This window comes from Triticum aestivum, chromosome 5D (assembly GCF_018294505.1).
Source record: "Triticum aestivum cultivar Chinese Spring chromosome 5D, IWGSC CS RefSeq v2.1, whole genome shotgun sequence".
Taxonomy (NCBI): domain Eukaryota; kingdom Viridiplantae; phylum Streptophyta; class Magnoliopsida; order Poales; family Poaceae; genus Triticum; species Triticum aestivum.
In genome coordinates, this window is record NC_057808.1 from 72,016,994 (window position 1) to 72,088,010 (window position 71,017).

Sequence of the window (71,017 nt, forward strand, 5' to 3'; positions counted from 1 at the left end):
TCTCGATCATGCGAAGCTTATCTGGGACCGTCTCTCTGAGGTCTATGAAGGTCATCGAACCTGTCATGATCCTTGGTTTGAGGACTTCAAGGAATCTCTCAAAGCGATGACATTCGAACCAGAATCATCATCCTCTTCATCATGCCTTATGGCAAAAAGTGCTGAGGTAACTGAATGCTACCTATCCGAGTCAAGTGATGATGAATCGGGTGATGAATTTGGACCCAGCTATGTCAAACTTGCTTCCCTTGTCACTAAACAACAAAGAGCTTTGGAAAAAGTTCAATACATGCTAAATAAGAGCGATGATATGTTGGGTGAAGAAATGGATCAGTCAAAAGCTTTGGCTGAAAGTCTTTAGAGACTTCATACTAAGTATGACACCCTTCAAGATCAACATAACACTCTCTTATCTGATCATGAGAAGCTTTCTTATGAATTTCTTCAGAGAAAGCAAGATCTTGAAAAGATAAGAGTGAGTTATGAAGATCTTCAGAAGGAGCGCGATTCATTACTTGCTCAACAAATCAGCGCTTCTCAGGAAGAATTTGTTCCTCCATGTTTGAAATGCATTGAACGTGAATCTGCTAATTCTTCACCTAAATGTTCAAATGCTTCTAATGCTACAAATTCTTCAACTACCTCTGCTATCACTAATTCCTCATCTGAGGACATTGCTAGTATCACTAACGATGCAGGGCTGAAGGAATTATACATGACAGGCATGTACAAAAGCCTCAAAGGGCATCAGACTCTTTGTGATGTGCTTAAAAAGCAGATCCTCAACAGGAACCCTAGGAAAGAGGGCATTGCCTTTGAGAAGAAACTCAATGCTGATGGTACATATTAGAAGCCTGAGCAGTACCCCAAAACCTCATGGGTTGCTGCAAAGGGACCTCCAGTTGATCCATCTAATCTATCTGGCTTTACATGTGAATCTTCTCATTCCTTTGATGAGTCATTTGACTCCAACTATAAACTGTTCAAAAATCAGAATGGTGAAGTATTTGTTAGATATGTTGGCACTAACTACAGGAACAGTTCCCCTGTGAAGAAAATATGGGTTCCCAAAAGTTACCTTGAAAGTCTTCAGGTGAATGTCCTCATGACACCACCTGTGAAGACTAGGAACCTAAGGTCAAATTCATCATATGGACCAAATTCTTCAAATGGATCCAAGTCCTCATACGGACCAAATTCCTCACGTGGATCAAATTCCTCAAAAGGATCAAAGTCCTCATATGAATACCATCGTGCTAACAACTCTGTTTCGCAGGGAAGAGCTAAGGGCTATGAATATGAGCATTATTCTTCTAACCATTATGTTCATAAGTCCTCGAAGAATTTCTCTGCTTATTCATATGCTTACCCTAACTCCTCTTATGTGAAACGAAATGGATTGGCCTCTATGCCACCATTCTCGTATGGAGCTCGCAGAGTGATGAACTCTTTGCCACCCCTTCAGATGTGGGTGTTGAAGAAAAAGAACTAATCTCTTTTGCAGGGCCAGGTCTCCAGACGTGCTTTAACGTCTGAAGAATCTGCTGGGGACCTGACAAATTGCCTGAATGGACGCAGGCTAATCATGAAGAAATGAATCCTCATTTCTCACGTCCTCTATTGCTTTATTTATTCTGTTGCTTGATGAAATGATCTGATGAATTGATGTCATATTCTTCACTTATGAAGTATATGAGTTCGTAAGCTGCACTAATTCATCTGCAGGATGATCAACCCAAAGCAAATGAGTGGGTCCTCGATAGTGGATGTACAAATCACATGACTGGTGACAAGAGTCTGTTGATGGATATTCCCGTATCTCCATCTCATCTGAAGCATATCATCTTCGCTGACAAAGGCAAAAGCAAGATATTGGGTCTAGGTAAGGTTGCGATCACAAAGGATCGACACATGGACAAAGTCATGCTTGTCGAGTCCTTAGGATACAACCTCATGTCCGTCTCAATGCTTTGTGATCTTGATATGGTTGTTTTCTTTGGCAAGTATCATTGTGTTGTGATCATGGAAGCTGACCATTCCAAAGTCTTCAAAGGCTTTAGGAGAGGAGATGTGTATATTGTTGATTTCTCTACAGGACCACAACCAGCGGTATGCCTACTTGCAAAAGCTTCAGAAGGCTGGCTATGGCATCGACGACTTGGTCATGCAGGCATGAGGAATTTGCACACGCTTGCAAAGAAGAAGCATGTCATTGGCATTGAGAATGTCAAATTCCTCAAGGATCACTTATGCGGAGCCTGTGAAGCTGGAAAGATGACCAAGGCCAAGCATCCAGCAAAGACTATCATGACCACTACTCGACCATTCGAATTGCTTCACATGGACCTCTTTGGTCCTAATCATTACTCAGCAGTCACAAATGATGCATCTCTCTATGGTATTGTTATTGTTGATGATTACTCTCGTTACACATGGGTACACATTTTTATTTACAAACATGAAGTGCAGGAAGTCTTCAAACGATTTTCCTCGAGGGCTTCAACCAACTTTGGTGTGAAGATCAAGCACATCAGAAGTGACAATGGAACTGAGTTCAAGAACTCTGGTCTTGATGACTATCTTGATGAACTTGGTATTACTCATGAGTTATCTGCTCCTTATACTCCTCAACAGAATGGCGTCGTGGAGCGCAAGAACAGGACTCTTGTTGAGATGGCTCGCACTATGCTTGATGAGTACAAGACGCCTCGTCACTTCTGGATTGAGGCAATTTATACTGCGTGCCACATCATCAACAGAGTATATCTTCACAAATTCTTCAAGAAGACTGCTTATGAACTCCTCACTGACAAGAAACCCAATGTGAGTTATTTCAAAGTCTTCGGTGCTAAATGTTGGATTAGAGATCCTCATCACAATGCTAAATTTGCACCGAAAGCACATGAAGGTTTTATGCTTGGTTACAGAAAGGACTCGCACACCTACAGAGTCTTCAACAATGTTCTTCACAAGATTGTTGAAATTGTAGATGTGCGGTTCGATGAAACTAATGGCTCGCAAAGAGAGCACCTACCTCCTGTGCTAGATGAACAGTCTCCTAAGGAAACCATCAAGTCCAAGGCTACTGAGGATGTCATTCCTACTGAAGAACCTGTTGAAGAAATCATTCCAGAACGTGAAGAACGTTGAGTTGATGCACCTGAAGAAAATACTGAAGAAAATGGTGCTGAAGAAAATGTTGATCAAATTCCTCGACGACAACCAGCTCATCCTCGCGTTGCAAAAGAAGTGCAAGTTGAAAAGATCATCGATGACATTGAAGCACCAGGTCCTCTCACACGCTCAAAAGCTTCACATTTATCTAACTTTTGTGGGCACTATGCTTTTGTCTCTGTTACAGAGCCCACTAAGGTAGATGAAGCATTTCTGGAGCCTGAGTGGATTCAGGCCATGCAAGAAGAATTACATCAGTTCGAGCTCAACAACGTCCGGGAACTGGTTAAACACCCAGATCCTCGCAAGCACAATATCATTGGCAGAAAGTGGATCTACCGCAACAAGCAAGATGAAAATGGCCCTGTGGTGAGGAATAAGGCACGGCTTGTAGCTCAAGGCTACACACAGGTTGAAGGAATTGATTTCGATGAAACTTTTGAACCTGTTGCTAGACTTGAGGCTATTCGGATATTACTTGCTTATGCTAACCATCATGATATCACTTTATATCAAATGGATGTGAAAAGTGCATTCCTCAATGGTAAGCTTGAGGAAGAAGTATATGTTGCTCAACCCCCAGGTTTTGAAGATCCAAAGAATCCTGACAAAGTCTTCAGACTCAATAAGGCCCTCTATGGCCTCAAGCAGGCCCCTCGGGCGTGGTATGATACCTTGAAGGAATTCCTCATGAAGAAAAGCTTCAAACCCGGTTCACTCGACCCTACTCTTTTCACTAAATATTATGATGGTGAACTGTTTGTGTGCCAAATATATGTTGATGATATTATCTTTGGATGTACTGACCAACGTTATAGTGATGAATTTGCCTATATGATGAGTGAAGAATATCAAATGTCTATGATGGGAGAGTTGAAATTCTTCTTAGGTCTTCAAATTCGTCAACAGCGCAATGGCATATTCATATCTCAGGAGAAATACCTCAAGGATGTACTGAGGAAATTCGGCATGCAAGATTGCAAAGGCGTCAAAATTCCTATGCCCACAAATGGCCATCTGTGCACTGATGAAAATGGTATTGACTTCGATCATAAGGTATACCGCTCCATGATTGGTTCTTTATTGTGTTTATGTGCATCTAGGCCAGATATAATGCTTAGTGTTTGCATGTGTGCCCGATTTCAAGCTACACCGAAGGAATCACACCATAAGGCTGTGAAGCATATTCTTTGATATCTAGCTCACACACCGACACTTGGATTATGGTACCCCAAGGGCTCGGCTTTTGATCTCATTGGGCATTCTGACTCTGACTATGCTGGTGATCGTGTGGACCACAAGTCAACATTTGGTACATGTCATTTCCTCGGACGATCTTTGGTCTGTTGGTCCTCGAAGAAACAGAACTGTGTATCACTGTCTACTGCTGAAGCTGAGTACATTGCTGCTGGTTCTTGCTGTGCTCAATTGCTATGGATGAAGCAAACTCTCAAGGACTACGGCGTCAACGTGAAGAATGTGCCTCTCTTCTATGACAATGAGAGTGCCATCAAGATTTCTCACAACCCAGTTCAGCACTTGAAGACAAAGCATATTCAGATTCGTCATCATTTTCTTTGTGATCATGTGTTCAAGGGCGACATCTCTATCGAACACGTGAAGACTGAAGACCAGCTAGCCGATATCTTCACAAAGCCCTTGGATGAGAAGAGATTTAGCAAGTTGCGGTGTGAGCTAAATATCTTAGAATCTTCAAATGTTCTTTCAAAAGGACACTCATACTAACACTTATGCAAAATTGATGACTTAGATGTGCAACACATGAAGAAACGTTTTTCTTCACTCAATGAAGAATAACACTCTAAGTGTGAAGAAATTAACGAAGAATTTGATTCTCAGAGCCCTACGACAATTGTACGCGGTGTCTGAAATCATCATTCTTATACGGTGGGTCACGCCACCACCAAAAGTTGAAAATCTTAAATTTGAGTTTTTCCTCAGTATTTGAAATTCCTCAGTTGTTCATATTCTTCAACTTTGCATTGTCTTCACTGTTTCCGTCGTTTTTCTTCATTGGCTATATATATATGAGTTTATGTCCTCTACAGCATTCACTTATTGCTAATTCTTCAAGTTGCTTTTTCTGCTAAATGAATGTGATCGGACCCTTCCCCCTCTATGCTATACTCAATCCAATCTATTCACAAATTCTTCATGTGCGTTCTATTTGAAACTCGTTCAAAATCTTCATTGTGTCCTTGTCAGCTGAAGAATTTGCGAATGGAAATTTAAAACTTATCCAATCTAAATTTTCGGTTTTGCCGCTCAAACCGTTCCGCATTCCACGATAATACTTATCTATTCACCCACGATCTCCACTTCTCAGTACGTGGGTGACACTTGTCAAGCGAATGAGAAGGGTCAGGGGCACGTTCGTCCAAAATCTTCGGGCGAACAGTTTTTCACCGTGGCTATAAATACCCCCTTCCCCTTCCTCACTTCCTTTACTCCGCTCGCTCTCTCTCCCGCTCGAGCTTCTCAAACCCTAGCGCCGCTTCTACTTCATCATCTCCGGTGAGGAAGAGCTTCACTGCCTCGATATCGTCGCCGTCGTACTCGCGCCGGTCGCGGAAATCTTCACTCCGCCGCCGCCGTAGCTGTATTCCTCCGCCGAGTTAGGGCGTGGAAGATATGCATTGACGAACTTCACTTCTCCACCTCACAGTTCATCGTGTTCTTCGTCCAGGGTAATTAAAAGTTACTTTTACTGCCCTCTTTGATTCGAACGATTTCACTAAAATCTTCAAAGGTGTTTTTCTTCAAATCCTCACACACTAAAACACCTCACATGTCATCCGTTCTTGATATATTTCTCTAAGCTACGTTTTTCTTCAAGATTCCTCAATTGTGTGGATCTTTGATCTATACAACTCTGGAACCTAAGGCAAAGAAAGCTTAGTGAAATTCTTCAAGACTCATCTGGTCAAATTCCTCAAACTTGTTCTTTTTACAAAACCTTCTGAGAACACATATGACCTCTCCAAATTCCTCGCAACTATACTCTGTTCACAGGTACTCATGTCCGCTGCTGAATCACTAGGTTCTCATCAACTTAACTCATTTGCAGTGTTCCTCGAAGAAAAGTTGCATACTTCTTCAGAGAATTCAATTGTTCAAATTCCTCAACTGAAGAAAATGGCTGATGGTAAGAAGCCACAGAAAGGAGGAAAGAGGCCTGAGGTCAACACTGCGTTTGAAATCCCTGAGGACATCTATGCTGGGTACTGCACACCCCCTGAGGAAGATAAAAATCAGCGCAAGGTGCGCATTCAGAAGATAGAAAGGAGATGGGCAAGAGAGTGGAGGGAGTACAGATATGTTACTCTCAAATACATGAAGAAATTCGCTCTAAATCCTCCATGCCCAAGACCTCCGTTGGCACCTGGCCAAGAAGCGGATCCCACCAGCCTCAAGCGCGGTGAGGATTATCCTGATGAATGGGCCAAGCGCCAGGCCAAGCTGGCTAGACAAGCCAGAGAAGCAGTGAGGAAATTCAATGAAGACTCTGCTGCTGCTGCCGCTGAGGCCTCTGTCAAGCCGAAGAAATCCGTGGCAAAGAAGCATGCGCACAAGTCAAGTGCTTCACCTTCAATACCCTCAAGGCCGAGTTCCTCAGCAATGCCCTCACGGTCAGAATCCTCAAAGCCCTCACGGCAAATTCCTCACGCTGCTCCTGCTCCTCCAAAGCCCTCACGGCCAGAATCCTCAAAGCTATCACGGCAAATTCCTCACGCTGCTCCTGCTCCTCCAAAGTCCTCAGCTGCTCCGACAAAATCCTCAGCACCTGTGCATCTCGCCACGTGCCAAAGGACAACAAGCATCTCTATTGCCTCAGGAGCTTCTGCAAGTTCCTCAGCTGCACCAAATTCCTCAGCTGGCCCCTCTCTGCTGAAGAAGAAGACTAATGCTGTACGAGGTCCTCGACCAAGTCCTCACAAGAAGCAGGTCGCCTTCCAAGTACCGTCTAAAGAAGACGAAGTTGATGATGATGAACTTGCGGAAATCATCAGAGATAGGCAAGTCAGGGCCGCTAGAGCCAAAGGGACAGATGTACCTCTGCTTTTGGATCCAAAGTTGATCCTCGACTACATTGATCTCTGGCATAAGGACCCAAACAATCCTTTGCCTGATTTCAAGTTGACACCTGGTCAAAGTCATATGCTGACTACCTTCATCCAACAAGAAAAATGGAAGTATGAGAAGGCCAAGCAGATCAAGAAAGCGCAGTACAAGAAGGAGAAATTCCTGAAGAACAACGTTGTCTCTATGACAACTGATGAACTTGTGAAGATCCAGTCTGAAATCAAAGTCCTCAGCGATGATTTCAATGCTTACTATGCTGATTGGAAAGGAGCCAAGGTCAGGTCTGTTAAACTGACTAAGAATTTCACCTCAAATGTTGCAGCCCCATCGCAACAAGAAATTCCTCATGCTGAAGCATCTGCTCAGCCAACTGAAGAACATGCCAGCACCGCTGATGATTTTCAGGCTGCTGAAGAAAATGTGAGTTCCAGGGCTGATGACTGCATTCCAGCCGCTGAAGAAATTGCCAGGGCATCCACTAGCGGTGCACCTTAAGAAAATGAAGAAGTCAGGGCAACTGCATCAGTTGTGCCTGAAGAAAATCAACCACATTCCTCTGCTCCTCCTGCGCCTACCCCAACTCCAATCCTTCGATCTCCATCAGATGTGAAGAAGACCAAGGCTACAGAACGTGCAGCAGTGAAGAAAAGGAAAGCATCAGCTCCTTCAGATTCTTCAGCATCGAAGAAGATGAAGAAATTGACAAGCTCATTTGCTAATCCAATTGATGTTGTTCCTGTTTCCTCCATGCCATCAAAGGAAATCGTCCCTTTTGATGAAGAATATGTGATCCCTAGCGGATCTGATGAAGAAACTCCTTCTACTGCTATGTCAGAGCAGATGGATGAAGAAATTGAAGTGGATGAAATCCCTTCAACTCCAGCTATTTCCTCGCCTATGCCTCAGTTTACTGCTGAAGAGGCTGGCGTTGAAGAAATGGAAGATGAAGATGTGGACATTGGCTGTACCACACCAGTGCTGAATGATGACTTTTGGGAAAGTCAACACCCCAACTCTCCACTCTTCACACCTTTACAGCAAATCCCTCGGTCCCCTGCACAAACTGTTCAAATGGGCTCTGAAGAAAATCAACCCTCTGCATCTGTTCATGAAGAAATTCTAGCCACTAGTGCTGAAGAAAATAAAAATGAAGAATTGAAGACCCAGGTTGTCACTGAAGAAGAACCAGAAATTCCTCAGCCTGAAGAACCTGAGATTGCGATTCCTGAGGTAGTGATGCAACTGACTGACACTTCTCAACCCAAGTCTAAGGATCCATTCTCAAGGAAGCAGAAATTCAAGACTGATGATTTCTTCGGCGAGCATGTATTCTTCACTGATTACAACCCTTATGACTCTGCTCGCATTAGAAAGAGGCGTTTCTGGACTGCCAGCCAGGCAAATTTTTATTCCTCAATGCTGTTCGACAAAGATAAAGTCTTCGATCATGAGCACATTCCTCACGTGGATATGGAATCTCTGCCGTGCTTTGTGCCAGTCCTCAGTGTTCTTCACGACGTTGGACTGTTAAATTTCTGCACTGACATCTGTGATTGGAATGAAGAACTCATTCTTCAATTCTATGCAACGCTGCACATCACCGGAGACTCTGAAGATGTGAATTCATGGGTGCTGGACTGGATGACCGAAAACACTCACTACAAAGCACCAGCTACTGAATTGCTTCGTGCTTTGCCTCTCAGTCCTCCCCTTGAAGCTGCTCGTTGCACGTACCAAGAGCCTGAGCTTACAAACCACTATATGCAAGTGCTGATGAAACCACTGAAGCCAGGTCAGGTCCCAAGAACAAAATTCCTCGTGAAGGAATTGCTATATGTGCCTCGGACTGTCTATCGCATTCTGACGAAGACATTGAGTCCTATCAAGGGCCACGACTCGAATGAAGAAGAAGTCGTTGGCATCATGAAGAATCTGCTATTCAATATCATTCATGGCGTCCCCTTCAACTTCCATGATTTCTTCATGAGGACTCTGGCCAATGTCGCAATGTCGCCATTTGAGTTGAAGCCTTATGCTCCGTGGATTATGAGATTCATCAGAACAAGGTCTTCACTCAATTACAAGGCTGATTTTCAGAATCACCTCAGCTACTTGCCCCCAATTGAAGTCCTCAAGCGGACCTATTCTTCTCCTGATGACAAGGGCAAGGCTCCTGCTGTCATTGATGAAGGCATTCATCCATTGGACGGTCAGTTTTGCAAAGCTGCATCTTATTCCACAAATGATGATTCTGCCACTCATGACACTGCTGCGAATGCTTCCAAGCAATATCCTCAAGCCACTGCTCCTCGTGATGACTGACCGTGAGCTTCTGCTAAGTCTTCACCAGAAGGTGGATCGAAACCATAAATGGGTTAAGCGTCAGTTTGGTTCTATTCTCCACAACATGACTTCTACACATAATGCCGTGAAGAAAAACCATTACTACCTCCATGAAGTCTTCGGTCGCACCTGGGCTATTCTATCACATATATATGGTGAAGAAGATCTGAAGCAAATGGGTCTCAAGGAAGATTTTGACTGGTCTGCACCTCCACCGAAGAAATACAAGAAGGTCAAGGTTCCTTCCTTGGTGGCCAGCTCATATTCTTCATCACGTGAAATCGACGAGCATGAAGACTTGGACGACACTGCAGCAGGCCCTACTACGACAAACGACCCCAACAACGCTGGCGCTCCTCCATCAACTTGATATTCTTCAGGGGCGTTAGTCCTCATTTTCAACCCTCTTGGTCATTCGATGACAAAGGGGGAGAAATTTGAGTTAGTCTTCAAGCGGGTCTATCTTATATGGGCGTTTTTTGCTAAGTTACAACTCTCGTTCTTCTGATGACTTTGCTAGATCGAGTTGTAAACTTAAAACTCTATGGTGGCCTGATACTTTTGTTGTGTTCTTCTGCATGCTATTCCTCGTTAATGTTAATGCACGCATGCTGAATTACATCAGTCACCATATTTCATCATGCATTTCAAATTCTTCATATTATATATCAAATGCGTGTATGAATTACAAGATATAGGGGGAGATCTCCATGATATTACTCTTCAAGTGTGCATTGCTTCAAAAGCAAATTCCTCACTATGCACATCTTCAGGGGGAGTTCTTCTATATCTTGCAATCAAATTCCTCAATATCAGTATTTACACTTCACATGTTTATCCCCGTTGAAAACTTAACCTATATTGTGATCAATCACCAAAAAGGGGGAGATTGTAAGTGCATCTAGTGCCCCTTAGTGATTTTGGTGTATTGAAGACTTATAGGTTAAGGGACTAATGCGTTTGTGAGTGTACACAGGTCTATAAGTCTATGAGGAGTTTGATATTTACAGAGAAAGTCGACCCCTAAAAATGAAGTTCTTCAACTGAAGACTTTGTATTTCTGAAGCCTTCTGAAGACTTTGAAAGTGAAGAAATTGGTGTAACCCTGAAGACTTGGTATTCATTCGAGGAACATGAAGCGTGAAGACTTTTGTTTTCGTAGTTTCATTTGCTCTTTCTTCAGTCATAGGAAACACCGTACTGTTAAAGGGGGTCGAGGAAATACTAAGGAAAAATTTCCAAGTGATGCTCAACTCAAAATCCTACACCTACCAATCCCTTCGAGTGAAGCCATTGGAAATCTCATACAGATCAGTCATATTCTTCAGAGACAGAGACGAGTTCTTCTGGTCGCCGAGGAATTTGTTCTGACTGAGGAGTTAGGAATTCGCCAGTGCGGATTGCCTACACTGTGAGGAACATGATAGCCCTGAGGAATTAGACACTCAAAATTCCGACCGTTGTTGTGCTACGTGCCAGCTGTCCCAAAATATCTTCCCACCTAACGGTCATATCATTGAAGGGCATTAATGTCTTATCATGTCGGGCTGCTCCCTAGGCTATAAATAGCCGCCCCCTACAACCACTAGCTGGTTGGCTGCTCCGAGAGAAACTGACACTTATCATTTGAGAGCATCCCATCCTCCGAGGACTTTGAGCGAAAATCATCGAGTGAGGAAAACCCAAACCCAAACACCTACAAACCCAAAGTGATTGAGCATCACTGAAGAGATTGATCCTGCGTGGATCCGACGCTTGTTACCTTTGAAGAGTGTGCTTCTTCCAGACGGTTAGGCGTCATGGTCTAGAGCATCCAAGAGGAATTGTGGATCGCCGAGTGACCGAGTTTGTGAAGGTTCGGAAGTCACCTGAAGACTTGCCACGAGTGATTGGACGAGGTCTGTGTGACCTTAGTTCAAGGAGAATATAGTGAGTACTGTGTGTCCAGGACTGTGTGTCCTCAGGTTTAAATACCTAGCCGCTCCAACCAGATGTACAACTAAGACAGCAGTTGGAACTGGTCTACCAAATCATTATCTTCACCAAGCCAACTGGTTCTATTTCCTCAATTCTTTCATTTCCTCATGGATGTGTTGTGTGCTTGTCATATCTGTGTTTGAAGACTTTGACTGAAGGCTTTCTCAATTTCCTCAGTTCAATTTCTTCAGTTTGTTTGTCTTCATCTTGTGTTATCCTGTGTTTACGCTTTCTGTACTCTGTGCTTGTCTTCATTTCATCATGATGACCATGCTTGTATCCTGTTATGTTTACTTCTGAGTACTTATTCCGCTGCAAGTACTTCTTCGCTAAGAAATTTCCTCACCCTCAAATTCCTCAGTGAAGAATTCACAAAAATCGCCTATTCACCCCCCCCCTCTAGTCGATATAACGCACTTTCAAGGGACCCACCGGACGGGCCACCGTATTTCGTGAAAAAAAACTTTTCCCCCTGACTGCTGGGACCCACCAGCTACATCTTCGCACGCAAGGAAGTGCGTCCGGGCAAAAAAACGATTCGCCCCCTGACTACTAGGACCCACTAGCTACATCTTCACACGGAAGGAAGTGCCTGACAGTCGGGACCCACCTGGTTGAAGCGTGCGTAGCATTGTCATTCTGGTTGCGAACGTGTACGTACATACTGGTCGATGTAGAGGCGCGCACGTGTCGTAGTAGAGGCGCGCACGTAGCATGTACACGTACGTACAGCGGCCAGTGTGCAAGAAAGAAAATACGGCCACGTATGTACATATGGGCGGGGTCTCGAACGCCTACTCGTGCATACGTACGACCAGGGCTCGTGTACATGGCTGGGTCGGAACAGAGAAACTGCGTCGTCTTCGTGTTCATGGGGAGGCAACGGAATGCGTCGTGTTCATCGGGAGGCAACGGAAAGCGTGGGAGCCAACCGGCTTGGATGGAACAGCCGATGGAAACGAGGCCTGGCGTACCGCACAACAGAGGAAACGGCCTTGTGTTCGACCGGCCACGTTCAAAACGGGATCCTGTTCATCGGGAGGGGTCTGGCGTACCGCAAAACGGAGGAAACGGACTTGTTTTGGACCTCCTAGGGTTGAAACAGGGTCCTGTTGATCGGGAGGGGTGTGGCATACCGCAAAACGGAGGAAACGGACTTGTGTTGGAGCGCTACGGTCGAAACGGGGGTCCTGTTCATCGGGAGGGGTGTGGTGTACCGCAAAACGGGACTCCACAGGATACTGTTCATCTCCACCGTCGACCCCCTCCAGCCTCCACGGGCTACTGTTCATCCACCGTCGACCTCCTCCAGCCTCCACCTGTGACTGTTCATCCACGGGCTCCTGTTCATCCAGCCCTCTCCACGGGCTCCTGTTCAACCACCCCTCCACGGGCTACTGTTCATCCAGCCCTCCACCGTCTACTGTTCATCCAGCCCTCCACAGGGTGGTCCTGTTCATCCAGCCCTCCACGGGGTCCTGTTCATCCAGCCACAACCGGCTCGATCGATCGGGGTCCTGTTCATTGAGAGGCATCACCACGGGGTCCTGTTCATCCACCCCCACCGGGAACTGTTCATCCAAACCCCCCAGCAACGCTCACTGTTCATCCAGAGGCAGCATTGATCGGCTTCAGTTAGCAGCAGTAGCGAAGGAATTGCTCGATCGGGTTCAGTTAACAGCCATCGATCGATCGCTCGGGTTCAGTAACGCGTAGCCTACAGTGCAATCGCTCGGGTTTAGTAGGCGAACGCCTCGCTCGGGTTCAGTTAGAGCCCAACACCTCGCACACATGCACGTACCTGTATGAGAGAAACGCGCATCGCTTGGCCCCGACCACCCACCGTAACCGGGAACACCCCGATATTTTCCTCGCCCTCTCTTTTACCACGGTTTTTTCCGTCATGGACGGCCCAAAGAATGTCATGCGGCTGCGTCTCCGGCCCGCCCAGGACGAAAAGCCCATTTTCTGTCATGATTTTTTGTCATAGAAGTAGGAGCCCACCACATCTATGATGATACCGGGTTTTGTCACAATTATCATCATAGAAGTGTCATAAGTATGACAGAAAAAAATTCGTTCGGCCCAAAATGTCACGGATGTGTCTTTTTTTTGTAGTGCATGCAGCTCGGGCTGACCTCGGCCAGCGAACACCGTGTCATTCTCGACCGCATATAGACGGGCGAATGGACTCCCTTCACAATATCATTCTAACACATATCGTTCTCGTTGGTGTGGCCAACACAGCCGTGAAGGCCGACGGGCTCGGCATCTCACCAACTATATCCCAAGCAGGAAGACGACGGCCTTGGACACCACTGCGCATGAGAGGCAGACGACGTCCTTGTGAGGCCAGCGGCCAGTTATTGTTGCTCCTTTTTGTTGAGGGAATCGAGCATTGGCACCAGCGCCTTTCCTGCTTCTTTCGTTGAGGGCATCGATCGTCGGCATGCCTCGCCGTTCGTTGTCTACCAAAGCTCGGCCGCTGGCCTAATTTTTGATTGACTCCATATCCTCATGCTCCTTGACCCTCATGAGTGTGATGCATATACTTACCTTGTGGTCTTGAGCTGGCTTTGGAAGAGGTGAACTTGAGAAAACAGGGTTAGATAACACAAGGACACTACTAATCAAAGCAAGTTCAGGAAACCACAAAAGTACCAAGACTGGGATGACATGTAATGAGTGAGTACTTAGTACTCTATTTGGATATAGACATGTCCCCAAGGATTGAAGATATGCAATGAATTCCAAAGATTTTCTTCCCCTAGATATGAACTCTTTCTCCCCCTGAATCTGATATTGGATAATGGGAGAAGGTGGGTAAAAGAAAATCAGAACAAGAAAGAAAACAGAGCAGGAAATGGTACAAACAACCATATATTAACATGTCTTTCCCCTCTTAAATACATGATACTTCTCTCCTCTATTGTTAATAAGCATCTGGAGAAGCTAAGATGTGCTTTCTCTCCCATGTGATTAGCTTTGATGTGCTCTCTCTCCCCCTTTGGCATCAATTTCCAATAAGGGATCTTCTGAAGTATGAGTCAAATAGGTTTGGTCCTTGAGACACACTACAAAGCAGTAGATGATAAGAATCATCGAGCGAAGCTGGAGAAGAAAAAAATTGTAATGGCAAAAGGTTTTCTCAGTAGTGAAGTCGGTACCACCGATCCATTCTCATTGGTGACACCAAGCTGGCAGTGTCAGGGATGATGCATACCGGTCAGACCGGGTTTGTCCTTGTCGTTTGTACCGATGAACTATTACCGATGAACTATCTACAAGGTACTTTGTAGTTCGGTCTAGCTGATAGGCAGAAATTGGTGAGGCCGAGTTCAATACAGAGGAAATTTTTTGTCACCTCAGCTCACTTGGCAATCAAGATCTCACAAAGATTTGCAAGGAATTAACTGAAGAATTTGCAATGAATTAGATGCAGAGAATGCAGAGAAAAACATACTAAAGGAGAAGAAATCTGGATGAAGTTTTTTTTTGAATGATTAGGGGAAACAAGATAGCAAGAAACACATGCAATACACAGAACAAAGAAACACTAGAGAACTTCATCTAGAATTTGTCAGCGACAAAGTCACCTATGTTAGAGTATATTGACTGAGGAGTCAAGTGATAACACTTGATCGTAGGTCATACTCATCGTTTAAGCTCAAAATGGGGTTACCATTTTTCGTTTAAGCATTTTGATGTATTCACATCTTGTTGAGCTGCTTTGACCAATGACTTGGGGTAAAGCTTCTCTAAGATGGAATAACATACCTTGGGTTGTGTTGATCTTGATCATGTAGTTGAACTTGTGTGGGATGCTCAAGGTTGATGTAGTCCATCAAGAGTTGAGAGCACCACTTGTAGTTTTAGTTCATCTTCCTACATGGGTTAGTCTTGCAAGGAAGAGCACTTGTGTATCCAAAATGACAATCATGAAACTTGATACCAAATGAAATTTGATATATAGAAATTGTCAAAGGATATGTTGAGTGAATTCATGCTTCCTTGTATTCAACAACCATCTAGTAGAAACTTGGTGATGTAGAGATTGTTTAGGGTGTGAGTGACTTGCGATCTCATAGATTTGAGCTCATCCAAGTATCTACAAGGGTTAGATAACATGCAAGGGTACAAGTATAGATCCAAGACATATGATCATCATCATAAGAGAAATATCAAGGATTAGTCATAGAAAGGCTCATGTCTTGCATGCATCTAGATGGAGTTCCTACTCCAAGTTTGAGGCATCAATGATGTTCAATTCACCTCTCAAACGGCAAAATACTTTCTCATCAAGCGGTTAGGTGAATACATCCGCCAATTGCTTATCGGTACGAACATGTTCAAGATTGATGTCTCCTTTAGCAACATGATCTCGAATGAAATGATGACGAACTTCAATATGCTTAGTTCGAGAATGTTGCACGGGATTGTGAGAAATCTTAATAGCACTTTCATTATCACAAAGCAATGGAACATGTTTCACATATATCCCATAATCCTTAAGAGTTTGGATCATCCAATGTAATTGCGCACAACATGAACCGGCGGCAATGTATTCCGCTTCAGCGGTGGATAAGGATACTGAGTTTTATTTCTTGGAGGACCAAGATACAAGAGATCTACCAAGAAATTGACAAGTAGCCGAAGTGGATTTTCTATCAACCTTGTCACCGGCATAGTCCGAATCGGAATAGCCAATAAGATCAAAAGAAGACCTCTTAGGATACCAAATGCCAAAGTTTGGTGTATGAATTAAGTATCTCACTATCCTTTTCACAGCCTTAAGATGACTTTCTTTAGGGGCCGCTTGATATCGTGCACACATGCACACACTTAGCATAATATCTGGATGGGAGGCACATAGATATAACAATGAACCAATCATGGAGCGGTAAACCTTTTGGTCAACCGGTTTGCCATCCTTAGTCAAGTCAAGATGTCCACTAGTAGGCATGGGTGTTTTCATACCTTTGATCTCTTGCATGTTGAACTTCTTGAATAAGTCCTTGGTATACTTTGTTTGGGCAACAAAGGTACCTTCCTTAGTTTGCTTGATTTGCAAACCAAGAAAGAACTTGAGTTCACTCATCATAGACATCTCAAACTTCTCCGACATTAGCCTTCCAAACTTTTCACTAAAATGGGGGTTAGTTGAACCAAATATGATATCATCCACATAAATTTGGCACACAAATAATTCACCATTAACCCTTTTAGTAAAAAGTGTAGAATCAATTTTTCCAATCTCAAAGCCTTTTTCAATAAGGAACTTAGTTAAGCATTTATACCACGCTCTAGGAGCTTGTTTAAGACCATAAAGAGCTTTGTGAAGTTTGTAAACATGATTAGGTTTCTTGGGATTAACAAAGTCGGGAGGTTGTTTAACATAAACTTCCTCCTCAATTTCTCCATTTAGAAAATCACTTTTAATGTACATTTGGTACAAAGTGATATCATGGTGATTAGCGTAAGCAAGTAAGATGCGTATGGACTCAAGTCTAGCAACGGGGGCATATGTCTCACCATAGTCCATACCTTCGACTTGAGTGTAGCCTTGGGCGACGAGACGGGCCTTGTTGCATACAACTTGTCCATCTTCATCTTGCTTATTCCGAAACACCCATTTGGTTCCAATGATATTTTGGTTGTCATACGACTTTTCTACCAATGTCCACACTTGGTTCCTCTCGAAATTGTGTCGCTCTTCGTGCATGGCGTTCACCCAATCCGGATCATCAAGAGCTTCTTCAACCTTCATGGGTTCAATACTAGAGATGAATGAATAATGTTCACCAAAGTTAGCCAAACGAGTTTTAGAGCGAGTAATTCTCCCGGTTTGAATATCATCAAAGATTTGTTCGACCGAATGATCTCTTGAAACTCTTGCTCTAACTCGTGAGAGCTTTTGTTTGGGTCGGGGTGGAACATCCTCTTCTTCATCTTGTTCTTCCTCTTCATTGTTGGTGTCATTGTTCTCTTGTGGAGGTGGAGAAGGAGGTCGATGAGGTTCATCTTGTTGTACTTCCTCGTTTCCATCATCTTGGCGTGTTCCACTTGTGGATGCCTCCAAGTCAACTTGTGGTTCACCTTGGTGTGACGTTGAGGCTTCCACTTGGACAGACAAGGTACTCTCCTTCACCTCCGTTGGGCAAATCTTGCCAATAGACAAGTCTTGAATTTCTTCCGAGGGGTCTTTGTCTCCTACATCAATTGGCAATTGCTCTACTTGCGAGCCGTTAGATTCATCAAACTTCACATCTACCATCTCTTCAACCTTTCAGGTGAAATTGTTGTAGACACGGTAAGTGCGAGAGTTTGAGCCATAACCGAGTAGGAAACCTTCATGAGATTTAGGAGCTATGGTGTTCCAAGTGGCGTGAGTTGTGAAACAATTCCACATTGTTTTAAATGAAGGCCAAACTCGTAACTCAAATATTTGCCTCCGCGATCAGATCGTAGAAACTTTATTTTCTTGTTACGATGATTCCCCACTTCACTCTGAAATTCTTTGAACTTTTTAAATGTTTCAGACTTGTGTTTCATCAAGTAGATATATCCATACCTACTCAAATCATCTGTGAAGGTCAGAAAATAACGATACCCGCCGCGTGCCTCAACACTCATTGGACCGCATACATCGGTATGTATTATTTCCAATAAGTCATTAGCTCGCTCCATTGTTCCGGAGAACAGAGTTTTAGTCATCTTGCCCATGAGGCATGGTTCGCAAGTATCAAATGATTCATAATCAAGTGATTCCAAAAGTCCATCTGCATGGAGTTTCTTCATTGCGTTACACCAATATGACCTAAACGGCAGTGCCACAAATATGTTGCACTATCATTATCAACTTTGCATCTTTTGGCATCAATATTATGAATATGTGTATCACTACAATCGAGATTCAACAAGAATAACCATTCATCAAGGGTGCATGACCATAAAAGATATTACTCATATAAATAGAACAACCATTATTCTCCGATTTAAATGAATAACCGCCTCGCAATAAACAAGATCCAGATAAAATGTCCATGCTCAATGCTGGCACCAAATAACAATATGAGGTCTAAAACTAAGCCCGAATGTAGATGTAGAGGTAGTGTGCCGACGGTGATCACATCGACCTTGGAACCATTCTCGACGCGCATTGTCACCTCGTCCTTAGCCAATCTTCGTTTATTTTGCAGCTCCTGTTTCGAATTACAAATATGAGCAACCGAACCAGTATCAAATACCCAGGCGCTACTATGAGCATTAGTAAGGAACACATCAATAACATGTATATCAAATATGCTTTGTTCACTTTGCCATCCTTCTTATTCGCCAAATACTTGGGGTAGTTCCGCTTCCAATGACCACTTCCTTTGTAGTAGAAGCACTCGGTTTCAAGCTTAGGTCTAGCTTTGGGCTTCTTCACAGGAGTGGCAACTTGCTTGCCATTCTTCTTGAAGTTCCCTTTCCTTTGCCCTTTTTCTTGAAACTAGTGGTCTTGTTAACCATCAACAATTGATGCTCCTTCTTGATTTTTACCCTCGCAGCTTTAAGCATTGCGAAGAGCTCGGGAATTGTTTTCTCCATCCCTTGCATATTATAGTTCATCACGAAGCCTTTGTAGCTTGGTGGCAGTGACTAAAGAACTCTGTCAATAACACTATCAACTGGAAGATCAACTCCTAGCTGAGTCAAGTGGTTATGATACCCAGACATTTTGAGTATGTGTTCATTGACAGAACTGTTCTCCTCCATCTTCTAGCTATAGAACTTGTTGAAAACTTCATATCTCTCAACCCGGGAATTTGCTTGCAATATTAACTTCAACTCTTGGAACGTCTCATATGCTCCGTGACGTTCAAAACGTCTTTGAATTCCCGGTTCTAAGTCGTAAAGCATGGCACCCTGAACTATAGAGTGGTCATCAGATCGAGCCTGCCAGACGTTCATAACATCTGCAATAGCTCCTGAAGCAGGTCTGTCACCTAGCGGTGCATCAAGGAAATAATTCTTCTGAGCAGCAATGAGGATAATCCTCAAGTTACGGACCTAGTCCGTGTAATTGCTACCATCATTTTTCAACTTAGCTTTCTCTAGGAACGCATTAAAATTCAAGGGAACGGTAGCACGGGCCATTGATCTACAACATAGATATGCAAAACTATTAAGACTAAGTTCATGATAAATTAAGTTTAGTTAATCAAATTACTAATGAACTCCCACTTAAATAAACATCCCTCAAGTTATCTAAGTGATACATGATCCAAATCAACTAACCCATGTCCGATCATCACGTGAGATGGGGTAGTCATCAATGGTGAACATCTCTATGTTGATCATATCTACTATATGACTCACGTTCGACCTTTCGGTCTCCAGTGTTCCGACACCATGTATTCTGCGTGTATGAATCTGGCTTATGCCCTGTTGTATGTGAACGTAGAGTCTATCACACCCGATCATCACGAGGTGCTTCGAAACGATGAAATTTAGCAACGGTGCATACTCGGGGAGAACACTTTTATCTTGAAATTTAGTGAAGGGATCATCTATAATGCTACCGCCGTTCTAAGCAAAATAAGATGCATAAAGCATAAACATCACATGCAATCAAAATACGTGACATGATATGGCCATCATCATCTTGTGCTTTTGATCTCCATCTCCAAAGCATCGTCATGATCTCCATCGTCACCGGCTCGACACCTTGATCTCCATCGTTGCGTCGGGGTCGTCTCGCCAACTACTGCTTCTACAAGTATTGCTAACGCATAGCGATAAAGTAAAGCAATTACATGGCACTTGCATTTCATACAATAATTAAGAGACAACCCTAAGGCTCCTGCCGGTTGTCGATATTAAAAAGCATGATCATATCATACAACAACATATATCACATCATGTCTTGACCATATCACATCACAACATGCCCTACAAAACCAAGTTAGACGTCATCTACTTTGTTGTTGCAAGTTTTATGTGGCTACGGGCTTCTAGGAAGAACCGTTCTTACCTACGGCAAAAACAACAACGGTGATTTATCAAGTTTGCTGTTTTAACCTTCTTCAAGGGCCGGCCGTAGTCAAATTCGATTCAACTAAAGTAGGAGAAACAGATACCCACCAACCACCTTTATGCAAAACAAGTTGCATGTCAGTCGGTGGAACCGTCTCATGTATGTGGACATGTAAGGTTGGTCCGGGCTGCTTCATCCCACAATACCGCCGAATCAGAATAAGACGTTGGTGGTAAGCAGTATGACTATCACCGCCCACAACTCTTTGCGTTCTACTCGTGCATATCATCTATGCATAGACCTGGCTCGGATGCCACTGTTGGGAAACGTTGCATGGAAAACAAAAAAAATTCTACGCACACGCAAGATCTATCCATGGAGATGCATAGCAACGAGAGGGGAGAGTGTGTCTACGTACCCTCGTAGACCGTAAGTGAAAGCATTTAGTAACGCAGTTGATGTAGTCGAACTTCTTCGCGATCCAACCGATCGAGTACCGAACGTACGGCACCTCCGCGTTCAGCACACGTTCAGCTCGGTGACATCCTCGCCTTCTTCATCCAGCAAGACAGGCGAAGTAGTGGATGATTTCCGGCAACACGATGGCATGGTGCGGTGATGCTGATGCTATCTACGTAGGGCTTCGCATAAGCACTACGAAAATATGACCGAGGGATGAAACTGTGGAGAGGGGCACCGCACACGGCTAAGAGATTGTCGTCGGTTATGTGTGGCGCCCCCTCCCACATATATGTAAGTGGGGGAGAGGGTAGGCAGCCAGGAGGCGCCCCAAGTGGGGCCGAATCCGACTTGGGCTCCTGCCCCTAGCCGCGCGCCCCATTCCTTGTTTGCCTGCAGGGGGAAGGCAGGAGGAGGTGCCCCCCCCCTTCCTTCCTCCTAGGTGGAGGGAAGGAAAGAGGGGCTAGCCCTCCCCCTTTCCATCTATAGGGCCGGCGGCCAAGGGAGAGGGCGCGCCAGCCCCCTTGTGGGCTGGTGTGTGCCTCCCCATGGCCCATTAAGCCCATATACCTCCCGGGGCTTCCCGGAACCCCTTCCGGTGATCCAATGACTCTCGGTACACTCCGAAACTCTTCCGGTGTCTGAATATCATCGTCCTATATATCAATCTTTACCTCCGGACCATTTCGGAGCTCCTCGTCATGTCCGTGATCTCATCTGGGACTCCGAACAACATTCAGTCACCAAATCATATAACTCATATAACACTATATCGTCAACGAACATTAAGCGTGCGGACCCTACGAGTTCGAGAACTATGTAGACATGACCGAGACACCACTCCGGTAAATAACCAATAGCGGAACCTGGATGCCCATATTGATTCCTACATATGCTACGAAGATCTTTATCGGTCGAACCTTATGACAACATACGTAATTCCCTTTGTCTATCGGTGTGCTACTTACCCGAGATTTGATCGTCGGTATCTTCATACCTAGTTCAATCTCGTTACCGGCAAGTCTCTTTACTCGTTCCGTAGTAGCATCTCGTAACTAACTCCTTAGTCAGTTTATTTGCAAGCTTATTATGATGTGTATTACCGAGAGGGCCCAGAGATACCTCTCCGATACACAGAGTGACACATCCTATTCTCGATCCATGCCAACTCAACAGACACCTTCGGAGATACCTGTAGAGAATCTTTATGATCACCTAGTTACGTTGTGACGTTTGATAGCACACAAGGTATTCCTCCGGTATCCGGGAGTTGCATGATCTCATAGTCAAAGGAACATGTATTTGACATTAAGAAACCAATAGCAATAAAATGAATGGTCATATGCTAAGCTAATGGATGGGTCTTTTCCATCACATCATTCTCTTAATGATGTGATCCCGTTATCAAATGACAACTCATGTCTATGGTCAGGAAACCTTAACCATCTTTACTCAACGAGCTAGTCTAGTAAAGGCTTACTAGGGACACGATGTTTGTTTATGTATCCACACATGTATTTATGTTTCCAATCAATACAATTTTAGGATGAATAATAAACCTTTATCATGAATAAGGAAATATAAAATAACATCTTTATTATTGCCTCTAGGGCATATTTCCTTCATAACCCTAGTACCCGTGGTATCTATATAAACCAGAGGGTTTAGTCCGTAGAGGCTAGAACAACAACCATCATCCTACTCATTAAGGTTTAGTTCATATGATCTCGTGGTAGATCGACTCTGTAATCATCCTATACACTTCAATATAATAAAGCAGGACGTAGGTTTTTACCTCTTCGAGATGGCCCGAACCTGGGTAAAACATCGCGTCCTTCGTCCCTTCTTCCCCATTGATCTAAGATCCACAGATCGGGACCCCCTACCGGAGATCCGCCGGTTTTGACACCGACACTTGGTCTCTGTCCAAAAGTCAGAATTAAGATGTGACTCAACCTATTCTTTTTTGCGAACTAGCACATATGCCCATGCGTTGCAATGAAAAAACATATACCTACAAAGCCAGACATTTTTGTGGAGTCTAATTTTCTTTTGCTTCAGCTAAGGCTAGGGTTGAGATCCGATCTCCAACTACCATCTACTCATTTCTTTCCGAGCTCCAACTGGAGTAATTCACTCCGACAATGAAAGATCAATGATGAATTGTTTTCACAAATTAGAGAGTCATCCAACGCACTTGTCCTGCATAGATATAGAAAATAGGTAGCTCGAAGATTCCTAAAAGTTAACAAGAAATTTTTTAATAAATACATGAGAGTTTGTTTTTACTTATGGAAGTTAACCATACATGTCCTTGTTTCCCAGATAGTAACAATATGTTTAGAGGATATTGTGCTCACACTGAGGGAGAAGAAGAGGTCGGAGTGAGGAAAGCTGCGGTAGGCTTGCGGTCCGACGTAGCCATGACCGTCACCATGTATTTGTCTGTTTGTTAATTACTATGTATTTACCGATCTGTTTGCTTTATCATTCAGAAGCACGATGTTGAGGAGTGAGGAGATGTGTCAGTGTGAAAGGATCGAGAAGAGGTGTCTAGAGGGGGGGTGATTAGACCCTCAACAAGCAAAAGTAGCACTTTTTAATTTCTTTAAGTTAAGGTGGAGTTTTAGCACAAGTTTAAGCATTCACAATACATTTCAAGCAAGCATGACAAGAGTATATGAGCAGCGAAAAGTAAAGCATGCAAGTTGCAAGAAAGTAAAGGGATGGGATTGGAGTGTGCAAACGCAATTGGAGGCACGGAGATTTTTTGTGTGGTTCTGATAGGTGGTGCTATCGTACATCCACGTTGGTGGAGACTTCAACCCACGAAGGGTAAGGGTTGCGCGAGTCCACGGAGGGCTCCACCCACGAAGGTTCCACGAAGATCTTTTGGAAGACGATGCTTATCAAGAATGTAGCACTTTGAGCCAAATACTCGAAAGTATCCAACTTGGGGTTTGTTACCGGTGAGAAGCTCGTATGCCATCTTGCCGAGAAGCTTATGAAGATATAGCCGATTAGTTGCATGACAAGCTGTCTCAACCGCTTCTGCCCAAAAGTGTTTTGGCGTCTTGTATTCATCAAGCATTGTTCTTGCCATCTCGATGAGTGTCCGGTTCTTCCTCTCAACAACTCCATTTTGTTGAGGTGTGTACGTAGCCGAGAACTCATGTGAAATCCCTTCTTCGTCAAGAAAGGTATCCACATTGGCGTTCTTGAACTCCGTTCTGTTGTCGCTCCGAACCTTCTTGATCTTCACTTCAAATTGATTTTGGGCCTTCCTAGCGAAGATCTTGAAGATCTTTTGGACCTACGATTTATCATCAAGAAAAACACCCACGTAAATCTTGAAAAATCATCAACAATGACCAAACCGAACGAGTTACCGCCGAGACCCTTGTAGGCATTAGGACCAAAAAGATCCATATGAAGTAGCTCGAGCGGTCTTCTCGTGGTCATAATGTTTTTCACGGGATGACTTCCTCCAACTTGTTTTCCTGCTTGACAAGCACTGCAAAGTCTATCCTTGTCAAATATAACATCTTTAACACCAAGGATATGATCACCTTTAATAAGCTTATCAAGATTTCACATGCCCACGTGACCTAACCTTCCATGCCACAACCAACCTTTAGAAGATTTAGCAATTAAGAAAGTTCTACGTTGAGCCTTTTTAGTGAAATCAACAATGTATAGATCACCTCTACGTATACCGGTAAAGACCATATTATGATTATCTCTTCTAAAAACTTGGCAATCTATTTCAGTAAATAAGACATTGAAACCGAAATCGGCTAGTCTAGATACGAAAAGTAAATTATAGCCAAGAGATTCAATGAGCATAACATTTTGGATGGAGCTGTCATGTGAGATGGCCGCCTTACCAAGGCCAACCACCTTACCCATTTGAGTTATCACCAAAAGTGACATACTTTCGAGGGTCGTTGTTTTCAGCAAGCTCACGGAACATGTCCTTATCTCCGGTCATATGATCAGTACATCCACTATCAAGAACCCATTCCTTTCCTCCGGCCATAAGACCAAAGTGTATCATAGACTCATCGAGATCAAAGTCACTATCATCATCCTCATCATAGTATCCATGTTCAACATCGTCTTGTGATTGATCATCACCTAGAGAGAGTGATTCATTAGATGTATGACCATGGCAATGTGCATCTTTATGAATTCTAATGACTTGAGAAATGATGCTACTAATGACTCCAACATCTCCTTTAGCACGCATAAGGTCACGAAGCTCAAATAGACAATCATCAAATTTAGGGTCACTAGGTTTCATTTTATGAAAAGCTATGGACTTTTGAAGAATCTCATTTAAGTTTTTCAAGGAATAGTTTGGAAAGCGTTCATCAAGGTATCTCCATATGGTGTAAGCACATTCAAGAGTGGGCAAACATACAATCAAATTTCTAGGCAATACTCTTATGATAAGATTAATAGTTCTAAGATTGCGGATCATGTCAAGAGACTCATCGGGGGTAGGATGCAAAGGATCAATAGGAGGCGCATAAGGGCTAGTGATATACTTGTTCAAGTGATATTAATTGAAAATCTCAAGCATCTCATTTTTCCAAGCATTATAGAACTCTCCATCAAGCATAGTCACTCTACGTCTAATACTCCCAATCGTAGACTCATCCATCTTCCTCCAATGGCGATTAAACCAAAGCAATGGAGACCGATGCTCTGATACCAATTGAAAGGATCGAGAAGAGGTGTCTAGAGGGGGATGATTAGACCCTCAACAAGCAAAAGTAGCAGCTTTTAATTTCTTTAAGTTGAGGTGGAGTTTTAGCACAAGTTTAAGCATTCACAGTACATTTCAAGCAAGCATGACAAGAGTATATGAGCAGCGGAAAGTAAAGCATGCAAGTTGGAAGAAAGTAAAAGGATGGGATTGGAGTGTGCAAACACAATTGGAGACACGGAGATTTTTTGCGTGGTTCCGATAGGTGGTGCTATCGTACATCCACGTTGGTGGAGACTTCAACCCACGAGGGGTAACGGTTGCGCGAGTCCACGGAGGGCTCCACCCATGAAGGGTCCACGAAGAAGCAACCTTGTCTATCCCACCATGGCCATCGCCCACGAAGGACTTGCCTCACTCGGATAGATCTTCACGAAGTAGGCGATATCCTTGCCCTTACAAACTCCTTGGTTCAACTCCACAATCTTGACGGAGGCTCCCAAGTGACACCTAACCAATCTAGGAGACACCACTCTCCAAAAGGTAATAGATGGTGTGTTGATGATGAACTCCTTGCTCTTGTGCTTCAAATGATAGTCTCCCCAACACTCAACTCTCTCTCAAAGATTTGGCTATGGTGGAAAGATGATTTGAGTGGAAAGCAACTTGGGGAAGGCTAGAGATCAAGATTCTTGTGGTTGGATTGGAATGTCTTGGTCTCAACACATGAGTAGGTGGTTCTCTCTCAAAAAATGAGTAGTGGAAGTGTAAGCACGTTCTGATGGCTCTCTCTAGAATAGAGAAGGAGGTGGAGGGGTATATATAGCCTCCACATAAAATTTAACCGTTACACACATTTGACCCAACTCGGTCAGACCGAATAGGTGAACACGGTGAGACCGGTTCAGTTCAAAATGTGAACGTTAGGAATCTCGGTGGGACCGACAAGATCAACTCGGTGGGATCGATGTGCTAGGGTTAAGGCAAAACCTCATCTCGGTTTGACCGATTGCATGAACTCGGTGGGACCGATTTCAGCAATGAGCAAACAGAGAGTTGGTCAGGCAAACTCGGTGGGACCGATTGCTTATTTCGGTGAGACCAAAATAATTGCAACAGACAATAGAGAGTTTGCAAGGCCATCTCGGTGAGACCGAGATCCTATCGGTGAGATCGAATTGATTAGGGTTTCTGGCAGTGGCTATGTCAAAGGAACTCGGTGACGCCGGATAGATCAAATCGGTGGGGCCGAGTTTGACTTTAGGTTTTGGACAAATTTGGAATTGAGAAAGTGGTTGAGGGCTTTGGAGCATATCACTAAGCACTTTGAGCAAGTAGACCATTAAGCAACACCTCATCCCCTTTTAATAGTGTTGGCTTTTCCTATGGACTCTATGTGATCTTGAATCACTAAAATAGAAATGAAGAGTCTTGAGCTTTTGCCAATCTTTGTCCTTAGCATTTTGAAGGGGTTCCACATCCTCTTGTCCATGCCACGCCATTCAGCGGCGGAGCTATGTTGAGGCCAGGGGGGCCGCTGCCCCCCAGCCTTGGAGAAAAGGCTGAAGAATTTTTTTTGAAGGACCTAGATGAGAGAAAAATTAGCCTTTCACCCTCCCAGAACTTTATCATTTACGTTTGCCCCCCCCCCCAGTAGTTTCTATGTAGCTCCGCCACTTACGCCATTGTTGAACTTTCTAAAATATACTAGATAAAGATATTAGTCCAACAAAAGATATGTTGACACATTAATTATCAAAATCACCCAGGAAACACTTGTGCTTTCATAGTGTCCATGGCGTGCACTTCCCGATGAGGGGGAATCGGAAGGGGTAGTCTGAAAGGAAATATTAACGTCCTCGTCCTTGCAGGGTTGTGGGGCATGAAATGACAACATGAGCTGTGTAGGTTCATTTGCATTGTCTGTTCGTTTGAGAAGCATGACAACAGTGCCATGTAGCTCGGGCTGACCTCGGCCAGCGAACACCGTGTCATTCTCGATCGCACGTAGACGGGCGAATGGACTCCCTTCACAATATCATTCTAACACATATCATACTCGTTGGTGTGGCCAACACAGCCGTGAAGGCCGACGGGCTCGGCATCTCACCAACTGTATCCCAAGCAGGAAGACGACGGCCTTGGACACCACTGCGCACGAGAGGCAGACGACGTCCTTGTGAGGCCAGCGGCCAGTTATTGCTGCTCTTTTTCGTTGAGGCATCGAGCATTGACACCAGCGCCTTTCCTGCTTCTTTCGTTGAGGGCATCGATCGTCGGCACGCCTCGCCGTTCGTTGCCTACCAAAGCTGGGCTGCTGGCCTGATTTTTGATCGACTCCATCTCCTCATGCTCCTTGACCCTTATCGAGAGAGCTCGATTGATTTGCCGTCCGTCCTCCATCCCCTTGTATTCTATTTATCCCACACAATCAATCATTGATTTAATTAGCAACTCGCCCCCCATTCTATCCACTATGTGGCCCAGTACGGGCTGAGTATACGAAAGTGTGCGTGCGTGCGACTTACAAAACATAGCATGGCCACTGCCACGTATGACTTAGACGAACATAAAAATTAGGCGAAATCACTAATTAAGAAGTACTCGTTGCAAAGAACACTCCACTTTCTCAGGTCGCGACAAGTGACGCATATGCAGCGCGCCACTTATCGCAACCTGGGAGTTTTCCCTTTTTCGTAGATCCGTTTATTCAAAACGTTTTATCTCTTAAACCGTGCGTCCAAATCTCAAACCGTATTCACCGTTGGATTCCTCGCGTTGAGATCTTCAAAACTAGATCCCATGTTGATAGGTTTTGACGAACTTTTTTTCACGAAAAAAAGGGCGAAAAAACCGAACCGGGAGCACGGTTTTTCCCTTTCCGAAAGAGGCACGCCCGTGCCTCTCGTGAAATCACAACCGTGCCTCTCGTGGAAGCAAAACCATGACTCTTGTGGTAAGAAAAAAAACAGAAAACGCATTTTTTTTTCGTTTCCGAAAGACACGGCCGTGACTCTCGCGAAAGCATAACCGTGCCTCTCGCGAAAGCAAAACCATGACTCTCGCGAAAGAAAAGAAAAAACAGAAAACGTGTATTTTTTTCCCCTTTCCTAGAGGCACGGTCGTGACTTTTGTGAAAGCACAACCGTGCCTCTCGCGGAAGCAAAACCGTGCTTCTCACGAAAGAGAAAAAAAATAGAAAACGCGTTTTGTATTTTCCTTTCCGAGAGGCACGGCCGTGACTCTCGCGAAAGCACAACCGTGCCTCTCGCGCAAGCAAAACCGTGACTCTCGCGAAAGAATAAAAACAGAAAACACGTTTGTTTTTCGTTTTCGAAAGGCACGGCCGTGACTCTCGCTAAAGCACAACCATGCCTCTCGCGGAAGAAAGACCGTGACTTTCGCAAAAGGAAAAAAATCACGTTTTTTTGCGGAAAAAAAAGTTTCAAAATTTTTTTTGATCGAAAAGCTAAGAAAGACCGGGGGGAACATAACGTCGAAAAAAACGTTTAAAAAGCCGAAAACGTGTGCGGAAAAAAAAATCCAAAGGAAACGTCCAGAGCGCGACACATGACGAATGGCTGAGAGCGCGCCAAGTGGCGCTGATCGTTGCGAGGCTCCCGAAGGAGCGCTCGTTAACTAGTTGCTCCCAAAGTTAAGAGTAAGAATATTACCTCAAGTGTCCGTGTGCAATACTTACGCGTAATAAAACAACTCAATCTTGAAGATTTTTAAATCTCAGTCATCAATCTTTATGGTTAACATAAAATCAATGGATATAAAAAGGTGACGAAAAGAGAACTATAAAAGCCTTCGCCCTTTAGTATTAGGTAAAGATAAGATGCGACTCGACCTAGCAGAGGAATATTTTGTAACCCTAATTTCTGTAAGATGAACACAGGGTTCATCAATACTCCCTCCGTCCCATAATATGATAATATGAGACGCTTTTTTGACTCTAGTGTAGTGTCAAAAAACATCTTACGTTATGGGGCGGAGGGAGTATTTATCATGTGAGGGAAACGGGTAAACAAAATCCAATCCATTTTCTGCTCCACTTCACTATAGATTGCAAAGCGATGGAGAAACTTCCCAGCAAAAGATAACAAACAATGCCAAGGCTGTTTCCATTTTTGTACACACAGGAGAATTCCCAGAGGATTGGACCTGATCGCTAACCAGGCAAAAACCAAAAAGGGGGAGAGGAGAAAATGGGAACTTCAGATAAGAGATAACAGCTTGCCCAAAGGCTCCCAACAATACTAAATTCTTCAAATGAGAGAAGCAAAGTTATTTGACAACAATTTGCGTTCTCAAATTTAACATCCTCCAGAGCACCGAGGCCTCTAGCTCTCTGCCGATCCAAAGTTCCAAACAGTCCGATGCCAAAACTTTACAAAATTACCGCAAGCTTATCTTCTGATGTTCCGATTCGAAAGAACTGCAAGAATTTCAGGTATCGTCGACCTGAGAATGGAAGACGAAGCTTGGAAATGTAGTGGTGATGTCCCTGCTCACGATGGCAAAGTTAGCTTGAGAAATATATAAAGAACAGAGGTACTGGAATTATGTCATATACTGCTCACGTCTAGGAATCTGTCTGACAAAAATGAGACATAAAACCTAACTATTTTCTATTAAAGAATTGTAGCCTTCTGGCTACCGACATGCAGTGGTTTGCTTGAGGCTGAAGCACTAACTGAGCACACATGTTCGAAATAATTTGGTGCAGCTCATCAACAGTGCATGAATTCCCAAATACTTGAGCCAGCACGCTTTACTCAATAGCACTATTTGAATGTACACAGCTGAAGTTTGATTAACCACATCTCAAGTATGTGACTCTCCAGAAGACACTGTTTCACATTACAAGATATTTCAATGGTAATTTGGCACTAAAGCGAGAATGAAATTTCTATCAATCTTTATTCAAGAGCAGCAGGTAACTGGGAAACATAAGCGAAGAGCACTGTGTTGAGGTGAGGAAGATACATAAAAAGAACCAACATATAGAAAAAAACTAAATATCTTGAGTAAAATCAAAGAAAAACTTTGTAACTTGACACTAACTGCAGAACTAAATTCTTATCCACGAGCATCAGTAAACCGTTAAAGTAAATGCACTGAGTAGAAGATACACATAAAAAGAACCATCATATATAGAAAAACAAAAGTAAACATCTTACTTGAGGTACTGGAGAGTCATGTTCTTCAGTAAAGATGGATGTCGAAGAACCAGATTGTGCCACTCTTCCCTGTCAATTTTTCCATCATGCTTTGTGTCTGCCTCCTCAAACGTCTTATCATGAGGGAAAAAACAACAAATTTAACATGGGTTACGATCATCATGCAACAGGAGGAAAACAGGGAATGAGGAATACTTGTATTGAAAAAGAAAGAAAAGAAAGGAAAACAGTATTCATGCGATTTAATAATAGAAATACTATGCGGAACTGTAATATACAAGAATTGAGAATTACGGCACTACATAATACAAGTTAGAGAATTAATGCCTAATACGTGCTATAATCAAGGGTTAACAAAACAATCATGGGCAACTGTAACACACCTTATCAATTATGTTCTCTATAATTTCATCAGACAGATTCATTCCTGACTCCGCAAGTGTGGCAACAACCATCTGCTTAACCTGATAACCAAATGTATGCGTTAAGATGAAGCAAACAGAGAAAGCTCAACCAAACGATTGACGCACTGCACAAACTTAGCCTCAAGAATACAATAGCAGTTCTTCAAAGCTAAACGATATAATTCCTGAATCTCAACAATAAGGCCCACTGCAATATGTTAACTCCCTCCGTACCAAAATATAAGATCATTTTGACACTATGATAGTGTAAAAAATGATCTTATATTTTGGGTAGTGTAAAAGATGATCTTATATTTTGGGTAGTGTAAAAGATGATCTTATATTTTGGGACGGAGGGAGTAGGAATTAAACCTCAATCTGTTGGGAACAAGACTGATAATTCACCTTTTTTTTAAATAGTAACAAGCCTGATTGAACTACTGGTCTCTTAACTTTAGCATAACCATTAACCAGCACTACCCAGATACTGCCTCTACATTCAGAGAATTGTTTCATAACTTTGTAAACCCTCATTCAATCAGTGATTATCAGAAAGCCTGGGCCTTCCTTTCATCAGTTGTGTGGGCATACATGGTCACCATACCATAACTACTCAGGATAACTGACAAGGCCATCAAGTTCAAAAGACATTAACTTGAATAAAGCATAATTTCATGTATCAGAGACAATACAGGAACATTCTGAATTATTTACAATGCTGTACAAGCTAATATATTTAGCCAACATGCTAGACCTGACGGATTACAACACTGGAAATAGTATCAATACCTCTTGTCTCTCAATGAAGCCTTGTTGCTTAAGATCATATAGCTGGAATGAAACTGTAAAAGATGACATGAACTTCAGATCTTCCAGCTCATAAAGAGGATGTGACGAGGCAGGAGCATAACATAAAATATTAAGATCCTTAAATTCCTCTATTTGACCACAAACACAAGTACAGTATCCAGAAATTGATGATTAGACTAGGGTTGGTGAGAATCCTTGCATACATTTATATTTGAAGAGGTATCACCATTATGATGATACAATCTAGAGTCTGGATATAATTTGCAGAACCAAATTTTCTAGCTACAAGATAAATGAACTCACAGTCAATTTTCTCTTCAACTGAAGCATTTGGGTGAAACACTGAGAGTGCACGAGCAAACTCTTCAAACCCTAAAATTCCATTGTGCTTTGTGTCGAACAAATCGAATACCTGCACAGGCAGGGAAAATATCAAGAACACAAGAACATAATGTGTAAAAAAGGTAAACTATTTGTCAATTCATGCAGCAAATAGTAAAAGAAATGATATTCACGCAGCTGTTTCTTTTACATATAATGATATAATATGGTCCTCAACATTTTTGGCTTCCAAGTTCTCAAAAGGAAACTCTCCGGCTAAAATTGATAGATTCATCTTGGTAAGTTGATGACCTTCCATACAGAGGAACACAGCCATTTAATTTGAATAAACTTCGAGTATCAAAAAATAGCTATGGACTATGCATTTAGCACCAGTGTCTAGGAACCATGAAGAACTAGCCAAATGTTGGATAACCACATCACAACTCAAATATAGAAGCACACTGAGTTTTGACAAGAGATATACAAGGCATTCCTGCTGATAATAAAATAAACTACAGGGCAAATCAGTCAAGAGATGCACATATGCAGCTTCCAATTAAAAATAACACAATACTGCATGAACATGCTGAATCAAGGAAAAAAACTAACTCTGGTGCATGCAATGCACGTCACACGTTTAGGAGCTATGATATTGTCATCAAACTGGTACATTATGTAAGAAGAGTATCATCTCAAAGTTATTGCTATATTCTTTTATTCAAGAAACTTGACATATAATAGTATTGATTTAAAGCAAGCATGTATGATAACACGTGCTCAGGGTAAAAGTGCGAGAAGCCTACAAATTTCTGAGCTGGGCAAAAAAGGAAGCATGTGGGAAGTAACACACAGGACAAAGGGCACCGCATGGGCCACAGAAGGTGAATACTTGAAATATTCACTGTCTGATCAAATTGTCTTGACCACTGGTTGAAGGTAGCTAACAGGTAGACATAGACCTCACATGATTAACCAATGATGGACATTATTTAGAAAATTGTCTAGCGGAAATACAAGACAAAGGGTAAATCCTATTTCAGACTACCGAAAATCATATAGTAATGCTCGTGAAACCATGCCATGGGCTGAATCGTATACTCCGAATCCATATCGGAATCCGTATGTTATTAGCTCTATCCAAAAATCTTGCCGAATCGGAGTCGGACTCCGAGAAACGCATAAATGGCTGAGTAATACTGTGATGCATGAATATCTGAAGCGAGGGTCAGCGGAATTCTGCTAACTCATACTATTTCCACAAAATAATTACGAGTCAATTACTGCATGTGTTGCATCGATAAGTATTGACAGAGTTCAATTGCGGATGCAACACCAACAATCTGAGAACCCCTGAATCTCATCGATTTTGACCAGGTCCCTAAAAATAGCAAGTGCGTGGTAGTAATACTGATACCAAATATGCAACGACAACATCATGACAAGCAGCAGTACACAGCAATCAACTGGGTTGAACTAAAGCGGACTTACACGATCAGCGAAGAGGCTCTCCTTCTTGCTCGTCTTGAAGAGCGCTAATTGGAACTCCTCCTGCACAATGCGAGTAAATCAGAACCGCAGCACCCGCCGGATGATTCACAATACCTAAATACAATCCTCAGAGCATAACCTAGTACAGTGGTATGCAATCTACAGTGCCTATACACAAAATTGAGTTGCGAAACAAGCACTCGTCAGCAACCACCTACCTTGTTAATCAGCCCGTCATCGATCACGGCGCTGCTTATCTTCTTGAAGAGCTCGTACAGCGCCTCGACCTCGCTCACGCTAACTGCGCCACGCACAGAAATCCAGTTCAATTCAATTCAGTTCCCCCGCTACGAATGAAGCAGAAAACAAGGGCGACCAAAAGCGAAGAGGGACGTACAGACGGTCTCCCGCGCGAGGACCTGGGGGTCCTCGAGCCCCCGCGGCTGCTTGAGCTCGAGGTCGCAGCACTTGAAGAGGACCGCGAGGAGGTGCTTCACGCCGTCGAGACACTGCACCATGGTATGCGCTCCGCTGCCTCCGCCAACAACGCCGCCGCGCGACCCCCGCTAGTCATCGCGGCCGCCCATTCCGCGGCCGGCCGGTCTCGATCCTGCACCAGCACCACCACCTGGTCAGACAGCGCCGTACCCGCGAAGATCCGATCGCTCGTGCGGGTCTGGACTCTGGAGCAGCAAGGGGGGAGCGGGCGGGCGTACCTCGGCAGGGTCTCCCTCCGGGAGGGGAAGGAGCGGCGCGTGGGGCACGATCCGCCCTCTCGCTCGCCGCCGGTCGTCGTCGGGGGCGGCGGGCTGGCTAGGGCACCGGGGGATTCGAGGAGGGGGAGGGGGGAGAGGGGAGCTCTGGCGGCAGCGGCAGCAGCAGCAGCGGGCGGAAGGAAGCAATCAATCGAGTAGCGTGCGCGGACGGGACGCGTCTCGTCTCCGCCCCGTCGTTTTGTTTCGCTGGGGTGGGATCAGGAGTGGGAGGTTCGTTTGGGGTGCGCCGACCCCCCGTCCGGGCCTCGTTGCCGTTTCGGGCTCATGATTGGGCTGCGGGTTCGCAGGGGGTGGGGCCCACCGCGGCGAGCCACCGCACGCAGCAGAGGAGCCGAGCCGGAAGGAAGAGGAGGGGGAGAGCGAGCGAGCGAGCGAGGGAGGGAGGCCAACTGTTCCCCGGGATACTTTACGCTTCTCCCCGTGCCACTCGCTTTATTTTTTATTTTCCGTCGCGGTCTGCCGTTTGCTTGTCTGCCTATAAGAGGTGACAGCTGATTTTGTTGATAAGGCAATGGAAACTTTTGAAAAGAGATAGAGTGAATATATCACTTATTTTACATACTGTCTAGTTTTTTATAGATGATACATAGACTTTTTTCTCTCCTTTTTTTAACTTTTTCTTCATGTCTATGTATTCCATGTTATATTAAGTACATATGAGTGTGACTAGCTCTCATCTAGATGAGAGTTACAAAGCCACGTCTAACGTTTACATCATTTGATTTTACATGGAGATTCGTGGAGTTATTTTTTCTTTTTTCTGTTTAATTGATTAAATAATGTATAAGTTAGACGTGACTTTGTTAATTCTCATCTAGATGAGAATTAGCACATCTTATATTGTCGCCACAAAGCACAGAGTTCTATGTATGACTAGAGGTTAATGTGCGCTTTGCCGCCCCGTTCTTCACTCGTAAGATTAACTCTTTTCTCTCTAGCGGGTCATTGCGGCCAGCTATTTCGTTTTGGTTTATCTACCTTGACTTGGTTTTAATTATTTTATGGTGATGTTTTTTTCATTCATATATTGTGTTGGGACTATTGGAGACAATATTTTATTCTGAGATGAGAGTGATGTTGTTACGTGTGTGGTTATAGAGTCCTTACATATTTCAGCCTCGACAACAGCAAGTGGTGGTTGTGTGTGCCCTTTGGGAGATTTTATTCCATATTGAAACCATGGAGTTGCTGCTATCACGCTTACCTGGGTCGCCCATGAAGCTCTCACTCAGCTCCCTGCTCCACTAGCTCGCCTAGTTTTGTTTTTCACTTTTTTATTCAAAGAAGTTTACGTGTTTCAAAAAATCTTGGATTTTAATATTTTTAAAATTTAAAATAGGAATTTTAGAAAAATCGTCAGGAGTTCAAATTTTTTGTGGATTTCAACCATGCATGTTCACAAATTTGAAAAAACTTCTTAAATTTTAAAATGTTCAAAGTCTTTCAAAATATTCATGAATTCAAAATTTTCCATAGTTTTCGACTTATCATGAGAAAAAAAAATAGAAAGATAAAAAGAAAAAAAGCAGGAAATAACCAATAGAAAAACCATTACAACCAGCGAAAAGCATAGAAAAGAAAGAAACAAAATTAAATGTAAGAATAAAAAGAGAAGAAAAAATAAACAAGAAAAGAAACAAGAAAGATAAAAGCAAGAAAACCCAAAAGAAAAACTATTTAAACCGGTGAAAAACACATATAGGAAGAAAATAAAAAATCAGGCAATACCTTCTCTGGAGAAAAAAAAATGGCTGGCCCAACAACACATCCTTACGAATGGGGTCATAGCATCTCCCACAACCCTCAATGCATGAGGAGGCTCCAAATCTAGAGTCCCGTGAAAAAGAAAAAATAACTTCAAATCAAGAGAGCTTAGTACTAACTCCGTCCGGAAATACTTGTCATTAAAATGGATACAAATGGATGTATCTAGAATAAAAATACATCTAGATACATTCATTCCTCGGACAAGTATTTTCGGACGGATAGAGTATGTTAGTTCCTTCGTTCCAACTAAAACCATGTCACTTAATTTGGAATGGAGGCAGTAGTAGATTCTTTTTTGTTTGCGAAAAGAGGAAGTAATAGATTTCATTCTGGTGTTGTCTCGGTCCTTCTCGTCGATAATATGCCAACGATGTAGTACTACTGTTCAACAACCTGAGCGGCTCTTCAGAAGCTTTCGGATTATCTTATTACATGTTTGATATTCTTGAGATTGATGACTTGGAACCACGGTCACATCAATCCGCCTCGCTAGTCTTTTGGATCTTCACGCCTTGCGCTGTCGACACCAAATATGGGTCGAAGTTGATACTGGCCGCGGCAAATGGACAGTCGATCTAGTCCACACAGGCCACGGGTGTGCCGTGTCAGCGAGGTCCCTATCCATGGCCGTGGCCATGTATGTAGAATAACAGCGACATCATTCACTAGGCGAAGCAGCACTCAGCGAGGCGGACGATGAACCTGACCGACGTGGAGATTACTGCCGTGACCGAGACCCACCACTGCGCATATCATAATTCATATCTTGTGTGGACATCTTTGATTCGATGATTCTACATCGTGTGGACCATCTGATTCGCAGGGTTACGTATCTCGTGGACTCTTTGATTCGCGGGATTCTAATGACATAAGAACATGATGAAAAATAAGTGATTTCATCGCTGTCAGTTCATCCTACATGATAGGGTACCATTGATTGCACAAAAGAAACAATATAGGGAATCACTTGTTTTTTTTTAAGAAAAACTGGAATTAGGTGAAAAGTGCCCGGTAGGCGAAATGTGAGAGTTTCAAATATTAAAGATCAAAAATTTTATCGGAAAATTGCTTGGAAAGTCATACAAGATCCCTTTATATACATAAATATATAATAGAAGAAGCCCTCGGCACAACTAGTAAAATAAGGGAGGTGATCAGGTGAAGTGCAGAGAGGCTTCATGGAGGCCCTGTCCAGCGGATCCACTCAGCACAAGTGCTCGCTTCAACCTGCAAGTTGCAGCAACACATCTTATTCTTCTTCCAGGACGACCCCCCTTCTTCTGCCCGTCAGTTAGTTATAAGCGTGCAGCGACAACAGGACAAGGTCACACCAATCATGCAGCTGATGCTCTTCAACTGCCTCTACCTGGCTTCCTCAAAGATGATGGTATCACGGAACAGTGTGGCTTCAGAATTTCAGATCTGGGTCACGTCCCGAATACGAAATTGAATTTTCATCCTTCTTTTCTTTTTTTGCAAATGACGCGTAAAAGTACGCGCGAAATGATGTGCACAAGTCTTGCGACAAAAAAAGTCATTTTCTGCCGACTATATCAATGCACCGTGTCCTGCGTTTCCAGTACTTGTATCAAGTAGTTAGGGAAGCTGCTAAGACTATGGACATGGAGCAAACCAGAGCTGAAATGAAGGTGAGGCTAGATACAAATCCCGTGTGCGCTTCGTCGCCACAGGGTATGCGCCATGCGGCTTTCTCCACGGGCGTCGCGTGGAGATTCTGGAAGGCCCACATACAGGGATCAGGATGGGTTTCCTTTCTCCTGTAACGGAGGAGCAGGTCTGGGCTGCCGAACTCAACCGTTGCGTAACCGCTGGCATCAAGAGGCTGGAAATAAATACGGCAATCAGCTAGGGGTTTTCTTCAGAAGCGTTCTATTAAGGAAGCAAAAAAACTGAAAGCCCCGCACGTATTTAACGAGATTGAAAATTGTTTATACCAAATCTACACATGAGAAGCTGACCATGAATACAGGATAATACATAAAACAGGGCTAGATTATAGAATCTTAAACATGATAGTGAATAGTCTGCTAGGACCGACTTTTCAAAAAGAAATAGCCTGCTAGGAGTTGTTTCAGAGATATTTCAACAAAGAATCAAATAAGTAAGACCCAGGTATTTTTTTTATAAGCTTTGAAATTGTTTATTCTAAATATATGTACGAGAAGTTGACCATGATAAAGCCTCTTAAAAGGAAAAATATTTAGAATATTAATGTACAGGTCCAACTGTTATGGATATCCACCTTCTAGAACAAATGAAGGGCAAACATAAATAAACATGACAACGAGGCAAAACTTTCATGACACCACATATATCTCAGGCATGTTTCCAGGCCGCAAGCTAGAAGATTCAAATGTAGGGTGGGGTATTTGGCCACCACCACAAATGTAGCTTTCTTTGCCTTTCTCGTTATTTCCTGGAGCATCCAACAATCTCTCCAACGCATTGTAGGACATTTCAGATACAAGTATTACATTGCATATTTAAAGTCAGTGTGTTCCCTAGAAAAGGTAAATCAAATGTACTCCAATAACTTGGTTTCCATTTCACTAGCTACACTTTATGATAACATAACTGCAGTTACCCTTGTTTTACTCAATCCCTTGACACCATTCAACCTTCCATATTTTCTCAGAGGTGTGTACAATTTAGGTAAGCAGCATAATATTTGATAGGTCCATGACTATACCAAATACCAATGTAGTTGTCGACCCTATTGTTGTCGAGGTTGTGCCAAAATATGCAGCTTATACACCAGCGTATTTGTCCATTACTTACAATGATGCAGAAGATTTACTACCAAGTACTACAGACCATGTTACTGTTTTGCAATGTTTAGGCGTGAGAAAGACCATGAACCATGCACTAGGTATGCAGAAGATGTCTAACAATGCATGCATTCGTACTGATGACCAAGCAGTCGTTGATGTGCGAGCAGATATAAAACAAGTTCAGCTACCACCACCAATTTTCGGTTGGAGTCCAGATGGTGTTCACTTTGAATATTTATCTATATTGTCATGGACACCGGAACAGGATCAATTCGTGTATGGGAAGGAGTCCAATAAAGCTACATGTCAAGCTTACCTATCCAATCTTGCATGCTACGTAAGGATTAAAACTACTAGGAGTAGATCCTTTCTGTTTTTATTTCTGCCACGCAAGGAAAAGATCAACAAAAGGACTACACGTATTTGGGAGTTTTTAAGCCTAAGAGATGTCGGGTGGGGCCCTCCTGATGTGCACAAGTCGGGAGCGCTTGTACCAAAATTACTAGGCCAAGTATCTTTAATGAGAGTCTAGATTTGTTTAGGAGTTATTTTATTTTTCTTTTGTGCGTGTACGAGGTCAAGGTTTGGTCGGCTACTATATAAAGCCATGATACGACAGGTTATTTTTATATGAAATAGACACGATGTGTTTTTCAGGGTAGACACCCGTATCAAGTTTTGGAGGGATCTTTAGAAAACCTCTGTGTTGCGATTTCTCTTCGTGGAAATTGTTTTGCGCGTGAGTACCTTCGTCCAGATTGCTTTTCTCGTGCTGGGCCGCAAGGTTCAAACCCTCTACTTCGTGTACATCGCGTGCGCGGGCGAGAGGTTGCTACTGCTGGTGGTGGAGTGTCGTGAAAGATCGGGCCGCAACAACAGATCGGATCTCACCTCGAGGTTCGGTCTATATCAATATTAAACTCAACCTACAGAGATGAAATCCAAAACACTCAAATGTACAATGAATAGTGATTTTATGCATTCGTCTTATTTGTCTTCCTCATTTCTCCCTGTCCTTGTTGACTGTATAGCTAAAGTAAATTTATTGTCACGTGCAGTTTATCAGAAAATTAAATTTGCCAGATGTAGTCCACCTCCGCCACTAGCCAGTTTTAATATTCTTATGGAAAACTTTAGAAACCTTTTAAGGTGGGTTGCTCCATGACATTAGCATAAATAAATGGAGCTAGTAAGATGGTGACCTAGAGCAAAACTAAACAGAAATGAAGTTGCAAGATTTTTTCCTATCTCTACTCAATATTTGTTATTTGAATGTTCTGCAATAAACACATGCCAAGCCTTCCATTATTGTGGGTCAACCTGACCTAAAATAAGTGTTTCCTATGTTGAGAGGATGCGTTGTTCAATATCCATCAGGGGTGTAATATGCATATAACCACCAGAACACCATTCAGTATTTCAAATATCTACATGAACTAGTTTACTCAAATTGAGAACACAATATGAGTGATACCTCTTTTATGATCAATTTCCGTATAAGAAGCATGCGCATTTGCGGACAGCAAGGACCAAATAGGTCAAGTTGGCTGTTTGTTAGCACATATAGCTTATTTCAAAATTAGAAATTTACCGGGCCTCCTGATGGCACCCTTTGATCTTGCAGCCTTGACAGTTTTGTAGTTAGTTTAGCTTCTTTCGTTTCTTTTGTTTTTGTTTCATTTTGTTTTCGTTTGACCTATGCTTCGGGTTGGTGGCCTGCCAAACACGTACAGATGCATGTTTGAGAAGAAAAAGAAACTTACTGGATATCTAGCATGGAGAGGAAGCTCTATTACAAGGTTATAGTCCATTGATGTGCTTGTCTTGAGATCAAAATGAATCTCAACAGCTGACCGGTTGGACAGAGCGGAGGGCAGTTCAAGGTTCGTGTCTCCAAAAACAGCAACATCAAGAAAAACTGCAAGACAAAAATGGAAATTAACATGATGCAAATGAGTAGTACCATAGTTGATTGGCCAGCTCAGAGTTTGGTTTCACCTTTCCGCTCAACAAAGTGCTGCAGCTCAAATGGGTCAGCAAATACACCACTCGGGAGCTTTTCAATTATCACCAGATTGGCATCATAGCCATCAAGGAATTGTATCATAGCATCTTTGAAGTTACCAAATTTGACAGAATAGATTAAACGGCGGTGGGAACCTTCACCAACCAGCTGACGATTCACTTCTGAAAGCGTAGGCACATCAAGTTCATCAGCAAGTCCTTTACACAAGTCAGTGGTATCAGATACTTCGGTCAAGTCATGATGTTGAGAGAGCTGGCTTGTTAAGGCATCGGCATATGCGTCAGCGACGTACGTCCTAGAGCAAGGCATACAATTGACATATTGCTGGTTGCTGTGTGCCTGTTCAGAATAGGAGTTAGAACTTGTCAACAGAATACTGTATGAAACAACTTGGAACAAAAGCACGCCAAAATTCAAAATATACGTAGCACCTAAAAGTATGGCATGTCCTAAAGTGCAAACAATTTTCCTAAAGAATTGCAAACGAGGTACAGTTAATTACACCAGACCACTGAGCTCACAGGCAGCAAACTTAATCTAACATGAGATGCCTGCTGCACATATCCTGCTGAGTTTTGTGGCTGAGGCTACATCACCAATGGCAAGACTATGGAAGCGTGGGAGCTTTGCGAAATCCATCGCTTATCGAGCTACACATCGTACGGGCACCACAAGCCCCAACCAACCACAGCAGGCAGCAGCATACCCAAAGCATGGACGGGTTGCAGATTCCGCAGAAAATCGCACAAAAATGTTAGTACACGCGCTCAAGGGTCCAGGCGAATCCATTCCAACCCCCCACGCACCTGCTTATCCGATGAAGAAGCGTCGGAGATCCAAGCGGCGGCGAGAAGCGCCACGGCGAGCAAGCACGGCCCGCTCCCCACGGCCATGGAGATGGGGGAGAAGAGTGGGAGAGGAGCCGGAAGCGAGGCGCGGCCGTACGGGTTCGCCGGGCGCCCTCGAGGACCGCCGGAGTACCCGCTGGCCCTCCGTGCGTGGGTGCGTACGGCTACGGCCTCGCGTGCCGGATTTTCTTCTGTGGAGGCGATCTGGGCGGCGTGCCTCTTCCTTCCCCTTCTTTCTTCCGAGCCTCCGAGGCATGAAGATGCAGGGATCTATGTGTGACGTTGAAACATTTTTTTTCACAAACTAGTCCCTATGAGTATGAAGTACGGTTTCTCACAAAAAAAATAGTATGAGTATGGTGGAATTTTGCATACATTTTTTTTAGGGAAAGGAATTTTGCATACATGATCAAAGAGTCACCAGCTTAATTACAAACCATCAAATTCATCAGTTTGGTCTTCTCCATTCCGTTTTTCATCTTTTTTTTACATCAATATTCCGTTTTTCATCTCGTTGAGTAAACACGCTTGAAAACAAAAATATCTTTTCCCAGACGACTATTTCTATGTCACTGCGAAGAACCATCTGATCTAAAAATGAGATTCATAGGAGCACACAAGGGATATAAAGATCTCATCGAACATTGAGAAAGAAATGAATGTTCCTAATTTAACCTACACTATATAGTACTTCCTCCGTTCCAAGAAATGAATGTTCCTAATTTAACCTACACTATATAGTACTTCCTCCGTTCCAAGAAATGAATGTTCCTAATTTAACCTACACTATATAGTACTTCCTCCGTTCCGAAATACTTGTCGTGGTTTTAGTTCAAATTTGAAATGGAGGGAGTATAATGGAACGGCCACCTGTGTATGGTACGTCGGTGCCCTTGAGAACTTATGAATAGTGCGCAAAAGCCACTTGTTCATAGTGAAACATAAATGATGGGCGCAGTTGATAAGAACATTTCCCACACAATTTATCCAAATGTTGTACTCCTGTATGTAAGATATGTTCAGCAAAGTTTGCCCTGTATGCTGGCAATGTGAAAAACAACTATAGTACCTCGATATCTTAAGACTTACATGTATTATTTCACAGACAACAGGAAAATTTGCAAATATCTATACGGATAATCTTTCTTTCTCTTCTTATTACTTTACTGTAAACTAATCTTATCCTGTTGTATATATATATGATGCATCTAATTCCACCAAATAACCTCCAAAATATGCAGCCATCTTCACAAATTGGAGTAATGTTCTTCTCTTTAATTGAATGATCATCAATAAGGAAAGGACCCTGTCAACCTCATATGATCAAGGGTACTTCTCAAGCCATATTGTTCAACCGCTTGAATGCCTGCCCGAAAACCATCCCCATATTCCACGGATGAATCTGTTTCGATCTGATTCTTGATGAACGCCCCGAGTTTCTTCTCAAATTCTGTCTTTGCTCCTTTCTTTGAAGAGGTAGGAGCTGCCGACGAAGACGATGATGATGCCGAACTGGAAGCAGCGTTGCCACTAGCACCGGCGATGATTTCAGACTCAAGCCACAAGTGGGATAGGACTTGACAGATGCCTTCTTCAACCTGAGGGCTAAGGGATCGGTATCCTGCAGAAAGAAAGAAGGCGACGCTGAGAATACGATGGGAATGCAAGTGAATCCAACTAAAAATTTATGAGCATGACTACATGTACCTTTAAGGCGAAGATATGCGTGCATCATCTCGTGAGCAAGGATGGAGCCAGTTTGCAATCTGGATGACAACTAAACTAATAAGGAAATCTATCTAGATACAATCCATACAAAAGAACTTCATGACAGATAATGACTTTCGAATAAGTAGGTCCTTAAGAACAACAATCTAGTCTGTGTGCATAGTAAGGGGAAATAAATTCTAGAACAATATACCTTGGTAGACCATACAGTATTAGGATGGCGGTCACTTCACACCGTCGGACCAGCTTGTATGGTCCTGTAATCATATCCATAATTCTGTTTCCTGGTCCAATTGTTGGTCTTTTTAAGATCTGGATGCATTAAATTGTTCAGTACATGCAATTGCAGACTGTAAAATTTGCACATGCCTGTAATCAAATAAATTCAATAATATGGCAGCATTTAGAAACTTACAGTTCTGACAATTTGTTCTTCAGAAAGACATAGACCTCTGGTTTCAGGAAGGTGATGTCCCTGAGATGAAAGAAAATAAGAACAGATAAGTTGGGAGTATACAAAGCATTGTCTACAAAATAACCAGATTATCATCCTACTTACACTTTTCTCAGCTTCCAACGCTTCATTCAGAGCCTGACGCTCAACCAGAAGTAATGGAACTTGCTGTTCTACTTTCATATTCAAACCTTCAAAAAATTCCTGAATGTCCATGTAAAGGTGTTGGCATTCGGGAGAGTCCATTGTTGCGGAAGTGAGACATTCCAAGCACAGTTTCCTCCCATCATCTAATGTAATATATTTGATGTCCGTTGGCTGAATTTCAGGATGAAGCGAAACGAATTACTCTAGATAATCTTCAATGCCAAAGAAAAATAATCACAGATAGCTAAGCATATGAGGAATACATCACTATAAGAAAAGGAGTAATGGTAGAATTAATTGGAACAAATAATACAGCATACTTTCTGTTTATTAGTTTGTTAGATAAGCTTCTGTAAAGCATTATACCAAGCCAGAGTTTCAAGATCCTGGCAATGTTCAGAACCGAAATGATAACAAGTCATTTATTTACAATGTTGATTGTTCTACCTTTTTCTCACCCATTAACACTGATAATGACTCATTATATTGGCACCAAGAACATTATTTTGATTGCTAGTGTTTTGTTGTTGAGGCATCTTGTAATGGCCGTCTAATCAGGTGTTGCCTTGTTGATGGGGCGCTTGGTTGCATTTGCCTAGTCTTATGCATGTATTTGGTCTTCTCTATCAATGCATCGAAACAAAAGCTTTTGCGTTTTCTCAGAGAGAAAATACATTATTTATCCTTCACCATTTTCTAAATTTTAATGAAAATTTTCTGGTTACGTCCAGTAACAGGAACCAGCCAACCTGGACGAATTGGTCTGGTTGGTTATAAAATCCTTATTTACCTCCATTCTTTCACAGCTGCAACACCTAGGAGTGCCATCATCTTCATGGGAAGGGCAGTACTTTTGCATCCAAAAAGGATGTGCTCGGTATTCGATCAGGCCATTCTGATTTGTCGGAATCTGGGGAAGAAAATGCAATAACCACGATTCAATGCACAGATCAAGAATTTAACTCTAGCCAACACTTTCATGCTAGTTTTCTCAAGAAAATAATTGAATGCTTATCCATAAACATGGATGGCAAACACTCACAAAGTTCTTGCAGACATCACATTTTGGATGAAAAAAATCTTTATAACAGGATTTGTGGTATGGCTGGTCTTCATGCATGGCGAACTACATAGTAAAAAGATTAGCATCAATTATTTAATCTAATTGAAGCATGGTAGGTCGTGATATAGTAGGCTTACATACCTCATACTCTGATATGGGCTTATTGCAAGCATAACATTTGAAGCACTGAGGATGCCAAACTTCATCCATACAACTAAGAAAACGCCCATGACCAATTGGCTTTCTGCATCCAGCACAAGTCCTACACAAGTAAGAAACAGTTATGAATAAAAGCACACAATAGTAGGTTCTTCTGATCAAGTTAAGATTGGCATCCAAACTACTGATAGTGTGATGGTGCTTGTACCAAGTCAAAAAGAGGAGACAGCCAATTTGCATACTATGGAGCTAACTGTGCTGTGCTTTATGAAAAATGCTAGCATATGTGTAGAGCTAACCATTCCGCAATGTCATGAAACCGCAAGCTGATAGAAAAGTACCAAGGACTGACCCTCTTTATGACTTACTTTCCTTTCACCATTTACGTTCGATTCAATCACCAGATCAGCACTTTTGAGCTTCCAAAAGGAGAAAGGGGCTCACAGTGTAGCAGGTGAAGAAACATACTACATACCAAGAATCACAGTGTAGCAGGTGAAGAAACATACTACATACCAAGAATCACAGTGTAGCAGGTGAAGAAACATACTACATACCAAGAATATTTTTCCGAATAGAACACGTGTTGAGAAAACAAACAGAAAGCAACTTATGATATTTAAAATTACAACATTGCTTAAAAATTGAATATCCCACAAACTGTAGCATCCAGTAGTCACCTGAATCCACTTGAGGGCAAGACATGCTGATGTGGCTCCCTTGCTGGGATACTCTCTGTTGGAACATTCTCAACAGGAGCATTTTGATGAGGAGGAGACTCAGTATTAAGGCTCTCCTGGAGAGCCCGTGCAAGTTGCTCATCTTCCTCCAAACTATAATCAGGATCTGCATTAAAATAAACATATGAAAATTGTAAAGGAAAAAAGAACAACTTTTACTCAGTAACTGACTGTACTAGATTTCCATATCGGCGGTCACTGCCCCCAAGGAGATTATATTTATTCATAATATAAGACAAGAATAGTCAATAGCAAATAGAATGAACGAAGAGGCAAGAGGATAAGAATGGCTTGGATAATACTAACCAATAGCCTTTCCCTTATTTGGATCTTGCTCTGCTAAGGATAATGCAATAGCACGGGCTATATCTTCACTGTCGCTCTCATCATATGCATCCTACATCAATCATGACGAGCAACTTGAATAGCCATTCTTTTTTATAAGAAGAATATGCATTCAATATGTTCATAACTAGCTTGTTTAAACTTCTATCAAATGTGTCTATGCTTCCTTGTGTAGACAGCTTATGAACAAGAAAGAACTAGCTACAATAAAAAGTAGAAAGGATAAATGACTGGGAAGTATATGCATATGGATAGATAGTGAAGTAAATGACAAGAAGCTGACTCTGGTATGCTCAGATTGGTTGCCTTCATGCCAGTGGCCATCATAATGACCCCTTGAAACTCTGTTTACTGAGCCTTTAAATATTTTGTTTAACCAACCCATGATCTGGAGCTTATATGAGGATCAAATTTCTTTGAGCCTGCAACCGGGAACAGGGTGAATTCAGAAACAGAACTTGTCGAGACCTTCATAGTGACATGCATTAATTTGTGTTGCAGTGGCAGATCTTGACTTCAGTAAGACAAGGCTAGCATTTATGCATTATGATACGAACCACATCGAACAGAAGTTATCGGTGACGAACCGCACCACGAGTCCAATCATAAGTTTCGGTCTGAATTCCCACGAGGAAACAAGAACAAAATAGCAAGAAAAATAACAAACCGAATGCAGCAGAGAAACTCTGTATCAGTTACATTTGACATACCTGGAAAACCTCTGAGAACTTCCACTTAAGCAAAATGCTGGTGCAGTGCTCCTAAACCAGCTATTTAGACTCCTTGGCAGTCAGTGAGGCCAACCCAGATCAAACTCCAACCACGTTAGGTGATGACCTGATATTTTTCTTCACAAGGCACCTAACAGGGGGGAAGAGATTATTCAATGAGAAAGAAAATATTCTTTGTGATCAACAAGAGCAATCAATGGTCATACAATCAGACAAAAAGACAGGTGCACTTCTCTAAGTATTATAGGCCATTAGGATCACACAGTGACATGATCACTAGCAAGTGGCAACCAAATTATCCGGCAAGATTCGCAATCATTGGTGAGCCCATGTTTCTACATTACTGGTGAAAGGGGTAGCATGATTAGACAGCGAAAATACTCTTGTGATCAGATCATCAGAAGGTGGTATCGGAATCAGCTGGATTTTTCTTTTCACTTGATCAATTCGATCGAATCCGAGGGTCGAAGGCCAAATTCTAGCAGAGTTCTACATGCCCAAGCAAAGCTTCTGAAACGAACAGAGGGCAATTCGAATTTTGGACTGAACAACAAGAAAATCAAGAACAGCTGAGATCAGAGCTTGGGCACGAGATCAAAGAAGAATATCAACATAATCTAATTACTAACTGCGACCCATCGCAGAACAGCACCGGAACACAAAATTCTAAACAGCTCAGCGAACTACCTTTGGACTCGACCCCGAGGAACCCGGGAAAGAAAGAGCGTCGGACTCTGCCGGCTCGATCGCCAAGAAGAACCGAGGCGAAAGGGGGCCAACTACCACCGGAGAGACGGGCGAGCCACCGGTGTCTTGTGCTCGACGGCGACCACGGGGAGGGAGGATAAAGAGAGGAGAGGCCGCGAGAGAGACGCGAGAGCGGGCGACCAGTAGGCGGCCGGGGCGGGGGAAGAGGACAAGCGGGGTGGGAGCAAAAGCGAACAAATGCGTGACATGGACGGGAAGCGGAGGTGGTGGTGGAGGTGGAGGAGGAGGTTGCCCGGGTCAAAAAGGGAGGAGGGGAGGTGACGTCCGCCTCGCGCCACCCCCATCCCCGCCCAGCGCGGCGCCGCGCAGCTGGCACAGCGACGTCTTGCTCGCGCGCTCGTGCGCGCGGCGGGTGGCACGGGAGGGGAGGCGCCCACATGGGCGGTGCGCGGCGGCGCATTCCGTCGAACGCGCCGCGGGCGTCATGCGTGGAGGGGATCCGCGCGGAGGGACGGGGAGGTGAGAGGAGGCGGAGTGGCAGAGTGTCCGCTGGTTGACTTGATTTTTTTCCTTCCGACGCGGTCGCGCTTGAGCAGTTTATTACTCCCTCCTTTTTTTTTTGAACATACTCCCTCCTTTTTTATGCAAGACCAATATATCATTTTTCAGCTATCAAGAAAGCAAAGCCAGATACTCCCTCGGTTTCAAAATAAGTGAAGTTTTAGGATTGTGCCAAGTCAAACTTTCTTAATTTTGACCAAGTCTGGAAAAATCTATAAACATCTACAATATCAAGTATATATACTATGAAAATATATTTCATAATGAGTTTCTTGACGGAAATTTGGCGTTGTAGATGTTAATTTGTTTTTATATAAACTTGGTCATACGGTAAAGTAGTTTGACTTCGAAGAAATCTAAAACTTCAATTATTTTAGAACAAAGAGAGTAATAAATAACAAATGTCTCAAAATATAAGGCATGCTTCATTTTAAAGAAAGGATTTTGTGAATATGTTTATGTTGTAAATGTCTCTAATGTAATTTCTTCTTCTCCCTAATATGCAATTTTCTATTCTAATTTTAGTTTATAATATATATATATATATATATATATATATAAAGAATAATAGGAATATATATATATAAACACAAAAAATAGAAGGCAAATACAGTGATGTTATTCTTGCAAGCTTGAACAATATACTTTTGCATGTGCCAAAATTTAAATGGTTAACTTTAGAATAAACTAGCCTCCTCGTTGTTTCCATTATAGAAAATACCAAACTCGCAAAGTTTTCAATACAAACCAATAAAAAAATAGGCATTAAAATGAAAAAAGACAACGCTGCCCTCCTAAAAAATTTAAAAATACATCACACACATCTAGAATATAATCCGCAGCCAACATAGCAAGTTTTACCAACAAATCATTGGGCAAACTTGAATATAAGAGGAACAAGGGAATTTTTTCAATTCCGGCAAAAAAAAGGAATTCTTGCAAGACTTTGGCCAACATTACACACCACAATGTAATCCTCAATACTCTTGGATTCCACCCTTGACTATTTTTAATAGGTTACCCCAAAGATTTTTTGATCTTCTCAATCCGTTCTTTCTTTTCCTTTGCTCTTGGCTTCTCCGCAATATACTCTCATCATTCAAATTATGGCAAGTTTATAAATCACAACAACTTTGTCGTCAGGACCCCCCCCCCAAACAGGTTGTATTTCTTGTTTTCTACATGGTCCAACATATTGCAACTAACCCAGAGAGTATTAATTTGCGTTAATTAACTGGAAAGGAATTTAGCTAGCCCCCCCCCCCCACACACACACACACCATCCCATCAATAAATCAGGCATTCTGGTGATGCCTAGAGCACAGTTTGTCACTTTCCAAGTTAAATTCGCCAAGAGAACCAAACACCAAGTGATGTATTGTCTTTGTTTGGCAGCATAAATGACAATTTTCATTTTCAGCCCGCCCTCTCTTGATCGGGTCGTATGTGGTTAAGATGTTATTCCTAAGCATTAACCATCTTGAGAGGGATTCATTACTTGAACATCCAACACTCCTAAGCCACCAAGATCTTTTGACAAGCCAATTAACTAGATGGTATTTCCTTTTGTTTTCCATTTTCTTCCTAATGTTGTCCAGTACACCTTTTGGGGCTTCCAGGAAGAAAAGCATGTACAATTTTACATTATTTCGGCATGAGTTAGTTAGGGGGACTCCATCACCAGTAGATCGAACATTTCCCTTCCATCATACCATTTCTTATCATTCTTCTCTTCCACATGGCCCCATTGAGTATTTTCACATCAATGGGCGTTCCTAAGTACTACATGTGTATTTTTGTAATAGAACAGCTTGGTGATTCCATGTTTCAACATTAGTGGTGAAAAGGGACAACATGATTAGATAGAGGAGATATTCTTGCGATTAGAAGGTGGTCTTAAAATCAACTGGATTTATGCTTTTCACTTGATCAATTTGATCATAATATAAGAGTGGAAGGCCAAACACTACCAAAGTTCTTCATGCCCAAACAGAAGCAAAGCTTCTGAAACGAATAGAGGCCTTATAACAGGAATAGAGGCCAATTCAGGTTGACTCAACAATAAGAAAATCAAGAACAACAGAGGTCAGAACTTGGGCACGAGATTAAAGAAGAACATTAACATACTCTAATAACTAAGCTCCATCGTAGAATAACATAAAAGCACAATATTATAAACAATCCACCAGACCTTTGGAGTCGGCGTGGGGGAACCCTCGGAAGAAAGAGCGTCAGATCTGCAGACGGTTGGATCGCCAAGAAGAACTGGGGCAAAAGTTCAACTACTGGAGAGACGGGCGAACCACTGGTGTCTTGAGATAGACGACGCCCACAGGGAGGATAAAGAGATGAGAGGCCGCAATATTGATGTGAGAGCGGGCAAAAGTAGGCGGCCAAGGCGGGGGAAGACGACAAATAGGGTGGGAGAAGGAAACAAATGCGTGACATCGAGGGAAGGAAGGAAAAGGAGGAGGTTGCTGGGTCAGAAGGCGGAGGGAAGGTGAAGTCCACCTTGCGCCGCCCATACCCTAGTACGGCGCGGTGGAGCTGGTGCAATAATGTCACGCTAGCATGCTCGGCCACACGGCGTGTGGCACGTGAGGAAGGACGGGAAGCGTGCAATGGCGACACATTCCGCCGAACACATCGCAGGTGTCATGTAGAAGGAATCACCCGAACAAGGGACATAGAGGTGAGAGGAGTCACGATATTTGTGGGTTAATTTTTTTTTTCCATTCTAACACTGACACGTAAGCAATTATTACAAGACTCCGCATCTCAAAATATAGGACATGTTTAATTTATTGTTTTTTATCTCTAATATAGGACTATAATTTAACTTACACTATATAGGAATTGTCAAAAAAACTTACACTAAGAATAGGGTGACGATATGCTACAAAAAATATTAATGTACAACAACTTAGAATAATGTCACCACAAAAGGGGGTTAATTTGGTATATGCGAATGTCATAACAACATTTATCAAAGTATCCAAGTGTTAGCAGTAGTATTCTTTTCTAGGTTTTCCTTTTTTCCCGAGGAAAATTCTGAATACATAAAGTTGACAATGACATAGTATATCGAATCACCCCTTATCACTACTAAACCGATAATTGTTTTTTATTATTTTTTGCGAAAAGCATCAGATCAGTTATAGAAGTTCACCTGGACCGATAATTTCTTAATTCTTTGTTGAGCAACTCAGTAGTAAGATTAGCCTAGGTTTTTGGCTTCTACATTTATGCGTGGTGATTTTAATTTTGTTCATATTTGACAACAAAATTCATTTCTCATTTAGATTATACTAGTTTCATTGTTGCCCAAATTAGTCTAGTTCACGATTTTATCTACTCCTATAAAAAGCTGAGTTGATGATGATGGTGTGCCTGCCATTCTTCATTTACAACCGTTTGATTTAGATCCGACACATATGAGACAAACTATGTCAGTTTTGCAAAAAGACCACCATACTCCACTCCTCGTTTATAGATAACCCCCTGCCTCTCACGTTCGGCCATCTCTCCCTCTCACCTCATCTAGCCATCTCAGGAAAAAATAAGAAGGATCTGGAGAGGTCGCTGCTTTCGGCGCCCGTCTGCCCAACTCCTCTCATGCCTTCTCTCAGGCTGCATTGCCGACCACCACCACGACCCCCTCCTCCTCGCCATCTCCTCTGCCCCCTTCCAAGTCATCATGAATTACATTCATGGTGGTCTAGAAAAAATAAACAAAATTGATACTCAAAAATAATTCTTAAAAATCATTTTTTGCAAAGCACAATAAGTGTTATTTCTTCAAAAGTTTTGGATGCAGGTTGAACACTTGAACGCTTTTGTTTGCAAAACATATCCTTTTATCTATTTTGCCTACATTTACTATTCACCCGGATGCTTGTGAGCTCTAGAGAAGAAATAATATCCAAAGAAACCTATCGATATTTGTTACACATGGGATGACCCCCACATACTTTGTCAAATAAACAACTCTCGGATCAATGCATTTCAATGTTCCGTGCAACGCACGAGCATCTTACTAGTGAATTATTATGTAGTTACGTTATGGTATTGCTAAGTATAAAGTAATACACAAACATAGATGCAACATTTTACATTTAGGAATGTGCAACTCACAATGTTGCACATTTATGCATATTGCACGATATATTCTAGTTTTTATATGTCTGAAATAGAAATTCAGGTAGGAGTATCGCACATGGTTAAACACAAAGTTGCGCTTATATTTAGCTTTAAATTTATCTTCTTTTTAATCTTTATTTTTGCCGGGGCTTTACTTTTTTAATCTATTTGTATAGTTGCCATATTAACATCCAAGGGCTAATAACATTCACTCAGCAACACTTTTTTTATTAAGCATAGTTATTCCATAACCACGTGATGAAAGAAGTGTAATTCGTTGATTTACGTTATTTATTTACTTCCCGTCGAATTGAAAAAAAATCAAGAGGATCCTAAATAGTTTATCTAGGTTCAGAAATGAAATTTGATCAATCAAATGATGCAACAATAAAATAAATTTTCTCCTTGACCACCACACACAGCTTGGAGACTTAGGGTCACCGAAGCCCCTTATTTTACTCTGGTTAGGTTCACCAGCTCACAATAATATCCAATAGGATAATTCATCTAAGTCACGCCTTGTAGTACTCTGCACAGCACTTGAATTAAGCACCACTAGAACCACTCTTGCATAAAATAAGAGAAAAGAACAACAACAACAGTAACGTGCAGATGCGAACACAAATGTTGTCTATACTGCAGTGATGCAGCACACATGTCTAGTCGGGATCAGCTAATTATAGATGATTAGGTATGCATGCATAACCAAGCAAGCTCCACTGCACCATGTGGGGCAGTTGGCCCAGCTCATGTTTGGAAGATAACTTAGTAGAGACACCAACCCAGAATCCAGATTATTATTGAACTTCTGCTGTGTCCCCAAAACAGAACGGACTAAACAAGTTTAACATGCCAAAAATCCAACTGTGCCCATGATACCAAAAGAAAACCTGGATAATGGGGAAAAGGTCACATTTTCTCATTGATTTCGACGAGGAAGTACTGTGAAAGCTTTCTTCCCCTTCCTCACTCTTTTAAGATATGACCAGATTTTTTCTTGTTTCATTTCATGCCACGAAAAGGTCAGAACTCTCGATCTAGCCCCACTTCCCATTGCAATTTATCGACATGAAGCTATCCTACAAATACTATCCCATGGATTTATTGGTGCAACACTTTGAATTTAACTGTTTTCAGGAAAATTCTCTGCACTCCAAAGAATCCCAAAATCATCGTGTGCGAGGGATTTGATTTGCGCGTGTTTTCGGTTCCATGAAATACAGGTTAATTATCACGCATATACCTCACCAGTCATCGACAAAGACGCTTAACAAAAACATCAAATCATCATCACCATCATAAAATGCAAAGTTGTGTTACTTTCCGTGGCATTTCTAAGGTGCAGCTTCCACTGATCCAGTGACATGGAGACCATTTGTGTCCAGTTGATGCACACATGTCATAGGCAGCTGACAGCTCCGTTCTTTCACACCTAATCATGCCCCAGCAACCTCCAACCGCAAGTTCATCCACCATCTCTATCCACAACCAGGACAGCTGAAGAAAATACAGAACAATTGGCCCAAGGAACATAGTTTTGATATGGATGCTTCTGGTCAGCATTTCTTTTAATAAATGTTTCTACAGTTCGCTTATGTTTTGAAATGTTTCTGCATTCTCGAGAAGCCTCGATGCAGGTACAGTCTAGAGAAACAGGGAGCATCTGTCGGTGTCATCTACATCAGCTTTGTTTGGGTTGTACACATCTTGATGTGGAAACCCAATGGGATTTCGGAGGATTTCTTTTTTTTTGGCCGATAAAAATTCAGTGAGTAGGAATAAAGATGTGAAAGGGACTAAATGCATGCATAAGTCACCACTATTTCTAATATGAAAGTGACTTCTACTTTTGTCATATCAGCCAGTGATTTTGTGAGATTATGGTGGGCACTGGAAGTAGTTCTGAATACGATTTCTACCAAATTTGATTGCTACATGTGCTGTTTACAACCCTGGATTTCTGCCGGAAAAAGAAATAATCTATACTGTCTTTAGACATTTATCCTATTTTCTTTCAAATGTTATGTGTTTCACTCGTGTTTCTTGAAATATTTCCGCATTCTCGAGGCAAGAAATATTTCCGCATTCTCAAGAAGCCTCCGTGCAGGTACAGTCTAGAGAAACAGAGAGAATCTGCCGGCGTCGTCTACATCAGCTTGTTTGGGTTGTTCACATCTTGAAGTGGAAATCCAATGGGATTTCGGAGGATTTTTTTTTTGCCAATAAAAATTCAGTGAGTAGGTATAAAGATGTGAAAGGGACTAAATGCATGCATAAGAGTCATAATTGTTTCTATCTGTAAGCTCCTGAGAAAAAGGATTTTTACTATGAAAGTGACTTCTACTTTTGTCATATCAGGAGTGATTTTGTGAGATTATATGGTGGGCACTGGAAGTAGTTCTGAATTCAATTCCTACCAAATTTGATTGCTATATGGGCTGTTTACAACCCTGAATTTCTGCTGGAGAAGGAAATAATGTGTACAGTCCTTGGACAATCCATGCGCAACCTTCAACTAACAAGGAGAAGGGGAAATGCTGGTCATATTTGATAACAACTTGAAAGTAAAAAAGAAGTACAATGGAGAAGGAGCTGTTGATCGAGGTTTTCTTATAACAACTACTGGAAAAGCATATGGTTTTACATCATAGGCTAAAACGTGCAGTCATACAAATTTCCTGTGTCATCGACATTTACGCAGTAAGGAAAAACTAGCCACTGAAATTCTCACCGGGTTTCATGTCCACTATCAGATTGACCACGACAATCCCCGAAAGAATCTATGGCTACAATCACTACTCTTCCCTATCGTTTCAAGATGAGCTTCTGTTTGATCATAGGACAGACATTACCTTGCTTGGTTGACATAAGGTCTGACGAAAGTCCTTCTCCACCATACCTCGAATGCCCTCTGCAAATTCGGACAGTTATCGCCTAATTTCAAGAACCTCCCGAGCCATGACAGTAATATAGACCGCTGGTCTTCCAAAGGAAGTGTCAGGATTGTCTGCCCAATCCCTTCCTCGACAAGCTTCCTATCAAATGACCGGCAGCTGCATTGTAGCCATGAGTAGTCATCGATGAGTGCTTGCAGCCAGACTTGCAGGAGGAGAAGACGAGTGTCCTTGGACGGAAGCATTTCTCCTCTTCCAATGCCAACAAAGAGCCTTGCTGTTATACTGCTAACTGTGTGGCGAGAGGCGATAGGCAATTTTGCATGTAATGACGCAAGCTCACTTTGGCTTGCCCACATGACCACAAAATCATCGCAAATTCGTTGGTTAACCAATATCTCAACCAACCAGAGGATATTGTCAGTCTCCAGAGTTATTTGGCGTGTAACTTGGGAAGGAAAACCGGCTTCAGATGCTTCCACAAAGAGTGGCTGAAGCCTTTCTAAGCAACCTCGACACGAACCGTAAAATAATTCAGAACAGATGTCTGATGTTCCATCCGTGCAACGGCTGCTATCCTTGAGAAGATTCAGAACTAAGGCCTTCATTTCCCGACGCCCCCTGTCATCATTGCTCTTCAAGACCATCTCCATAATATGAGATAAAGTATCGGTTGGTGAGTACGGGGTGTCAGACGTAACTCTTTTCAGCAAAGGGCTAACTCCATAAGACTTGCTCTGAAGATGTCGTATCGATGACACAACGCTATCTTCTTCCTCACCGACCCAAGGAACTGCTTCCAAATAATCCAAGCATGACTTGACACAAGCATGGAAACCGAGTAATTCAGCGACCTGCAAATTTAGCCACTTCTGTCATGATCAAAGATGCAGGGCTACTGAGTACGTGAACTACTAAGATTATATAGAGCTCAGGAAAAATTGACTGCCATGCAGTTCTTCTGTGAGAATGAAACTTATGTAAAATCTAATGACAAACTAAGCAACATGAGCTTTGCAACAAAAGAAAGGCAAAGACACTGAAATGTGAGTTTCTGAACATGCATATACCTTCATGATACGAAGCACACGCGACACATTCTGCTTGAGCAGCTTGTGTTTCGCCTCGTCGCAGTACATCAGCCCGACGGTCTCCACATAGATCTCTGCATCGTCGCAATCATGGATCTCCACGCATGGCACCGGAGAGCCAACATGGCCGTCGGAGAGTTTCTCGGTGAAGAAAGCGCTGCTTCCGCAGAGAACATCCCTATGCACACTCATCCTGACAGCAATCCCTTCCTTGCCATACAGCATCACCGTCAGGTCGCTCGTCTCAGGCTGCCCGAACCCAACGCAGATCTTGTGCTGCTGAGCCTCGGCGTCGCCGGCCTGCTCCTGCCGCTTATCCGCTGCAGTCTCGGCCGCCGCCGCGTTCTGCTCGTCAGGAGCTTCCCGGCGCCCTGGCTCGCCGGTCACGGACGGCGCGTTCTGCACGGAGGGCGCCACGGACGGGGGCGCCGACGGGATCTTGCGCTGCTGCTTGCTGTGGCTATGGCTGTGGCTGTTGCCGCCGGCGTGGCCGTGGTGGTGATGCGGGTTCTTGAGGCTCTTGTGCAGCGCGGCCGGCGAGGGGCAACACCAGAAGCCCTCCGGCGTGACGGCGATCGGCACGGGCCGGATCCTCGCCGGCGCCGGCTGCGCCCTCCTCGGCCTCGATTCCTCCATCCCCGGAGGTCAATTCCGCATCTGGCTTCCCCGGAGCGCGGCCAGGCGAGCAAGATCTTGACAATCGCCTCTCCTCCTGCAACCCGTGCAAGATCAGAGCCACCCGCAGGAGGCGGAACACCGGGAGAACAAGAACACGGACCGAAGAAAGAAAGAGAAAAAAAATGCAGAATGACAAGAACAGGATGCCCTCTCCATGCAACAAAATCCGCGGGTTTTCCGCATCTGCTGCAAGGATGGTTCTTCTTCCACCTTGGGAAGAACAGGCCAGCTACAGCTACAGATTCTTCCAGGAAACAGCATGCAAATGGCAGACAATAGTACCATGACTCACCTCAGGAACGAGCGATCCAAGAACGAGCGGGAGGGCGACCAGCTCGAGCGGAAGGGGGAGGTGACCGCGCGCTTCCTGCGCCGGCGGCTCTGGCCTCAGGCTGGAGCTCCAGAGCAGCAGTTCCAGCAGCTCAGCTGCTGCCTGCCAGTTTCAGAATTGGGGCAGGGCACAATCAAGGAGGAGTACTGGAGTAGTAGTATATTGCTGCCCCGAATCCAATGCCTTGTCTGGCCCGGGCGACTGTTTGGGTAACCGAGAAGAAGCAAGCCGGCGTGGGTTCCCGTGCCTCTCCTCTCCTGGCAATGCCTCCAATTTACTCCACCTCACTGCACACTCTTCCACATGGACGTGTGGAACGGATCCTCATCTTCTTCAAAAGTGCAGTTCGGATAATACAGTAAATTACTGTACTAGATAATTCTTTAGCCCAAGGGTCCTTTGGGTGGGGTTCTGATAGAAATATTACAGAATCCAAATCCTTGGTTGATCTATTTTGTACTACAGAATTTTAATCCCCGGCTACTAATACTAGAAGAAAAGATTTTTATGGATTGCTTTCGTATGCATCAATTTTATACTGTATTTTTATACTAGTGCGTAGTGGTTCTGGCCAGGAGATGACTTTATGTAAAGGAAGGAAATGGTGTGGATCGCATGCACTTTCGGCGTCCATCAAAAGGCAGTGTCCGCAAAATCATACGATGTCTTCTTGGTTCAAAGCTATGGCATCAACTTGGTTGTGGCGGGTCTTCGGGGATACTGCATGACTGGTTTGAAAATTGCAAGATTTCAAAGTGCACATCATCTTTCTTGGTGTGCCCATAGGAAAACCAAGAAATAGCTGTGGTGCACCTTTCTACCAGCCCAAGAAACAATCATGCGTGGAAACGAGAGCGGAAAGAAAAGATGCGGGCGACTCCCTTTCCCCACAACAAAATTTATATATTGACCAATTGTTGATAATACACCCTTTGCCCTCCGCTCCAAAATATAAGATGTATTAGTTTTTTAATTGCTGGTTCTGGTGGGGTGATGATGAGGAACATAGGAAGATGCATTGGTTCTCTTGCTGGAAATTGTGCTATCCAAAAAATGAGGGGGGCTACTCCAAAGAATGGTTCTTCTTTCACCTCCGACTTGAAACTTTTAAGCTTGGTTATATCTAGAGGATCGAGACCGGCGAGATGTCAATATTTGGAATGATCCATGGGTCCCAACTAGTCCAAATAGAAGAATTATCACTGTCAGAGGCCAGACGATTGTGACACGGGTTAGTGAATTGATAGACCCTATAACAGGTACGTGGGATGAGGAGTTAATCAGGTCTATATTCATACCGGTAGATGTTCGCAGAATCATGCAAATTCCTATTAATCTTCAAGCCTTTGAAGGCTTCATTGCGTGGCATCCAGACCGAAAGGGACTATTTACAGTTCGGTCAGCATATCATGTTCAGTGGATAGAAAAATACAAGGCCCATGCAAACACTATGGCGCAGCCAGGAGGGTCCCAAATCCCGGCTATATGGAGTTCTCTATGGAAATTACAAATCCCACGTAAAGTCCAAATTTTTTGTTGGCGGGTCCTGCATGGAATTATCCCTTTAAAAGCTATACTTACTAATAGACATATTGGATCTAATGGAGCTTGTCCAATCTGCCATCAAGCTGCTGAGGATGTTCGGCACCTCCTGTTCGAATGTACGCATGCCAAGGAGTTGTGGAGCAAGCTGGGAATGCTCGATACTATTAATGAAGCCGTTCTGGCTTGGCCATCATGGAATATCTATTGCTACTACCAGCAACGTCGTCACATATAAAACCACAATTGGATATGAAGCAGATTCTTGCTTGTAGGGTGTTGGTACTTATGGTGGACCAGAAGGCAAATTACTCATGATGAAGCTACTCCACCCCCTACAAGATGGCCTGTTTCTATTTTAGCAATTGCGAGTAATTACCAACGTTTCTGTGTGCGGAAGCCTGAAGGAGGAGAACATAAATGGGTCAGACCCAAGCCAAAATTCATCAAATTTAATGTTGACGTAGCATATCATGAAGATGAGGGTGCAGGTGCTACTTCTGCAGTCCTAAGGGATGGACATGGTAATCTGTTGGCGGCTCAATGTGTCTATGTCCCCTATGCTGCAAATGTGGTAACTATGGAGGCAATGGCGATGCACGATGGATTAATTCTTGCAAACAACTTGGGACTTCACCATGTAGTAGCGGTCTCAGATTCTCTCATCGTTGTAGATTTTTGCACTGGTGAGTCACGTTGGTGGGATGCTGCTTCAGCAATCTTCGCGGAATGTGTGGATATTGGGAAGGTTAAGTTTAAACATTGTTTTCGGTCCGCTAATCAAGCAGTGATGAAGCCATGTACCTAGGGTAGGGTCATAGGCCTGACCTAGACATCCTCCCCTAGGACATTACCCTAAAGCCAGAAGCATTCGAAGAGGAGTCATCATCCACTCGACCATGAGGCATTCCACTCGGAAGACTTGAAATCACTCGACCATGGAGACTGTCACTCGACCGCCAGAAGATCTAAAGCCACTCCGCACCGCTACGGTCGGACATTACATCATAGCTTTAATGGTCATTATGTCTCTTTATTACTAGCGTTACCAGTAACGCCCCCCTCTTGATGTACCTTAAACCCCTTGTAACGTGGGCTGGCTGGGGTTCTGGCGCACTCTATATAAGCCACCCCCCTCCATAGGCACAAGGGTTGGCACCCCTGTAAACACACACATACATAATTCAGTCGACCGCCTCCGGGCTCCGAGACGTAGGGTTGTTACTTCTTTCGAGAAGGGCCTGAACTCGTAAAACCCGTGTGTACAACTTCGCTATAGCTAGGATCTTGCCTCTCCATACTTACCCCCCTATTCTACTGTCAGTCTTAGTACCACGACAGTTGGCGCCCACCGTGGGGCAGGTGTCTTAGCGACTTGTTGGAGAAGTTGCAATTTTTCCGATCCCCATCACCATGGTTTCCAGCGGAGGATTGGCCGAGGGCCGCGAGATCCGTCTCGGCGCGCTCGTGTTCGTCGCCGACGACTCTGCTTGGCTCCAAGAGGCTCCACTCGACGTCGAGGCGCTCCCCGTCCGCGGGGCAACGCACTTTCGCGCGTGCGTCCGCAGCGTCCTTCTGCGGCAGCCGTCGACTCAGTATCGGTCGGCTCCTGTGGCGTCCTCGCTCCCTGCTGTTCGCCGGTGCAAGCATTCCGGTCGGTCGCGGCTCCAGCGGTGGGTGAGGCACGCGGTGGCTCGTGAGTCGGCCACCCCACAAGTCGCGGCAATCGAGCCCGACGAAACTCTCTACGGCCTGTTCGACTGGCTCCGTCGAGATGGCATCCGAGTGCGACAGCAGTGACCCCGCGGCGGAAGTCTTGATGGTCAATGGACCGCGCAGTTCTCCTGGCTTCCCCCGCGACGACGGTGGCGATGGCGGAGGCGATCCGTCGCGCGTCCACGAGGAGTACCGCCCCGAGCCCCTCTCTTCGCAGCAGAGGGAAGAGCTTCGCCGCCGTAACATGGATGCACTTCAAACTCCTATTGTTGGAGAAACCCCCGAGGCCCGGGCCTTGGAGGAGGCGCGCCTGGCCAACTTGGCTGAGCGCACTCGACTGGAGAATCTCCAGCACGCACTCGACGAGCGTGCTCGGCAGCAGATTCCTGAGTCCAGTCGACGACAGCTCTTTCCGCCCCCAACTCAGGTATACCGAACTCCGATTCAGAATCTCACAGCTGCAGCCCGAATAGCAGAGTCGATTCAACCTTCCTAGTCAGAAGCTGGCAGAGGTTTAATGCAGATCCGGGCTTTACTCTGGGCAGCAGGAGAGCAGAACACAGCAGTGTCTCAGTCGCGGAATAGGATTCATAGCAGATATGTGGTGGCAGACACAGTTCAGTCGGCTCACAGCCCAAGATCGCCTCCGAGGCGTGAGGGACGTGGAGATCGGCGAGAACAGTACAGAAACCGTGAGCAGTATGATCACCAACTCGACCATGATGATCGTCGTCGAGTGCCCACGCCTCCCCCAAGGAGTGGGTCATACGTGCCTCGGCAACACGATGACAGACGCCCTCACAGTGGTGGGCGAAAGATTCCAGTCGACCCCCGAGAGCCGGGCTTTGATGCGAGATCTATTCTCGTTCAGGGTCTGGTTGACAGGAACAGAGCCCACAGAGAAGGTCATGACAGAGATTATCCGACTGGCAGCAGAGTGCATGTCTCAGGTCCAGAGTGTTTCAGCAGAGCCATCAGGGCTGCAGTGATTCCTCCCAACTTCAGGTTGGCGACTGGAGTCAGCAAGTTCACTGGTGAGTCCAAGCCTGACACTTGGCTTGAGGACTACCGAGTGGCTGTTCAGATTGGTAGCGGCAATGATGAAGTGGCTATGAAGCACCTTCCTCTGATGTTGGAGGGCTCGGCCAGAGCATGGTTGAATCAGTTAGCACCTGGCAGCATATATAGTTGGGAGGAACTCGCCTGAGTGTTTGTTAGGACCTTTGAAGGTACATGCAAATGGCCAGCAGGGTTAACAGAGTTGCAGTCCTGTGTGCAGAAACCGATGAAACCTTGAGAGATTATATCCAGAGATGGATCACGTTGCACCACACAGTGGAGAATGTGTCAGATCACCAAGCAGTTTGTGCCTTCAAGGAAGGTGTTAAGTATCGAGAATTGAAACCGAAGTTCGGTCGGACCGGGGATATGTCTCTGAGTCGGATGATGGAGATTGCCACCAAGTATGCTAATGGTGAAGAGGAGGATCGACTCCGGAGTGGCAAGCACCAAACAGTCGCCCAACAAACCGGAGGAGGGAATTCCAGTCGGAAGCAGAAGCGCAAAGCCAAGCCAGCTGCTCCTGGTGAAGCCTTAGCCGTGACTCAAGGAAAGTTCAAGGGGAAGCCCAAAGGGCCGTGGAACCCTAAGAAAGTGAAAGATCAAGATGGAAATGATGTGTTGGATTTACCGTGCCACATTCACACCAAAGAAGATGAAGAGGGTAATCTCATTTACCCTAAACACACCACTCGACAGTGTCGGCTCCTGATCCAGCAGTTGCGAGAGAAATAACCCAAGGAGAAGGAAAAGGAGTCAAACAAGGGTGAGGATAGGGAAGAAGATGATGATGGTTTTCCCAATGTCAATTCCACTCTGATGATTTTTGCTGATGTTGAAAGCAAAAGTCGACTGAAAGTTATAAACAGAGAAGTGGACATGGTTGCTCCAGCAACACCAAGTTACCTGAAGTGGTCCTAGACTGCCATCACATTCGACCAGTCTGACCACCCAACACGTATAGCCACCCCTGGGAGGCAAGCGCTGGTGGTCGATGTTGGAAATATGCCCTAGAGGCAATAATAAAATGGTTATTATTATATTTCCTTGTTCATGATAATTGTCTATTGTTCATGCTTTAATTGTGTTATCCGGAAATCGTAATACATATGTGAATACATAGACCATAACATGTCCCTAGTGAGCCTCTAGTTGACTAGCTCGTTGATCAATAGATGGTTATGGTTTCCTGACCATGGACATTGGATGTCATTGATAACGGGATTACATCATTAGGAGAATGATGTGATGGACAAGACCTAATCCTAAGCATAGCACTAGATCGTGTAGTTCGTTTGCTAAAGCTTTTCTAATGTCAAGTATCATTTCCTTAGACCATGAGATCGTGCAACTCCCGGATACCGTAGGAATGCTTTGGGTGTACCAAACGTCACAATGTAACTGGGTGGATATAAAGGTGCACTACAGGTATCTTCGAAAGTGTCTGTTGGGTTGGCTCGGATCAAGACTGGGATTTGTCACTCCGTATGACGGAGAGGTATCTCTGGGCCCACTCGGTATTGCATCATCATAATGAGCTCAATGTGACTAAGTAGTTAGTCACGGGATCATGCATTATGGAACGAGTAAAGTGACTTGCCGGTAACGAGATTGAACGAGGTATTGGGATACCGACGATCGAATCTCGGGCAAGTAACGTACCGATTGACAAAGGGAATTGTATACGGGATTGCTTGAATCCTCGACATCGTGGTTCATCCGATGAGATCATCGTGGAACATGTGGGAGCCAACATGGGTATCCAGATCCCGCTGTTGGTTATTGGCTAGAGAGGTGTCTCGGTCATGTCTGCATGATTCCCGAACCCGTAGGGTCTACACACTTAAGGTTCGATGACACTAGGGTTATAAGGAAGGTTTGTATGTGATTACCGAATGTTGTTCGGAGTCCCGGATGAGATCCCGAACGTCACGAGGAGTTCCGGAATGGTCCGGAGGTAAAGATTTATATATGGGAAGTCACCATACGGTCACCGGAAATATTCGGGGGTATACCGGTATTGTACCGGGACCACCGGAGGGGTTCCGGGGGTCCACCGGGAGGGTCCACCTGCCCCGAAGGGCCTTATGGGCTGTAGGTGGAAGGGAACCAGCCCTTAGTGGGCTGGGTGCCAACCCCCCCTAGGGCCCATGCGCCTAGGGTTTGGGGGAAACCCTAAAGGGCCCCCCTTGCTTGGGGGGCAAGCCACCCCCCTGGCCGCCGCCCCTCCCACCAGATGGGATCTGAGGGGGCCGGCCCCCCTCTCCCTTGCCCCTATATATAGTGGAGGGGTGGGAGGGCAGCCATACCTTTCCCAAGGCGCAGCCCCTCCCCTTCCCAACACGTCTCCTCCTCCGCGTGTGCTTGGCGAAGCCCTGCCGGAGAACTATCACTCCACCACCACCACGCCGTCGTGCTGCTGTTGGAGCCTTCTTTCTCAACCTCTCCCTCCTCCTTGCTGGATCAAGGTGTGGGAGACATCACCGCTCCGTACGTGTGTTGAACGCGGAGGTGTCGTCCGTTCGGCGCTTGGATCATCGGTGATTTGGATCACGACGAGTACGACTCCATCAACCCCGTTCTCTTGAACGCTTCCGCTCGCGATCTACAAGGGTATGTAGATGCACTCCTCCCCTCTCGTTGCTAGTAAACTCCATAGATTGATCTTGGTGATGCGTAGAAAATTTTAATTTCTGCTACGATCCCCAACAGTCGACCCCGCTGTTGAAGGCACTCGACTGACTAAAGTGCTGATGGATGGTGGTAGTGGCCTAAATATCCTGTATGCAGAGACCTTGAAGGAAATGGGCATTCCGATGTCCAAGCTCAGTGAGAGCAATATGAGTTTTCATGGTGTCATACCTGGCAAGAAGGCTGAATCACTTGGCCAGATCGCCCTCGATGTGGTTTTTGGTGATTCCAAAAATTACCGCAAGGAAAAGTTGACATTTGAAGTCGTGGATTTCCAGAGTGCTTATCATGCTATTCTGGGTAGGCCTGCTTATGCACGTTTTATGGCTCGACCATGTTACGTGTACCTCAAATTGAAGATGCCTGGTCCCAGAGGAGTGATCACTATCACTGGCAATCGGCAGAAGGCAGAAGAGTGCTTCCAGAAGGGCTCAAAGATCGCCGATGCACAAATGGCAGTAGTAGAATTGCAAGAGTATCAGAAAAATGCAGATCCGAGTGATTTGCTGCGAGCCAAGAAGCCTGCCACAGACTCTGCATTTCAGTCGTCCGATGAAACGAAGCCGATTCATATTCACCCGACCGATCCCAATGCTGCTCCGACTCACATCTCAACAACACTCGACAGCAAATAGGAAGAAGCGCTCATCCAGTTCCTCCATGAGAACTGGGACATCTTTGCATGGAAACCTTCTGACATGCCGGGTGTTCCCAGGGGGCTGGCTGAGCACCGTTTGCGAGTCGACCCAAAAGTGAAACCAGTCAAAGAACATCTTCGACGGTCCGCCGTACAGAAGAGAAAAGCAATTGGTGAAGAAGTGGCTCGGCTCCTGGCAGCTGAGTTCATCCGAGAGATTTACCACTCCGAGTGGCTCACCAATGTTGTCATGGTCCCCAAAAAGGACGACTCACTTCACATGTGCATTGACTTCAAGCATATCAATCGGGCCTGCACGAAAGATCATTTTCCTCTCCCCCGCATCAACCAAATAGTCGATTCGACTGCGGGTGTGAGCGCTTGTCTTTTTTGGACGCCTATTCCGGGTATCATCAGATCCGACTGTATGGACCCGATGAGATAAAAACAGCTTTCATCACTCCATTCGGGTGCTTCTGTTATGTCACCATGCCATTCGGCCTCAAGAACACCGGAGCCACATTCATGAGGATGATTCAGAAGTGTTTGCTCACTCAAATCAGTCGGAATGTGGAAGCATACATGGATGACATTGTAGTCAAGTCACTTAAGGGTTCCGACCTGCTGGCTGACCTTGCCGAAACTTTTGCCAACCTCAGAAGGTATGATATCAAGCTTAATCCATCAAAGTGCACATTCGGAGTTCCTGGTGGAAAATTACTCGGTTTTCTCGTTTCCGAACGAGGGATCGACGCTAACCTAGGGAAAGTTGGTGCTATACTCCGGATGAAACGCCATGTGCATGTGCACGATGTCCAGAAGCTTACTGGTTGTTTGGCCGCCTTGAGTCGATTCATTTCTCGCCTCGGTGAAAAGGCATTGCCTCTTTACCGACTGACGAAGAAGTCTGATAAGTTTGAGTGGACTCCTGAAGCTGATGCAGCGTTTGTAGAGCTCAAAGCCCTGTTTTCCACCCAGCCGGTGCTCGCTGCCCCAATCAGCAAGGAGCCTTTACTGCTTTACATTGCAGCCACTAGACAAGTTGTCAGTACAGTACTCACGGTCGAGCGGGAAGAAGAAGGAAAAGCCTATAAAGTTCAGCGCCCAGTATATTATGTTTATGAAGTTTTGACTCCATCAAAGCAAAGATATCCACATTATCAGAAGCTTGTTTATGGGATTTACATGACCACGAAGAAGGTTGCACACTATTTCTCTGATCACTCCATTACAGTCATCAGCGACGCTCGATTATCAGAGATTTTGAACAACAGAGATGCAACTAGTCGAGTGGCAAAGTGGGCGATTGAACTCCTTCCCTTAGATATCAAGTTTGAGGCAAAGAAAGCTATCAAGTCCCAAGCAATAGCAGATTTCCTCGCCGAGTGGATTGAACAGCAATTGCCGATTCAAGTTCGCTCGGAACATTGGACCATGTTCTTTGACGGATCCAAGATGCTGAATGGTTCCGGTGCTGGGGTGGTATTGGTATCCCCCTGAGGAGACACGCTCAGATATGTCCTCCAGATTCACATTGATTCCTCCAACAACGAAGCTGAATATGAAGCACTCCTGTATGGGTTGCGTATGGCCATTACACTCGGCGTCCGTCGCCTCATGGTCTACAGCGACTCCGATTTGGTGGTTAATCAAGTGATGAAGGAGTGGGACGTTAGAAGCCCAGCTATGACTGGTTACTGTAATGCAGTGAGAAAGTTAGAAAAGAAGTTTGAGGGGTTAGAGCTCCATCATATACCCCGACTGAAAAATCAAGCAGCTGATGATTTGGCAAAGATAGGTTCCAAGAGGGAGGCCATTCCCAGCAACGTGTTTTTGGAACACATTCATACACCTTCAGTTCAAGAAGATCCTTTCACTGAAGAGCCCCCGCAGCCTAAGAGTGCCACAGATCCGACTGAAGTCGAAGTCCCAGCCGTGGTCGACTTGATCATGGAGGTTTTGGTCATCACTCCTGAGTGGACAGTGCCGTATATTTCATACATTCTCAGGAAGGAACTCCCAGAGGATGAAGAAGAGGCTCGGAAGATCGTCCGTCGATCCAAAGCCTTTACTGTGATAAGAGGACAGTTGTTCAGAGAAAGTGCGACTGGAGTCTGCCAGAAATGCATAACACCAGAAGAAGGTCGAGTGATCCTCAATGACATCCACTCAGGGACCTGTGGTCACCATGCGTCCTCTTGGACCATTGTGGCCAAAGCATACCGAGCAGGATTTTACTGGCCACAAGCAAATGAGATGGCAAAAGAAATAGTCGACAAGTGTGAAGGTTGCCAGTTTTACTCCAACATGTCTCACAAGCCTGCGTCGGCCCTGAAGACCATTCCACTCGTCTGGCCCTTTGTTGTTTGGGGTTTGGATATGGTGGGACCTCTAAGGACTGGTAGGAGCGGCTTTACTCACGTGCTCGTGGCAGTCGACAAGTTCACCAAATGGATTGAAGCCAAGCCTATCAAAAACCTTGAAGCCAGTACCGCTGTCAACTTCATTAGAGAGTTAACATTCAGATATGGTGTTCCACACAACATCATCACTGACAATGGGTCAAACTTCGATTCTGATGAGTTCAGAGCCTTCTGTGCTTCCCAAGGTACTCAAGTCGACTATGCTTTAGTCGCTCACCCCCAGTCGAATGGACAAGCCGAAAGAGCAAACGGATTGATTCTCAAAAGCCTGAAACCCCGACTAATGCGTGATCTCAAACACGCAGCAGGAGCCTGGGTCGATGAACTTCCGCCAGTGTTGTGGGGACTAAGGACAACTCCCAATCGGTGGACTGGCCGAACTCCATTCTTCTTAGTTTATGGAGCTGAAGCTGTACTTCCGAGTGACTTGCTCCACAATGCACCCCGTGTCGAGCTTTTCTCAGAGGATGAAGCAGAACAGGCACGACAAGATGCAGTCGATCTCCTGGAAGAGGAAAGAGAGATGGCCCTGATCCGGTCGACCATTTATCAACAAGACTTGCGTCGATTTCACGCCAGAAACGTAAGGGGTTGGGCATTTCAAGAGGGAGACTTGGTTCTCCGAGTGGATCAGCAGAAACCACACAAGCTTGCTCCTGCCTGGGAAGGCCCCTTTATTGTCACCAGAGTGCTCCACAACGGAGCGTACCACCTCTACAACATCGAGCACAAGAAAGACGAGCCGCGCGCTTGGAATGCGGAACTGCTCCACCCCTTTTATACTTAAGCAATCAGTCTGTTGAGATGTAATAAGTACCTTCGTAGTTTGTTTATCAAAGACAAGAGTTTTACAGTCTTCTAAAAATGATTGTCGTTGCTTATATTTGTGTCTGAAATCCCCCAGTGGGTGGCTTAGCTGCGAATCCGTTTCGCCTAAGTTTAAAAAAATCCTACTGAGTGGTGAGCAAGCCTCCCACTCGAGGGCTTAGCTGCGAATCTGTTTCGCCTAAGTTTAAAAAAAATCCTACCGAGTGGTGAGCAAGCCTCTCACTCGGAGGCTTAGCTGCAGTCCAGTACTCGCCTAAGTTTGAAAAATCCTACCGAGTGGTGAGCAAGCCTCTCACTCGGGGGCTTAGTTGCAGTCCAGTACTCGCCTAAGTTTGAAAAATCCTACCAAGTGATGAGCAAGCCTCTCACTCGGAGGCTTAGCTGCAGTCCAGTACTCGCCTAAGTTTGAAAAATCCTACCGAGTGATGAGCAAGCCTCTCACTCGGGGGCTTAGCTGCAGTCCAGTACTCGCCTAAGTTTGAAAAATCCCACTGAGTGGTGAGCAAGCCTCTCACTCGGGGGCTTAGCTGCAGTCCAGTACTCGCCTAAGTTTGAAAAATCCTACCGAGTGATGAGCAAGCCTCTCACTCGGAGGCTTAGCTGCAGTCCAGTACTCGCCTAAGTTTGAAAAATCCTACCGAGTGATGAGCAAGCCTCTCACTCGGGGGCTTAGCTGCAGTCCAGTACTCGCCTAAGTTTGAAAAATCCCACCGAGTGGCGAGCAACCCTCCCACTCGGGGGCTTAGCTGCAGTCCAGTACTCGCCTAAGTTTGAAAAATCCTACCGAGTGGCGAGCAACCCTCCCACTTGGGGGCTTAGCTGCAGTCCAGTACTCGCCTAAGTTTGAAAAATCCTACCGAGTGGTGAGCAACCCTCCCACTCGGGGGCTTAGCTGCAGTCCAGTACTCGCCTAAGTTTGAAAAATCCCACCGAGTGGCGAGCAACTCTCCCACTCGGGGGCTTAGCTGTAGTCCAGTACTCGCCTAAGTTTGAAAAATCCCACCGAGTGGCGAGCAACCCTCCTACTCGGGGGCTTAGCTGCAGTCATGTACTCGCCTAAGTTTGAAACACATCCCTATCCGCAAAGACGACGAGGTGCAGGTCGACTGCAACCTTCTCCTCGGAGTTGCGCCACAAATACAATGTGCGCTCCATCCCTATCCGCAAAGATGACGAGGTGCAGGTCGACTGCAACCTTCTCCTCGGAGCTGCGCCACAACTACAATGTGCGCTCCATCCCTATCCGCAAAGACGACGAGGTGCAGGTCAACTACAACCTTCTCCTCAGAGCTGCGCCACAAGTATAACGTGCGCTCCATCCCCATCCGCAAGGACGACGAGGTGCAGGTCGACTGGAACCTCTTCCCCAGAGCTGCATCTCAAGTACAAAAAAATATTCCGAGTGAAGAACAAATTCCACTCGAAGGCAAGCACAAGCATATTCGGAGATAAACCAAATCCAGATAAATCCTAAGGTTCCGACCTCGGATTAAAGTACTCGGGCATCAAGCCCGAAGGAGTTTAACGGTTACAAAATCACTCGGCATCCCAAGGCAAATTTAAGGTGGGGCATAAAAGTTGGTTCACTCCGCAGGAGGAGGGCTAGCCGGCTCGACGAATTCGTCCAGATTGATTCCGTCGGCAATCCGAGTGGCAGCAGCAATGAAGGTCTCCATGAAAGATTGGAAGTCATGCTTCTTGGTGTTGGCGACCTTGATCGCTGCCAGCTTCTCTTCTCGCGCTTCCTTGCAGTGGACACGAACTAAAGACAGAGCCACATCAGCGCCGCACCGGGCAGAAGACTTCTTCCATTCTTGCACTCGACCGGGAACTTCATTGAGCCGAGTCATCAGAGACTCGAGGTCATTCTGGAGCGTCGCCATTGGCCAGAGAGCTGTGTCGATCGGTGACATTGCGACTTTCAGTCGAGCGAGATAGTCGACAACACCAGCAATGCGAGATTCCAGTCGGAGTACGTTCATGGCAGCCTCATCCTTCACTGGAGAATTGATGGGGTCCAAGCTTGTTTCAACTCGCCCGGTCTCTTCCTCGAAGTTCCGGCAAAATTCTGCATGCACAATTCAAGGATGAGTCAGTGGTTGTATGTCGAGTCGACAGTAACAAGTCAGTCGAGTCAAAGAAA

At 44.3% G+C, this 71,017-nt stretch overlaps 4 protein-coding genes across 7 annotated transcripts; all 4 read right to left on the minus strand.

The window, feature by feature from the left end:
• Positions 1 to 29,814: 29,814 nt before the first annotated feature.
• On the minus strand, positions 29,815 to 35,094 carry LOC123119518 (calcineurin B-like protein 2). The gene is made up of 9 exons (XM_044539351.1): positions 34,716 to 35,094; positions 34,397 to 34,609; positions 34,218 to 34,300; positions 34,000 to 34,059; positions 32,491 to 32,599; positions 32,167 to 32,219; positions 31,357 to 31,437; positions 30,974 to 31,086; positions 29,815 to 30,297 (listed from the first exon to the last, which is right to left on the minus strand). The coding sequence occupies exons 2-9, from the start codon at positions 34,515 to 34,517 to the stop codon at positions 30,240 to 30,242; spliced, it is 678 nt and encodes a 225-aa protein (XP_044395286.1). The 5' UTR covers positions 34,518 to 34,609; positions 34,716 to 35,094; the 3' UTR covers positions 29,815 to 30,239.
• Positions 35,095 to 37,565: 2,471 nt separating this feature from the next.
• Positions 37,566 to 42,491, minus strand: LOC123119522 (phosphatidylinositol-glycan biosynthesis class X protein). Of its 2 annotated transcripts, none has more exons than XM_044539356.1 (4): positions 42,167 to 42,491; positions 41,333 to 41,699; positions 41,098 to 41,252; positions 37,566 to 37,769 (listed from the first exon to the last, which is right to left on the minus strand). In XM_044539356.1, the coding sequence occupies exons 1-4, from the start codon at positions 42,251 to 42,253 to the stop codon at positions 37,719 to 37,721; spliced, it is 660 nt and encodes a 219-aa protein (XP_044395291.1). In that variant the 5' UTR covers positions 42,254 to 42,491; the 3' UTR covers positions 37,566 to 37,718. The 2 variants fall into 2 exon arrangements, with proteins under 2 accessions (XP_044395291.1, XP_044395290.1); XM_044539355.1 differs by having other exon boundaries at positions 37,566 to 38,385.
• Positions 42,492 to 43,170: 679 nt separating this feature from the next.
• On the minus strand, positions 43,171 to 51,181 carry LOC123119519 (protein DA1-related 1). Of its 3 annotated transcripts, none has more exons than XM_044539353.1 (13): positions 51,036 to 51,181; positions 47,555 to 47,705; positions 47,128 to 47,266; positions 46,806 to 46,896; positions 46,440 to 46,605; positions 45,742 to 45,862; positions 45,580 to 45,663; positions 45,328 to 45,447; positions 44,496 to 44,708; positions 44,352 to 44,411; positions 44,130 to 44,248; positions 43,916 to 43,974; positions 43,171 to 43,829 (listed from the first exon to the last, which is right to left on the minus strand). In XM_044539353.1, exons 3-13 carry the CDS (start codon positions 47,227 to 47,229, stop codon positions 43,498 to 43,500), a joined length of 1,467 nt encoding a protein of 488 aa, XP_044395288.1. In that variant the 5' UTR covers positions 47,230 to 47,266; positions 47,555 to 47,705; positions 51,036 to 51,181; the 3' UTR covers positions 43,171 to 43,497. The 3 variants fall into 3 exon arrangements, with proteins under 3 accessions (XP_044395288.1, XP_044395289.1, XP_044395287.1); XM_044539354.1 differs by lacking the exon at positions 51,036 to 51,181 and adding an exon at positions 48,263 to 48,811 and having other exon boundaries at positions 47,402 to 47,705; XM_044539352.1 differs by lacking the exon at positions 51,036 to 51,181 and adding an exon at positions 48,263 to 48,810.
• Positions 51,182 to 55,500: 4,319 nt separating this feature from the next.
• Positions 55,501 to 58,246, minus strand: LOC123119523 (BTB/POZ domain-containing protein At3g50780). Its single transcript, XM_044539357.1, has 3 exons — positions 57,940 to 58,246; positions 56,949 to 57,681; positions 55,501 to 56,732 (listed from the first exon to the last, which is right to left on the minus strand). Exons 2-3 carry the CDS (start codon positions 57,603 to 57,605, stop codon positions 55,833 to 55,835), a joined length of 1,557 nt encoding a protein of 518 aa, XP_044395292.1. The 5' UTR covers positions 57,606 to 57,681; positions 57,940 to 58,246; the 3' UTR covers positions 55,501 to 55,832.
• Positions 58,247 to 71,017: the final 12,771 nt, after the last annotated feature.

What these genes read in the sequence shown, in the direction of transcription:
- LOC123119522 (XM_044539355.1), bottom strand. Translation starts at nt 42,253, where the DNA reads ATGGCCGTGGGGAGCGGGCCGTGCTTGCTCGCCGTGGCGCTTCTCGCC. An exon ending in CTTCTTCATCGGATAAGCAG is followed by an intron (nt 41,700 to 42,166) that starts GTGCGTGGGGGG and finishes TATTCTGAACAG; the next exon opens with GCACACAGCAACCAGCAATA. An exon ending in CTCTCCATGCTAGATATCCA is followed by an intron (nt 38,386 to 41,097) that starts GTAAGTTTCTTT and finishes ATTTATTTCCAG; the next exon opens with CCTCTTGATGCCAGCGGTTA.
- LOC123119518 (XM_044539351.1), bottom strand. Translation starts at nt 34,517, where the DNA reads ATGGTGCAGTGTCTCGACGGCGTGAAGCACCTCCTCGCGGTCCTCTTC. An exon ending in GCTTCATTGAGAGACAAGAG is followed by an intron (nt 31,438 to 32,166) that starts GTATTGATACTA and finishes TTTGGTTATCAG; the next exon opens with GTTAAGCAGATGGTTGTTGC. An exon ending in TAGAGAACATAATTGATAAG is followed by an intron (nt 31,087 to 31,356) that starts GTGTGTTACAGT and finishes CCTCATGATAAG; the next exon opens with ACGTTTGAGGAGGCAGACAC.
- LOC123119523 (XM_044539357.1), bottom strand. Translation starts at nt 57,605, where the DNA reads ATGGAGGAATCGAGGCCGAGGAGGGCGCAGCCGGCGCCGGCGAGGATC. An exon ending in GTGTGCTTCGTATCATGAAG is followed by an intron (nt 56,733 to 56,948) that starts GTATATGCATGT and finishes CTAAATTTGCAG; the next exon opens with GTCGCTGAATTACTCGGTTT.
- LOC123119519 (XM_044539353.1), bottom strand. Translation starts at nt 47,229, where the DNA reads ATGGGTTGGTTAAACAAAATATTTAAAGGCTCAGTAAACAGAGTTTCA. An exon ending in TTGCCCTCAAGTGGATTCAG is followed by an intron (nt 45,863 to 46,439) that starts GTGACTACTGGA and finishes TTACTTGTGTAG; the next exon opens with GACTTGTGCTGGATGCAGAA. An exon ending in GTGATGTCTGCAAGAACTTT is followed by an intron (nt 45,448 to 45,579) that starts GTGAGTGTTTGC and finishes TTTCTTCCCCAG; the next exon opens with ATTCCGACAAATCAGAATGG.